The sequence below is a fragment of the Neltuma alba genome, unplaced genomic scaffold (genome assembly GCF_004799145.2).
Source record: "Neltuma alba isolate B1F8T4 unplaced genomic scaffold, ASM479914v2 tig00010174_pilon, whole genome shotgun sequence".
Taxonomy (NCBI): Eukaryota; Viridiplantae; Streptophyta; class Magnoliopsida; order Fabales; family Fabaceae; genus Neltuma; species Neltuma alba.
In genome coordinates, this window is record NW_021635117.1 from 38052 (window position 1) to 110140 (window position 72089).

General features: G+C 32.7%; 2 protein-coding genes and 1 non-coding gene across 3 annotated transcripts; 1 reads left to right on the top strand and 2 right to left on the bottom strand.

Annotated features, from left to right (window-relative positions):
* The first annotated feature begins 6847 nt into the window (after positions 1-6847).
* Positions 6848-6954, top strand: LOC114754683 (small nucleolar RNA R71). The gene has a single exon (XR_003741229.1). It is a non-coding gene; the product is annotated as a small nucleolar RNA R71 (small nucleolar RNA).
* An 11953-nt stretch (positions 6955-18907) lies between these two features.
* On the bottom strand, positions 18908-24723 carry LOC114754634 (uncharacterized). Its single transcript, XM_028943427.1, has 5 exons — positions 24120-24723; positions 23367-23522; positions 21639-21794; positions 20848-21173; positions 18908-19543 (listed from the first exon to the last, which is right to left on the bottom strand). The coding sequence occupies exons 1-5, from the start codon at positions 24721-24723 to the stop codon at positions 18908-18910; spliced, it is 1878 nt and encodes a 625-aa protein (XP_028799260.1).
* A 16107-nt stretch (positions 24724-40830) lies between these two features.
* On the bottom strand, positions 40831-45102 carry LOC114754628 (lipoxygenase 3, chloroplastic-like). The gene is made up of 9 exons (XM_028943422.1): positions 44643-45102; positions 44271-44536; positions 43935-44175; positions 43071-43370; positions 42869-42957; positions 42627-42734; positions 42129-42430; positions 41753-42019; positions 40831-41655 (listed from the first exon to the last, which is right to left on the bottom strand). The coding sequence occupies exons 1-9, from the start codon at positions 45058-45060 to the stop codon at positions 40899-40901; spliced, it is 2748 nt and encodes a 915-aa protein (XP_028799255.1). The 5' UTR covers positions 45061-45102; the 3' UTR covers positions 40831-40898.
* Between the last annotated feature and the right edge of the window lie 26987 nt (positions 45103-72089).

The window sequence follows — 72089 nt, forward strand, 5'->3', positions numbered from 1 at the left end:
GAAGAGCAGGGGAGAACGCTCGGCCGTGTGGGAGAAAATGGAGAGACTGAAGGAGGGAGAATCACCGGTGACAGTCACGGACGGAGAAGCGCCGGCGAGAGGGACGGAGGGAGAGCAGCCGGTCACGGTGAAGATGAAAGCCTGGGGGTGAGCTCTACAGACGGAGGGAGTGACCTGAAATGGAAATGAAGGTGGGTTCGGCCGTTCGGGGGAGGGGAAATGGAGTGAGGGTTAATACTGGTAGGTCATATTTTTCAGATGCAATTAATGCTCCATAACGGTATATCTCAATTTCAAACTCTCCAAAAGTAACTCCCAGCTGCGTTGGAAACGTTTACCATTTGGTTCAGAAGCTGGTTGCGTTAATTGTCCCAGCCAAACAATCATTTTGGCTCAATTCAGATGCAAACCTCCGTTTCACAATTTCCTAGGGCCGTTTAGCGTTTCAGACGGTAATCCAAACGAAGCCTTAACTGTTAAACTTGTTCCTCTTTGACCTTAATTTTCACTTTCTTTTACATAGCCTATAAAATCATTCTCTTGGTCATTTCCCACTCAATTTTTTATGAGGAATCCAAATATAAGCTTAGATTTATCAAAATCCAACTCCTTCCTTTTGAATTCCAGTTGACTGAACAGTATGCATAAAAGGTCCAAGATTTTCATTTTTAATTCTAATACTTCCAAACTTGTTCTTTCACCTTTACCCCACACAATTTTTCATTTTAAACACATTAGAAGCATCAAAATCATCAAAATCTAATTGTAGCCCCAAGAATCAGCTTTCGCCAAAATCTTACTTAAGTTATATAATCATGAAATTTAACTAATCTCAACATAAAACCACTTGATTCTTATTCCTTTCAGGCCTTTAAACATTATTCTAACATCAATTTCATCTTCCCCTACACTTAACCATTTCGTGCAGCATGTTTGCTTAGGGTTTCAAGCTCTTAAAAACTATTAAAATCCATAACCAAGCTCAAAAACAAGGATAGTGAAACTACATCAAAAACCATGAACATACCTTGTTTTAGAGCTTCATCTTACATGGGATCACTTGGTCTTTCTCTTGCCTTTATCTTTCTCTCTCTAGAATTCATTTTGCAAGAGTTTTCCTATGGTTTCTCATAGGCTTGGATGAAATAAGGGGAGGGGACAGGTATTTATAGAAAATAAAATTGAACCTTGGCCCTTGATCTCGTAAATAGGTGGCTTAATCTTGACTGTTCATTTTCCCTCTTTGTCTTATGATGACATATGTCCCTATGACATCATACTTACATCATCTTGATGATATCATGCTTACATCATCAAGCCACATGTCTTTAATCCAACCATACACGTGTCTTGCATTCTACCGTACACGTGTCCTGCATCCAACCATATACTTGTCTTTTCCATGTCCCTTCATCATTTTGACATTAAAATAGGGAGAAAATTGATTAAAAAAAAATTCGTGCAAAATATAGCCCCTAGGCATTCCTCCACCTATCTTGCTATTCTGCACTGGATCGGGTATTTTTTCGGGTTTTGACTTACCTGGGACCACTAGGACATGTTCTGGCATTCTTTTCTCACCTCAACTAACTCCACATGGTATTACATAATATGTCTAAAGAGGAAGTGATGCTCTTCCCTTGTTCTTCCATTAAAATAATTAATAATATTTATCTCGGAGTAAACTTGACCAGATTCTTTCTATCGGTCCACAACTTTGAGAATCTATCTCTGGGTACCAATACTGTTTATTCATCATGAGAAATTTCTCTAATTTTTCTTTGATCAAAAGTCAACCTCTAAACAGTTTAGTTTGACTTTCCCCGGATAGTGTATAAATAAGCTTTAAATTCTATTAAAGCCAACCTCTTCGATTTCTGGGGACCGAATTATTTTTAAAACCTGTGATAATTCCTCAAGTATTCCCCCTATTTTTGTCCAATTATTTGAGGCCTTCCTGTATTTTAAATAATTCAATTTTCATTAATACTCAAAATTAGCCGAAACCCTGGGAATTCTATAAATTCCTTTCACGGGCATTTTCATCGTTTTTAGCCTCATACAAGCCCCTAGACCTTATCCCTATTTTTCTGAAATTTTTCTAAAGTATTCAAGCCTACTTTCCATCACTAACCTTTTTGGCTGGAAACTTCACAAATTTGCGTTTTAGGTCCCTGTTCGGATTTAGACTCAGGAATCCTCTTACTGAGGTTCCTAGTACAACCTTTAGCCCTTAATTACCTCAACTCCTTATATTGGACTCGCGAACTTCACATACAGGTCTTCTTAACATGTCATTTCTTCTTTTTTAGAATTTTTCTAGGATTTTTGGCATAATTATTATTTTTGTCCTTACCAGCCTGAAATTTTACAAAATTATGATTTTGCTCTTGATTTAACTTAACCCCATAATTCACCTCGTTGAGGCCTCTACATAACTTTTGGCTCACATTCATCTATATTTCTCATTCTTAGGCCTCGAGACTTCACTAGAGTCTCTAACTTTTTCTTTTCTCAATCTCAGAAAACTTTTCCTTTGCGATTTAGTCCCTGGGAATCCCTTTGTACCTTTAGGGAACCTCTGGGACCTTTTCCAAAAAAAGGTCTAGTAGCCTGCCTATTTAAGGCTAATTTTGATATTTCTAGGCCCAAAATTTGGATGTGACACCTTATAAAGGTGCAGATATCTCCTCCTCATAGACGCGTTTTCTAGGTGGCTACAGCTGCACCTAGAGGAACAAAACCATGAGGTAGCTACGGCTGTACCAAAGTGGATAATATCTACTAGCGATACCCTAGGATGGCTACAGCTGCACTCCGGGACCTAGGGACATGACATTTAGTATCAAAGCCAAGTTTGAGTCGGTATGCCAGTGAGAATGCTGGGCCCTAAAGGAGGATGGATTGTAAAGTCCCATATCGGCTGGGGAGGGGAACGAAGCATGCCTTATAAGGGTGTAGATACCTCCCCCTTATAGATGTGTTTTCTGGGTGGTTATGGCTGCACCCAGGGAAACAAAATTGTGAGGTGGCTATAGCTACACCAAAGCAAATAATATCTACGAGCGAGACCCTGGGATGGCTACGACTACACTTCAAGACTCGGGGATGTTACAAATTGCAATATATGTAATCAACTTCCCTTAATGCAACTAGTTACTAAGTTACACTTATTCAAATCCCACAATTTCAAACTCAAGACAAAATGTCACTTTATAAATTTTTTCCCTTAAAAGTGAAAAATCATTTATCTAAACCACTCCCTCACACTTATATCAAATATTGTTCTCAATGGTATAAGAAGTAAATTAAAGTAAAGGAACTAGTACTCCCTCGGTTTAAATTTCTAATTATGAGTTGAAGTACTGCCTTGATGCATCACCTCCCTACAATAAATCTTGGGAGGGTTGTTAATGAAGAGAAAATGAGGGTAATAGATCGTGATATAGAAAAATAAAAATAAATAAAAGAAAGTAAATTTGATGGGTTGCCTCCCAACTAGCACTAAATTTAACGTCTATAGCTGGACGCAGTTGTAGTGGTTAAGAGATGCCTTCTAAGTATGATATGAATGTTTCTCCTCTTAGATCAGAAGACATCTTCCTTTCCCATTTAAACTTCATCATCCAATCAGCAAAGAGGGACCTTGTTAGTGAGCAAGGGACCCACCATTTTGACTTAATTATGCCAGTAGCAGCACTTTTACTGGGAGTGGTAGGCTGATTCTTAAGCTGTATTTGTGATTCCTTACTTTCCTCCTCAATTCTTTCTATATCTTCCAAAGCATGATAAGGAGGATTCTTTGGATGCTTCTACTCATCCTGTACCATATTTATGCTGCTGAAAGACTCATCAGTGATAGGAAGGTTAGTAGCTTTAGCGAATTTAAATACTTCTTTATTGTTTCCCACTTTAAATACTAACTCTCCCTTCGACATATTAATTAAAGCACCTCCAATTGCTAAAAATGACCTTCTTAATATTAAAGAAACATTCCAACTATCTTCAATATCTAAAATAATAAAATTTGTAGGAATATAAAGTTTACCGACTTTAACTATGACATTCTCTACTACACCTTGTAGATATTTGAATGATTTGTCTGCGAGTTGAAGAGTCATGTTGACCAACTTGATATTTGTCATCCCAAGTTTCCTGCATGAAGAATAAGGCATTAGATTAATACTAGCACCTAAATCGCATAAACAATTTTCAATAAGATTAGAACCAATATCACAAGGAATAGTGAAACTCCCTAGATCCTTCAATTTAGGTGGTAGTTTTTTCTACAAAATTGTGCTACACTCTTCTGTAAGTATCACTATGGCATATTCTTCCAACCTTTTCTTATTTGAAATCAGCTCCTTGATATACTTGACATAAGTAGGCATTCTTGCTAATGCCTCTATAAAAAAACTTATTTATTCAAATTTTCTTTAACATCTCAAGGAATCTTTAGAAGCCTAAATCTAAATCCTTCTTTTGAAGACATTCAAGATATGGAATAGGAGGCACATAAGGGTTGACTTCAAATGGCAAAAGATGACTTTGAGTAATGTTATCTATAGGTAGCTTAATTACATTGTCATTTTCATCGTTCTTCTGCTCACTTTCCTTTTTAAACACATTTTAAGGTCCAGTATTAGCTTCTTGAAGTTCTCCACCATTCCGTAAGGTGACTACCATAACTTGCTCCCTTGGATTGACTTCAGTATTGCTAAGAAACTTATTTTGATCTTTTCCAATAAGTAATTTAGTCAATTACTTATTTAAGCTTCTATGTTTTTCATTGAGTGGCCTATTTGTGAATCTATATTTTTCATAGAAGCTTGAGTTGAAGCAACGACCTGTTTAAGTTGGTCAATTTCATGATTTATACTCTTCATGCTATTAACTTGGTGAGTGGCCATTTGAGCTAAAGCTTCCTCCAACCTTGTTATTCGATCCTTGAGTGTGCTATTTTGTTGTTGGAAGCTTAGTGGTGCTTATGGCCTTTGAGAAAAAAAAAATTTCCAAGAGAGATTTGAATGATCTCTCGAACCTAGATTACACTACAAAAAACATCAAACTAATGACGGAATTTCCGTCACTAATCAAAATTAGCAATGGATTAGAGACAAATTAGTGACGGAATTTAGTTAGCGACGGAATTTTTTTCATCACTAATTCCACCGTCACTAAATAATTAGTGACGGAATTCAAATTCATAGCGATCGATTACTAACGGATTAGCAACGAAAATTAGTGACAAAAAATTTCCGTTACTAATATGTTGCTAATTAGTGACAGATATCCCACAAAAATTCTGTCACAAAATAATGATGGATTTGTGATGAAAAATTCCGTCACAAATTGGTGACAGAAATTTCCATCACAAATCCGTCACTAAATTTTTTTATTTTGTAAATTTAAAATATCACATCATCGCCATGTGTCCATCACTATGAGCCGCCATATCATCAATGGCTGCCACCTCACCAACTCCTCTCTCTCCCCCCATGTTGTCATATCATCTCGTCGGCCACGTCATCACCACGTGTCCATCATTAGATGCCACCTCAACCCCTCCTCTCTCCTATGCAGCCACGTCAGCATAGCATCCATATCATCACCATGTGTCCATCATTATGAGCCGCCACGTCATCGCCTTGCCCACGTCATCGCCACGTCATCACCTTGCTCAATTTGTGAAGAAGTGTTGGTTCGAACCTGGGACCTCCTGTGCACGTGCTGAAGCCTTTGCCAGTTAAACTGAAAAGCACCTACGAAATTCTTTTACAAAAAATAAATATATATAATATTTCTAATAACAAATACAAATATATATAATAAATATTATATACAAAATTTAATATATATTATATAATTTAATATATTATTATTTATTTGAATTTAATTTTTATATTTAAGTAAAAAATTTCTAGTAATTTTTACTTTGATTCAAATATTTAATTAAATAATAAGTATATTTTTTATTTTTATTTTTATTTTCTTATATAATATTTTTATTTTTTAATTTTTATATAATATATTGTTTAAAAATTATGATACATTTATATTTATTTTAATAATAAGTTTAAAAAATAATTGTTATATATTTATATTATATTTTTTTGTGAAGGATTAGTAACAGAATTGCAACAGAAATTAGTGACGAAAAAGTTCCGTCACTAATTTCCATCACAAAATGAGAGTTAGTAACGGATTGGTAACGGAAATTAGGGATGGAATTTTTCCGTCACTAATAATTTAAAACAAAATTAGGGACAGACTTGTGACAGAATTTAGTAACGGAATAAGATTTCGTCACTAATCCGTCTCTAAGTTAGTGACAGAATAAAATTCTGTCACTAATCCTTCACTAATTTAGCGACGAAATTTTTCCGTCACTAAATTCCGTCCTAATTTTAGTGACAGAATTTGTGAGGGATTAGCGACGGATTAGCGATGGAATGAAATTCCGTCATTAAATTCCGTCACTAATACCCTGTTTTTTTGTAGTGTTATAGGTGTTAGAGTATGGGTTATTTTTGGGATTAACTCTATCGTATCCATCTCCCATATAGTTGGCCTCCTCTAGATAGTTACTTTCATACCTTTCCTAAAGAGAATTAGAAAGAGAAGAATGAGAATTAACAGAATTAAAATCGAAGTAGTGACTTCATTAACCATTGCCCTCCTTCCTCAAACTGACTTTGATCTTGAAGTTGCTGCCAGTATTATGTAAATCTCCTCCTTGTCCTCAGATGTCATGTTATTTGGATCACCATGAGCAGCATTATCAACCTTTGACCGATATTTAGAACCAAGCCCATTATAGGAAAAATCCATTAGAAGTATATGTGAAAAATGATGATGAGGACATTGGCTTATGAGGAGATTATAATGTTCCCATGCTTCATGAAACGTTTCACCATTCTATTGGGTAAAAAAGTGAATCTTATCCCTTATTTCTGAAGTCTTCTGAGGGGAGTAGTATTTGAGAATAAATTGCTCATACAAATCAGTCCAAGACGTTATAGAAGCTTCTGGTAAATGTAGAAGCCATTGGCGAGCTTCTCTTTTCAGACAATATGGGAAACAACGCAGCTTTAATCCATCTTCTGATAGACTATTCAATGGTAGTGTATCAATCACCCCATAAAAATCACGTATATGTGATGCCCGTTAAAATAGGTAGCACATTTAAGTGAATATTTTTAAACTCATAATTAGGCGCTGCTCAGCTCAGTTGAATGCACGATGAATTAAAAGTAATAAAAAGGCATTGAATATCTTGAAATATAATTTGTCACTTTGGATTGACGCTGTCATCTCCATGATCACTATCAACTATCTCTTTTCTTATTCTTTTGACTTCTATTTTTCCTGTAAAATCGTTCAATTTCTAAATTAATAGGAATCAAGGCAGAGTCATCAAAACTTCTCAATTGCATAAAAACAAGCAAAACAAAAATAAAAACAAATATTTAGAATAAAATAAAATAAACTAAAAAGTAAAGAGAAATAAAAATTAAAAAATTACTAAATCCGTAACCTCCCTGGCAATGGCACCAAAAACTTGGTCGATTTGCAAGTGCACAGAATCAGCATAGTAATAAATCTTAGAGTGTTCTATGATTGTACCCACAGAGAGGTTGTGTGTTTACCAGTCTCAATAATTAATAATTAAAGAAAAAGCAATAAGCCAAATTATTTGAAGAGAATGAATTAAAACTAAAAGAGAGAAGCAAAAGACAATTGATTATGAGGAGAAATCAATCACTCAAAAGGTTGGGTTTCAGGATTAATTCACCCTATAAGTAGTTAGTTTCTATCATTTGATTTGACTCTTTATTCAATTATAGTGACAACTATTTCTAAAATGTCTTAATATTCTCTCGAATTATTAGTCCCTTTTTAATTAATGTTGAATTCGTTCCCACGATACTCAAACAACTAATTAAACCATGAAGCTATAGCTTAATTCACAATAAATATCTAGAACTATCCCTAGCCTAAATATTTATGTCTGTTTCTCTAGATCTAGGTTCTCTCTTCACCTCCCAGTTCATCAAGATTATCCATAGATTTGATTTAATGGTGATTAGTGATAAAATCAACATGAAGAATAAGAGAAGTAGATATAACAGAAAAAACTAAAATATATTCACAAAAAGAAATCCATAAAAGAGTCAAAATAAACAAAAATAAAAATAGCTTTCCCAAGGGAATTAAAGGTGCATTTGAACATAAAGGTCAAATTGCCAAAACATTAAATTAAACATTACTCTTACCAAAAAATCAGCTTTCGCTAGTTGGAATGCACGTTTGGGCCCCCACACATGATTCCAAACACACCCTCAATTGGTAGCAACATTACAATGTCAAACAAACCACATCAGTGCTTCCAAATCGCAATTAAAAAAAAAACACTATGGTTAAGAAACTCGAACTGATCAAAAAGCATATATATACATTTATTCTTGCTCTCCACATCTTTTTTCTCCCTAATGAGATGGGCATTAGTGGAGGAAAAACAGAGAAACATATACAGTTCTCAGATGTAGGTAGAGTTCCTTTTGCTGTACTCCAAGGAGGCTTTAGTATTTCTTTCCCTCCTTCTCCATAATTGATACATTAGACTGTTAATGATCTTGTTCCGAACATGAATCATGAAAGAAATGTGACATAGTATCTTCTGCCATAATTCTTGGTTTCGGTACTTTCATAATTAACGAGGCTATGAGAAGGTCCCAGTATAATGGAATTTGTGAAAATAAAAATAACCCTGCAGCGGGCAATATAATGATACTGTGACCAAGAATAGCTTGATACTTCTCTTCAGGGAGAAACTCATGGGACAAAGCAGCATAGAAAGAGACCACCATGGAGACAAGGGAAGCACAAAATGAAAATAAGCCCAAACAAATGGCAGACTTCTGCGATGGCCTCTGGGTCGTTCATTTCCAGTGCTACAAATAGATAGAAAGGCAGCCAACGAAGTGATTGAGAAGCAAAATGAAATTAACAATGAGATAGAAAACGTGTGACCTAGTACTGTGCCGGGAGCTTCCTAGCATGCAGAAAATGTAGCACCAGTAATAAGTGTGGCTGCAACAATGTAAGATCTACATGTGTCCTTCCCTGATTTGTTACTTTCCTTGATAAGCTGCTTGTGCCCGTTGGCAAAGATCTCCCCTGGAGTCTTACCATTGTTGTTAGTTTGGGAGTCGAAGTAAGGGGGCATCGCTTTTCTCACGTACTGTTCATTGTAAAATACCAAAATTCATAAACAATGTACAAATTATCATTGTGTGTGTGTGTTTTTTTGTGTACCGTTATTGGACTGCAACGTATTTGTATGATAAAAACAACATTGACACTTCTAACATGCAAGAGTTGATATAAAAGGTGTGAAACAGTTAGACATACAACTACTTTTGGTCTTTTTTACAAGATGCAATTAACGAAATAGTATGGTTTAGGAAATATGTTAATATTGGTGAAAGGGTGAATACAATTTTTGGTCCCTCAAATTTTAAACCATTAGGTTTTGATCCTTCAAGTTTCTTTTTATTTGAAATATTGGTTCCTATAATTTAATAAGAACTTGGACCATTTTGTCCCTTGAGGGACCAAACCTTATGGTTTCAAATTTAAGAAACCAAAACTAAAATGAAAGCAAACTTGAGAGACCAAATATTACTTTAATCCTTAGTTAAAAGCAAAAACTATGTAAATAATGTTCTTTTCCCCCCAAATTAAATATGCTCTTATTTATAAGATAATAGGTGAGAGAAAAAAATAATGAGAGAAAGGATGGAAGAGAATGTATGAAAAAAAAATAATGCAATCAATTCGGATAAAATTGGTTTAAAAAATACATTTAATATTCAGACAATCTCAAACTAGATTTTATAAAAAGTATCCCACTTATTCAAAAATTCGGAACTTATAAAAAGGACTAGAAGGAGTACCTCCAATCCTAAGTAGAGGAGCTAGACAAGGTGTCTGCTTACTCTTAAAATGGAAAAAAGGACGGAGACACCACTTTTCTTTTTAAATTAATATTTTTTTTCCTCCAAGTATTGCTATTGATTGCGCATAGTAATGAGGTTTCCATTAAGAAGTAGTTACAATGCTTATGATTAAAAATGGTATTTTAAGGAGAAACTAATACCTATTTGTTACAAATAATTAACTTAAATAAATATATTAATATCTACAAATTATCTAACTCTTATATTAAAAAGGGTAAATATGCATCCAGAACCCTAATCTTATTTTCTAGGTACATCCAACACCCCAATCTTTTTTATGGTGCATCCAACATCCTGACTAATTTTATTTTTAGTATATTCAACACCCTAAATGTAACTAAAAAAATAATTTTGAAGTACTGGATGTACCCAAAAAAAAAAGATTAGGATGCTAGATGTACATAAAAAAGATAAGAGATGCATTAGTAAAAAAAAAAAAAATCAAAGTGCTAGGTATACTTGAAAAAAAATTATTGGAGTACCCCTTTACCATAATAAAAATCAACTAAATTTTAAATACCTCGAACCACATGACTTCCCATTGCATTTGCATAACATATCCTCGTATTTCCCAGATTGTATGTTTTTGATAACTGTGCTGCCAAGTGCAATGCATTGTTTCCATCAGCATCGACCTTTTCCCTCCATACAGTCCAAAGTTTGTGGATTGTGGCCTTTTATTAACTCCAAGACATGACTCTGCCTCTGCCTCTCCACTATTGCCACGTGTACTATATTCCTTTTCTTTATGAGTAATTGATCATGGACAGACACTGGAATATCACGCAGGTTTTGTTCACCTGCTTGGTCAGACCATTTTTAGCTACGATCAATAGTGCTGTTGTTATTTTGATTCTGTCTGCCAAGTGCCAATCACCAATAACTGAAAAGGTTACATTACTCTTTTCTCCAAAGAAATAAGAATGAAACTAAGACATATATAATCACCTCCGAAATATTGGAATCTCAAAATATAAAGTCTCCTGAAATGTCTTAATCCGCAAGAAATTTCTGGTAATCATTCTGAAATTAATGTTTTTTAATATAAAATGACCTAATTACTTTCACATTAAAAAACATCCACCATCACCTGATGTTGGGGCTGAAGTTTTAGTACGGGAATTATTCTATACTACTTTGAATTCTTAATATAAGACCCAATTAACTAATTTGGAGAGATTAAAAAAGTTACTAAATTACTTAATTTTAGCATATATTATATGACTTCTATAAAATACTTATATACTACTTTCAGTCCTAATTATAAGACCTCGTTTGTAGTCTAAAAACGAAGTCTTATAATTAGGACCGAAGGTAGTAAATTATTAGATTATGTATCAATTTATAAGTTAGGAAAATTAGTTTGGAGAAAAACAGTAAATACAATTACTTTGAAGTAACTTTGTAATTTTCTTAATCTCCCCAGATTAATCAACTAGGTTTTATATTAAGGACCGGAGGTAATACATGAGAACAATTAGGTCATTTCGCAAAAAATCTTAATTCTAGAATGGTTTCAAAGAAATTAAGATATTTGGAGAGATTAGTTTGGGATTATCTTTCAAATAGTAATACTTTAAATTTTTCTGTGGGGTTTTACCTTCCTATATTTTCATATCTATGAGGAGATAATATTTCATGTTCACAATATTCTGCATTTCTTTGGCATTATCATTCTCTCGATACCAAGGATCTTGCTTTACAAGTTCATCCATGATAAGGCCACACAACGCATGATTCTCTTTCAGCTTCCTAACAGAGCCTGACGAAATATATTTTTAGATACCCAAAAAAAAAAATTAGAGATTCAAAACTTGCACGGGAAACAAAATAGAAAGGATGAATTGTATAAAACTTTTCCATATTTAGGACCATGAATAATCTTTAACAATGAACCCTATCTAAACTTTCAAATCTATGCAGATAACCCCATCCCCTTAAATTTTGAATTATATGCAAGATAAACTCTTTAAGCAATGTACAGATAAATAATAATGAACAAAACTAATAGTATGAAACTTATTTGTGTAAATGTAAAAGTCTATAATGATTTGTTATATAATTTCAAAGATTAGGGAGATCGATTATTTATGTATAACATAAATTTCAGGAGTTTTTATATTATTTACCCAAAAAAATTACAAAACATACAACGATAATGGTTAATGGGGGGGGGGGGAAACAACTATGACAAAAGCTTTGTTAATAACAGACAAGATTAACGTATGTGTCACCTGGAGATTTATTGGAATGGACTTGATTTTTGCCTGAGGACTTATGATTCTCTTTAGAGTTCAGTCTCTCTACATAAAATTTTATTTAAAAGAAATATGATTATGAACCCGTACAGATAGAATTTAAATGGAAAAACTGGTAGGCCATAGGCATGGATAATGGTGAATTTAACATGTACAAGAAAAAGCATCATAAACAGCAAACAAGAATATATGTCACCTCGATATTTATTAAACCAGCTGCAACTTTGGTTACTTCCTGAATTTGATGAATCGTCTAGATTCTCAACAAACTTTGGCCTTTCTTTCTTTATGCAAATAACTTTTAAAGTAAACAAAAAATGATACTTAGAACATACTAACTTTAATTTTTAAGCTTCAAAATGAGATGAGTATACTTACAGTACTGGTAGAGCAATTTGTGCCACCATCTGAGGCGAATACCATTCTTAAAAGCAGAAGGAATCATGAGAAGCTCATTCAGAGGTAAATGTCCGTGGATATTGAAACAGCTGCCAATCTTTTGGACCTTATAAAGCTCTATGATTTGGTATGACAGATCTAGCAAGCATTCCATTCCACACACACATTTATTTTGTTAGTTTTGTTAATTAATTTGCAGCGAGCAGGGCATTCTTAATTTTTAGGGAGATTTAATATGTCGATTATTCAAATATACGTTGCAATTAAATAATGTTATTAGATATATAATTCCCGTACAAAATGTTATTCAAATAAGAAACTTCTTGGAGAAAGAAAACTGAAGCATTAAACTGCAAAGTATTAATTTAACACAAAAGAATTGCTAGTTAGCTAGACATGTTCCTCCAAGCATTAGGTGGAGCTAAAGATGAGTAATTATTCCTAATTTACATATAGTTTGAATTTCATACTCCCTCCGGTTCTAAACATAAAAGTTTAATAAAAGGGGTCTGTTTTGATCCTAAATGTCTTTGTCTCCCAAATTCATAATCTTTTCCTTTAAATTTTTCATATTCATTTTATATTAAAAGATTTTCTATCAAGGAAGTAATTTCCAATATAAGTAATGAACTAAACTAATTTTCTTAATCTTTATAAATCGACTATCTAGCTCTTAACATTTAGAAATCGAAGACAGTACTGTATATTAAATATTGACTGATGGCTAGATGATGATAAAAATTTGCCATGTCCTTTTGATAGTAAAACGCAGCAGAATTAAATAAATTTACTGACCAAAGTGTTTTCTCCTAATGTTACAGTGAAGTATAGTATCTCCATCATTTCTTTTCCAGATTGAGGGCGGCAACATTGGTTCTACCTCCATGCAAGTTGCATGCAGATAACGAAAAGTCTGTGACCGTTAAGAGCAGCCAAGAACAACGGCCTCTCTCCAACGTTGTTACGCTCAAGAACCAATAGAGGATAGACACGTGTAATATGCCGACAAATCGCGATAGACCCTCGTGAGGCTGCACAATGCAAGGGAGTATCCCCTTTGTCATCCTTGGCTTGAAGAGTCTGTGAAGCCCTGCCATTTCCAGTATTGGCTATTTCATTAACCAGTTTCTCAACAATAGATTCTGCAGCTTCATTTGTGGTAGCCCAATGCAAAGCTGCGTCGAACTGAGACTCGTCATAGTGTGAATCAGGGCTCTCATTTTTTGGCATAACCATATCTGCCATCTTCTTATCATGAACCAGTGGATGGTCTCTGAAAATATTTACAACTACATCCCACTTTTCTCTCATTAGGGCAATCTACAGGTTTTCCTCAAGACTCTCTTCCTGGCTTGCACTGGAACTACCAATAGTGTTTCTCATTTCTCTATATATCTTATTTCAACTGAGGTGAGTCAAACCCTAAAAATTAGAAGAACAAAAGGAACAGTCATGTTTGTGAAATGAGAAGTACGTGCGGATTGGCAGAAGATAACACATAATGGAGAAATTCAGAAATTAGTACCAAAGGAGGGGTGGTTCGAAGTTAACAATGTTGTTGAATTGAAGGAATTAGTTAATGAGGTTTACGTAAAAGTTTATTCAAATTCTGAAGAATCAACTTATATACAGATACGACATTGAAGAGATAAATGAATTGGTCAATTTTGCTGTCTCTTTTAATTTGGAAGAGGATTTGAATAGTGATATAGATGCTAAGTTGAATATTGAAGATAGCTGAGTGATGATGAGCTGTAATTAGTTATACAATGTAAGTGCTCGTACCATGCAATATAAAACTTAATTTAAGGTTTCAATATTTAGTTTGATCCCTCATTTTTATCTTATGCTTTGCTTTTACTCCATTACATTATTTTCTTAATAATTCAACTTTATTTTGGCTTCATTAGTCGCATCACTTAATTTTATTTAGTTACAATCCCCCATATTTTCCTAATATGGTGTCTTTTTTCAAAAACTTTTTTTATGGAAAAGAAGTAATATTGTGTTATAAAAATTACAAATTATTTTTCCTCTTTAACACTCTTGAATTGAAACAATTAAAGAAAATCTTTTCGTGACCCTTGTCAAAAAATTCATTTTTTTGGCCAATAACAAAAGCACTATTTATAAGATTAGAAGCTACAACAGACAAAAGAATTATTTTGGCGGTTAGAAATGTCCGAAAATGCGCCTTTCACCATTGATTTTCATTTTATCGAATTAACTGTCAATTAAAATCTTAAACCATTTTATTCACCCAAAAAAAATCTTAAACCATTTTTTACAGTTAAAAAATACTCATGCCTGATTAGGATGTAAGTTGAGGGCTACTAAAAGTGATGAGTACAACTTATTTTCCAGTTGATAAAATCATTCACAAAGAGTGTAGCTATTGCACATTAACAGCTACAGTCATATATAAATTATTGTAAATATAATTTATACATACTTTTATACATATAATCACACAAAAAACTGAATATACACAACTCCATCATATCAAATTAATCGAAATGTCAACAAATTCTCCAAGCCCAAACATTCCTAGTAAGTGCAAATAAATGATAGTTGTGGAGAACTTATCCACGTTCTATGTACAAAGAAGGGGAAAACATTCGAATTTGATCATATCAATAAATAGTATATATAATCCGTAACTTTAAAATGAATAGAATGTAGGATATTTTAACTCTTCATTGCGACCAAATATTATTTTAGTCATAAAATAAAGCCACTATATTTTGGCCAAAAATATGTACAGTATATTAATTATATAGGAGATGCGCGTGCATAGTGAACATCGAAAATATATTTCGTCAATGCCAAAACCTTGGAATTGCCAAAGGAGCCAATTACAAAGAAGTTAGGGTTTATCCTCTCATGAGACAAAAGTAAAGGTGGAACATGCTAGCTTCAAGAAGATAAATCTAACTCAGTGTATGTGATACTTCGACAACCTCCCAAATAAACTATACTACCTACCTTCCTTCCTTAGCACTACTCCCGGTCCTTAATATAAGAGACAATTGACCAATATGAGTAGATTACGGAAATTAACTAAGTTATTTGTAATAAATGAGTGTTATTTTCTCTAAAATACCTTTATCAATCATATGCATAAGAATGGAAATCTTTTAATATTTGTAATTATCATGGGAACTACTAGGGAAAAAAATAAATAAATATAGAAGACAAAGTAAATTAAAATATTATATTTAGGACCATATTAAGTCTCCAACTCAAGACTAGAGGTAGTACAAGATAACATGATGATGAATGATGATGCATAGCGACCCATAAAACAGCAAAAAAAGGATGATGATGCGAAAAGAAGTAGTAATTGATGAAAAGTACTCCTCTGGTTCTTAATATAAGATCTAATTAGGAACTTGATGTTAATCTATATGTAAGACTTATTTTACATGTTTATTAATTTTTTTTCACATTAACCCTATTGATATTCTCCCAATAATAATCAAATAGAAAAGGAAGAGAGGGAATTAAGGAAGATGCTTGGAACCAATTTCAGTGCTTATCATAATGATATGCACCATAATACTCGTTGTGGCACTGAAATCTAAACCATTCATAGAGTCCTAATGGTCTAGATTTAAAATTTTCAACTGGTGATTTATAGATAAAAAAATTGATTTTTTAAAAACTTACGATTAATATTTAAGAGATCATATTTATTTTGGATTATGTACCTATATATTAAAGGAAATTTTTTTTAAGAAACCAAAATATTAAATATTAAATCTCGATTGTCCATATTAAATTTTAATGGTTGAGATTTGATAAGTATCATGGTACTCATCATTGCAATGGGCACTGAAACTGCTTCCAAAGATGCTTAGGATGTTTTAGAAGAAACATATCATATTAACTAATTTAGCTAATATCCTTAATCTACTCAAATTAGTTATTTAGGTTTATATTAAGGACCAGATCGAGGAGTGCTTGTGATAATTGAATAGTACAAACTTTGCTAATAAGACAATAATTCACCTAAGTGAAGGGAAAATTAGCAAAAAAAATTCTTAATGGAAAATTTATTTGAGGTACGATCCCTAGAATCATGTCAAGCACCAATGTGTTATAGAAGAAGTAAATATACATATGAAATGACCGCATTACTCTTAATTAAAACATTTATAAAAATGAAGTTACAGGTTTCATATTTTAAATTTTGAGCCTGCAAGGTCAAGAATAAACCTAAATTAAGTAGACTATACTAAGCCTAGTTTAGCAGAAATCCCAAAAAAAATGCCCTAAAAAATGGAATGAATTTTAGTGACTAAATCACAAATTAAAAGTTTTCCTGGGGGTACGCTGGGAAAGTACCAAAGGTGAAAGAGAATTGGGACTTAAATGTAAAGGAAGAAAGATATATCCAAGTTAGAGGAGAAGATGAAAAGTATACTGGAACGAAATTGTAATTACTGAAAGTTATAGGGTATTGAGTGTACATAAATACTAGGAAATTATATAAGAGTGCCTAAAAGTAAAAAGTGATCTAGAGAATATTTTAACCTGGAAATGGTTTAGAAAATATTTCAAAACCTTCAAGAGATATTGAAGAGCATTACATGAATGTCAAGTTATGCCATAAACAAAAGTGTAATTTCTGAAAGTTTCAAATTTTAAGTATAATTATGAGACTTTCGTTCAAAAAAAAATCAAAACAATCAAGAAAATTCAGGAAAAAAATAGGAAGAGCTCCCTAGTGATATTTAAGGTCTAAAAGAGGCATTAAAGTGAAAAATATCACAAGAAAAATATTCCAAAGTTTATTAGGTGCCTAAGCCCAATTAAATTGAGAGCATAATAGTAGAGCCAGTAAGGCCCAAAATGATACCGTCCACGGAGAAGAAAGAGAAGAGAAATTGCCATAATTAAATGTGAAAAATGATCCCATCCACGAAGAATGTTTATTACTGAGATTTCTCCAAAGCTTACGTCTCTCCAATGAATAACCACGCTAGGTTATCTGCCTCCAAAGAAAGATCAAAGGCAAAGTGTAAGGGTAAGTTGAAAAGGAATGAATTTCCTACATCATTATTTTGTTAGAAGTTGAAAAATGTATAAACAATCCTGTGAATTGTGTAAGTTCATGATGTGACCTTAGAGTATTTAACTAATGTGTTAAGATGGATAGTAATCAATTGTGAGTCAGAGAATAGCCTTAAAACTATGAAATTGGCATGCATGTTCATGACTGCCCAGTTTGGGCTCTTTAAAGAGCATGGTGATTTCATTGTTTAATGTGTAGTAAACGATGTCTAATTCTCATGAGAATTAGTATGTTAAAAAGTAGACATATAGATCTTTTCAACAAGTCTTAAGTCGATCAGGTTAATTGGAGATTGTAGCTTGAGTTATGAAGTTTTGACGTTGATGCACGATTCCTGTTCCAAAAACAGAGCGAGTTTAGACAAGTAATAAACTATATTGATTGGCATGGTTTAAGACTACAATGATTTTTTTTTCATGTAAAGGACCTAATAAGCTTTTAAAAAAAATTTAGAACACCCTCATACATGTTTTCTATAATTAACTATGAATTTTTAAAGGAAAAAAGTTTTTCATAGTTTAGTCTCAATGAGAATTATGAAACTTCATCACAGGCCCAACTCCTAGGCCTACAACTGAAAACTCGCTTTGATGTCCGTTTACATAAATGCCCCTTACTTATTGAAAAATTCGATTCATTCACTATGCATGTTTTTTGAAGTCGATGTTGAAGCCACTACGAACGAACTCCGCAATTACTCATGGCTAAGTTGAGAAAATATCAACCGACCGATGATGAATTGTTGGAAACAATCGGAAAATTGAGACTTATATCCAAGACCTCTTGGCTCCTCATAACTTTTAATTAAAGCCGTCGGGCTATTAATTAATTCTCTTTAATAGCATATATAATGCAAAATAATTCATAACTCCTTCAAATGGGCAGCAATTTTACAGCATCAGATAAGTCGAAATCCCAACAAGTAACATATAGGATACAAATAACAACATTACACACTCATAGTACTTCTTCCACACATTTGGGAAGAAAAACTACAGCGATCTTGATAAGTTCCCCAAAGCATGCACACACACGCACACATATATTCTTCTTCCTCAAATCTACTTACTTTTTTCAACGATGGACAAATGGATAGAGTTCCCGTACTCCGAGAAGGCGTAACAAGTACTTCTGTTTGCTCTTTCACCATCTCATATATTGGGCTGGTTATGATCCTGTTGTTCAATCCTCAAGTCTTGGAAGAAAAGTGATATGTTATCTTCTTCCACAATTCTTGGATTTGGTACCTTTGTAAGTGAGAATTTTAAGACATGCCAATATAGTGGAAATTGAGCAAATGCGTACACCAAAGCTACTGGTAATAAAATGATCCCATAGGATATGATAGGCTTATACTTCTCTTTAGGTTCAAAGTCATGGGATAGTGCAGCATAGAAAGAAACCAGCATTGAGACAAGTGACGCTAGGAATGAGATAATTCCCAAACAAAGCTTCAATGGCAAACTTCGACGAAAGCCTCTGGGTTGTACCTTTCTAGAGAGATAAATGGCCAAAAAAGTGGCTAATGAAGACATAGAGGAGAGAAAGGATATTAAAACACAGATAGAAAATGTATGGCCAAATCCATCAATGTCCTGGAAGCATGCAGAAAAGGCAGAACCAGTAACAAAGGTAGCTGCTACAATGTAAGACGTGCACGTGTCCTTCACTGAGTCGTTACATTCATTGATGAGCTTCATGTGTTCATTGGTGAAGATCTCCCCTGGAGTCTCACCCTTTTTATTGGGTTGGGAAATGAAGTAAGGTGGCATATTTTCTTTCACATACTGTTTCAACATAAAATAATAAATTTCACAAGTAATGCACAAATCTCAATCAAATATGTATGTTCCATTAAATGAAGAGAGCAGTTACATGATAAGGATGTTAGCAAAACTTTGTTGAATATGGATATGGCAGTCTAAACTAAAGCTGATCAGATTCATTATATAAGTTATGAATAGTGCAATTCATCTTACAACAAGCATCCATGAAAGAATACAAATATCGACATTGCAATGTCCTTAAGGACATCATAAACCTCTTATTTATCGCATTTTGTATTTTCTAGTGTAAATCTTCCTCTTCTATCTTAAGATTAGGGTTTTGGATTATTATCTTATATCTATTATCCAACTAGGGTTTTATAATTAGCCTTATGGTTTTTTATTGTAAGAGAATTTGTGATTCAGTAAAAGTTGAACCTATTTTTCTTTGGAAAGAAGAAGGATAGTGAGAGAGAAAGGGCCAAGAGGCAAAAACGATGCTCAGTTTTTATTAAACTAGTTAACAAGATTAAGAGGACCTTCAAGTTATTTATAAAGCCCTAGGTGCGTTAATTTAAAAATAAATAAAATCTAAAAAGATAAAACTTAACTCAAGTTGCTTGTATCTTTCATGTCAATTTCTCCAAGTAATCTTGTTATTTTGTTATTGTTAGTTATTAAAATACATATATGCACTTGTAAATTCACCTATAAATACTTGTAAATTTAGCATAAGCTCTTATAATGCAAATTAGGATCAGTCAATTTTCATATAGATATAGTTGTTATTTTGATATTGTTAGTTGGTAAAATGCGTGTGTATTTATAAATTCACATATGAAATATGGACACTTGTTACTTTACTATTATTAATTGTTAAAATGTATATGTGCACTTGTAAATATACCTAAGAACCTGACCTAATAAATACAAGTAATAATTTGACCTAAGTTTTGTTCAATATAAAGAAATCCATAAAAGATAATAATATGAAAATCTACTAAATCCTAACTAATATAAAAGTATTGTTCCTAATAAAATAACCAGTAATATCTAAAATAACTCTAATTTTCTCCAAACATATTCTATCAGTTTGTAGCTTTATACATATTATTAGGTCCACTAGATTAGATAATATTTTTGTGAACATTTCAAAATAATATTAGTGAAAAAATATTGTACAAAGTAAAATATTAATTTTCTGGAACGTTAAAACTAAAACTAAGAAAAAATTTTCTTCTTCTAATATGCATGAATTGATTATAAGGTGGAAGAGCTAGAATTATAAGGAGTGATAAAATAAGAACTAAATATTATATAAATACCTCAAACCACATGACTTCCCACTGCATTTGCATAACAGACCCCCGTATCCCTCTTGCTGTATATTTTGATTGCTTGGCTGCCAAATGCAATGCATTATTTCCATCAACATCCAACTTTTCTCTCAGTACAAGCCAATGTTTGCGTTTCTTTACTTCCTCCAATACATGGCTTTGCCTTTCCTCTATGGCCACATGTACTATATTCTTCTTCTCCTCAAGTAATTGGTCATGGATAGACACAGGAATATCATCTAGGATCTTCTTCACTTGTTCTGTCAAACCATTTTGAGCTGCTATTAACAGTGCTGTTGATCTTTTGATTCGGCCTGCTATGTACCAATAGCTGATCAGAGGTAATGTTACTATTATATACTACCTCTTTTTGGGGAATATGAGTCAAAGCAATAACAAGAATATTTCTAGTGGAACATCTTTCACAATCCCTGGAGAGCTAGTCCTTAATACAAGAGCTAGATAACTAATTTAAAGAGATTAAGAAAATTAGTTAAGTTAGTTAAGTATAACAAATATGTGTTGACTTTTCAAAACTACTCTCTTTAATCATGTGTATTAAAATTGACTCTTAATGGAAACCCCTTATAATCAATAGGATATTTTAGAAAAGTATTATAAATTTTAGAATCAAACTAGATTGAGGTTTTATATTTAGAACCAAATTTAATATCCAACTAGCTCTTATATTAAAAATCAGAAGTAGCACCTACAAAAAATTAGAAATCCCTCAATTATTATGTACATGTATATGTGCGAGTATTTACAATGGCGTTTACCTTCCTGTATAATCATATCCATGAGAGGGTAAAACTTCATGTTCACAATATTCTTCATATCCTTCGCCTTTTCATTTTCCCGATACCAAGGATCTTGTCTTATAAGTTCGTCCATGAGACGGCACACATGATTCTCGTTTAGTTTCCCAAGGTGGCCTTATCGAACATTTGTGGGCACCAAAAGCATCAAGGGCATAAAGAAGACAAAAAAAGAAAATGCGAAAGAAGAAAAGAAAGGGAGCAAAAAAAGGGGAGACAAAACATCTGTTAACTATAATGTCCATGCATTGCATGGAAATATTCTAATTCTTAAAACCAATAAGCATATAAACCAGAGATGGTAGCGGATCATGCCATGAAGAGATGGGGACTAAAATTTAAATGGTACGGTGACTCTCCTATTTGTGTGTTGTGCAATGTGGAAGATGAATTTGTAAGCCCCCTTTTTTTTTTCACTTGCAAATGGGCTAGGGAGTTATTAATGTTGCAACGAATTATTGAACCCATCAACTCTCACTTACAGAGAATTATTTGTGCCATTAGGCTACAAAGCCATTCATGAAAATAGACATTATTGCACTTTCTTTGAAGCAAAATGGGGTCTAGAGTTTACTTCACTATTGTTACTATAGTATTCCTCCAATTCTAAATATAAGACCTATTTTGTAGTGTAATTTACACTACAAAATAGGTTTTATATTTAGGACCGGAAGAGTAGATTTTAGAGTGTTCCAAAATGACCATTCTTCTAACTAAACTGCAAATTATGATAGTTATCATCAAGGCTATGATTAGCATTGAAGTTTGGTCATGCCTTCCTATAGGAAATTAATACTATAGAGTTGAGATAAATTTTCATAAGGATTGCAACATTGTGTAGGATACTATTCTTGATTTTTTTTTGGGGGAAACGACGTAGGTGTTTTTTGGCGTGGATGATTTGAAACTTCATAGAAGCTAGCTGCCTATTCATCTATTCCCCTCATTTGTGTGCATGTATTATTTGGTTTTCTTGAAACAAAATGGCATTTTAAACAAAAAAGAATTTTTCATGTTGATTTTTTAAAAATAAATTTCATTATATTTTATTATATTTAAAAATATCTAATATTCCAATTTTCTTATTTCAATTATTTAACTACGTCAAAGCAGTCTTTTTTCCGGTTATTCAAATTATTTCTATTTTTAATATATGAATATAAATATATATGCAGATTTGTGTTGAACATAAAAATAATTTTTGGCTCACTTGGGCTGTAGTTCAGAACTTAAGATTGGCAGGCAGCAGCGTTGGAGGGTTTGAGTGAATGTTAACTACGGTGCAAACTTGTGAACAGCTAGTTGCCTCAGTAGTAAGGCTGCCTGCCATATTTGGATGAGGTCCTAGATTCAAGAGCCTTACACTAGCATGTTTGTGAGCAAGTGTTTAAAATTGTATTAAATAAAAAAAAATGGTGCAAATTTCCTGGATATATGCAACCAAAAAAGCGAAAAGGAAAAACACACACACATATTAATAAATAATATAAAATATAATTGAAAGTGAATTACTTAGGCACAATAATAGAAAATGTCCCCTAATATTAAAAAAAATCTAACTCATTTAATTAGGCCTGGTATAGTAAAGATTATGGCTGAACCGTGAGTAACTTGTTTAAGATGAAAAGGATAGAAATAAAAGAAATGTGAATTTCATGTGAAAATGTATTAATGTGAGATTATACTTACAGTGGTAAAGCAGTTTCTGCCGACATCTGAGAAGAATGCCATTCTTAAAAGCAGAAGGAATCATGACAAGTTCATTCAAAGGCAAATGTCCCTCTGTATTGAAAGAGCTCCCAATCTTTTGATCTTTATAAAGCTCAATTATTCGGTAGGACAAATCTAGCAAACAATTCAATTTCAGGTACATCATTTGTTAGTTCTGTGTTCTTTTGCAGCTAGCAAGCTCAATTGTAAATCATGCTGCTTCTTTATAGCATAGTTGTTAAATTTTTCTGAATATACAAAAACCAAGAAAAACTTTCTTGGAAACAAAAGAAATTGACTCGTTAAACCATGAAATATTAATTTAGGCTGAATTATATATTAATTAGATGCACAGACACGGCGAGATGATGTACTATTCAAGTATTCATAATTTATATCCTCTCTCTCAACTCCTAAAAGTAAAATAAAGTAGTAGAGGGGTTTGCTTTGGTCCTACATGTAAAATTTTAGTCTACTTTATCTCTTAAATTTATAATTTATTTTCCTAAACTCTTTCTATTGATTCCACATATTAAGAGAATTTTTCTTAATCAAGGAGTAGTTTCCTACACAAATGATTAAAACAGATAATTTGGGAAAAGCAACACATGAAGTTAACTAATTTTACGAATCTCTTTAAATTAGTTATCTATGTCTAAGATTAAAGGGAGTAGCTAATATATATAAAACGTGTCTTTAACTGTAAAAGGTAGCATAATAAAAGGTACTGACCAAAATGTTTTCTCCTAATGGTGCCGTGAAGTATAGTATCTCCATTTGTTCTTTTCCACATTGAGGACGGTAACAATGGTTCTTTCTCCTTGCAAACTGAATGAAGAAAAAGGAACGCCGGTTGGTGACCAAGAAGAGCAGCCAAGAAGAGAGGTGTCTCTCCCTCATTGTTACGCTCACAAACCAATGACCCGTTGACATGTGTTATGCGCCGACAAATGGCAAGAGAGCCACGTGTGGCTGCACAGTGCAAAGGAGTATCCCCTCTACTATTCTTAGCTTTCAGAGTCTCCAAAGCATTGCTATTATTATTATCAGTCTCCACTATTGCGTCAACCAGTTCCTCAACAATAAATTCTGGCGCCTCATTGGTGATAGCCCAATGCAACACAGTGTCCGACAAGAACTCATCGTACCGCGAATCGGCTCTCTCATTTGTTGCTTTCATCATATTTCCCATCTTCTTATCATGAATCAGCGGATGATGTCCGAAAATCTTCACAACGTTGTTCCACTCTTCTCTCATAAGCGCAATGAACAACTTTTCCTCAGGACTCTCTTGCTGGCTTGCACCAGAAGAACTACTGCTATTGTTGGTACTCATTTTTCTTTGCTTCACTTAGATGGGAATCAAATCAAACTACTTATGTTGTTTGTGTGAAACGAGGAGTACAGAAACAAATTTGGAAATTAGTCAGCAATTAGTCAGACGACAACATTATTATCACCTAATTTTCTGGGCTGGTTCGAAGAGAGTTAATTGTGAAGATGCAGCTTGAGGTCAATAATGGTGAACAGAAGGAATAGGGTGCCCCCTAAGTATGACTCGAAATTCTGATGATCCAATGAATTAGGGTTTGGGGCCTCTATTATATACATACAGGTTTAAACAAATTTTTTGTTTTTTTGTCTTTTTTAATTCGGGTAGAGAGGGCATACAGTATGGAAGGTATCAATTTTTGGCAGTCTGGTAGAATCTAAATGGCAAATGATGCAAAGTTAATAATTGAATATTAGCATAAAGTGATGGAAAATTTTTAAAATTAGTAATATCCAATTCTTAATATAAGAGTTAGATAACTAATTTAAAGATATTAAGAAAATTATTTAAACTAGTTATTTGTAATAAATATGTATTAAACTTCCTAATCCACACTCTTTGATAATGTGTAGTGGATTAGAAACTAACCCTTTGTGAGAACTTCTTACAATCAATATGGATGTTTTGAAGGAAAAAATTATAAGTTTAGAAGACAAAGTGGATTAAAGTTTATATTTAGGGCCAAATCTAATCATTAAGTAATTCTTATATTAAGAACAGAATTCTGGTGATCAACTGTATGCAAAGAAAAAATAATGTAACGCCCAATACACTTGTTATCCCTCATCATCATTTACCTTTAGTGCTTGTTTGGTTCGATTACATGCGTCAAGGTCTGCTGCGCTTTGTTTATTCTAGGCTTGGTTGCTCAAAAGGGATGAAATTACGAGATTCTGATATCTTTAAATTAAAAGAGTCATCTAAATTATATAACTGTACCTGATGAATAGGGATTACACGGCGATATTCTTTTGCTTCCATCACTTTAAAAGAGAACGAAACAAAATACCATATTATGGCTTAAAGGTGTATATATATATAGCTGATTCAGGTTTTGTGTGAATAGGGAAAAAATAGTGTAAGAGTTTTTCTCCCTATAATTAAATAAATCTAACTTGGATTATAATTTAAATTAGTTGAAATTTGAAAATACCATATCAAAATTTGAGTTGAAGGTTTTGAGCTATCAAACTCGCCCACTTGAATTTTGGATCACAAAGCAGTAGCTGCAACCTCTGCCTAATTTAGTTCCAGAACTGACTGGCCTTGTCATTGATTCCGGGTCAAAAATGTTTCAAACTATGGCGAAAAAGCTCTGAGAGAATTATAATAAGACTCCAAAGAAATAAAATAATTATCAATAAGTTCTAAATGACAAGTGGTCATTTCTCATATTATTGGAACTTGTTACTACAAGTTGTTCTATTGTTGTCACTAGAATTTCTTTTAGTAATTATATTCTTTTTTCAGGACTTTATAGCAGTTCTCTCAAAAGCCTTTCACAATTTTTGCTCATCTGCTTATAAATTTTAATTTATTTGCGATAAATGTGCTGTTTTTGTCTTGTGCGCCCTCAAAATTATTTTCCTATAGGAAAGAATCGCATACAATTCCCTTGCTCGCAAGGTTGAAGAGCTATTCTTATGAATTAGGGTTTAAGTTGCCTTTTGATCAAATGGCCATGTTTCCCAACATATACACAATAAATAGGCGTACTCTATGTGGTGTTGAGAAAACAGGCTGGCTTGGTCCTATAGGCCAGCCCTTCACAAGTCGCAGGCTTAAACGAGTCAATTTATTTAGACCTGTGTTTGAAAAAAAAAATATCTATTTTACAAAGCCTAACCATAGGCAGATTCAAGCGAAGCCACGGTCTTTTGGCCCATTTATTTATTTTTTTACTTTTTAATATATTTTGATATGCACAAAAGTAAAACAATAAATGTCATAAAATTTCAACTTCCAATTAATATTAGTAAAACAAAATGTTAAATTGTTATCCAGATTTTTTAAACTAAACCAAATTAAATCATTGTCCTAAACATTATACAAAGTGTCACACCTCTCTTTACATCCCATTATATATTAATTAGAACCAATATAAGTCGTTTCGTAATATTTCTGGATAAAAAATTTTGAATTTCAGAATTTTACTATTCATCCTATCCGTATACTGTTCATCTGAAAATTGGCCAACTTTAAAAATTCATAACTAAATCTAAACAAATCAAAACGATATGGTTCTAATTTTCACACGAAGCTTGCTAAGAAAAATATTTATTAGGTCTAATTCTATCCAGGATAATTTCAGGAAATTCGTCAAAGTATACTGTTTATTTGATAAATTTTCAAATTTTTGGTATTTTTGCCCAATTTTGGAAGGGCATAACTCTTAGCACACAACTCCAAATTTAATCAATTACAACTTGTTTTAAAGATAAAAATAAGATCTATTTGCCTGTAAAATTTCATGCCCAAACTCCAACAATTGCTTGTTATTTTATGTGTCACAATTTTGGCATGTTTTAGGAAATTTCTATCCCCTAATTACTACTTTCTTGATTTATTTCCTCTTTTTCCTTCATTCACATTCTTTCCACAATGCATCAAGCATAATTCCAACATTAGACATGGAATAACAATATAATTTACATTAAAATTTCATTCACAACTCATCACAAAATCAACATAAAGTCTGGTACATTTGATACAAATTTCTAACATAACATAATATTCATAAAGCCATTTCATTCCAAGGCCAATTCTTTCCCTTGCTCCATACTTGGTCCACTTCCTAATTAGTGCATAAAATAACATAGGAGGAATGAGATTTCAAAGAAATTTCAGTAGCATATGAATTATAATTATCATGTAAATCAATGCCAGTTTGATTGTGACATGTCATGCAATCGAAACCATTCCCAACTCCTAGGAATTCATGCTAGATATCATGCCAGGAGAGGAACATTATATTATCCATATTGACATACCACAAAGCATTTGGTCAAAGCATAACCAATGTCAATTAAACAATCAAAATCACCACACAGTTCCTCCAATCCAAGCAACAATAAATCATAATAAACAAGCAAGATAAACAATCAAATTATAATTCAAAGCTACCTTTTTAAAAACTTGTCCAAATGATTACTCCAAAGAGCAATGCTTCTCCTTAGTTCCTTCTCTCAATGCCTATTAAACCAAGCATAAACATAGGCTATATTAATCATAAAACAACTTGGTTCCAACACTTTAACATTAACTTAACAATTCCCCCCCCCCTTTCTTGGATTTTTGATAAATTGATTCCTTCTTTAGAATCAATCATCTCATGACTCAATCCTACACAATTTTTCATGAGAAATCTAATAGTGCAATCAGATTTTGAAATTCACACTCCTTCCCCATGAACTTCACTTAGCCAAATAGGGGGTTTTTAACTTTTAAAAATTATATTTTTGATTCCAATGATTTTAAACACTCCCCAACAACATATCCCTACACAAAAAACATATTTTAAAGCCATTAGAATCACCAAATCAAGTAAAATCAAATTGCTTCTGCATGAAAAGTGCTGACCGAATTGCTTCCCCTTAACCCTAATCTTGATTTCATCCAAAAATCAATCCATACACCACTTGATCTTCCTTATTCCACTTGATTATTATAGTTTCTATCCTTTCCTAAGCATCACACATCTCAACTGAAAATTTCAGAATTTTTTAGCATTTTTTCCAGCATTTTCCCAAGCAAAAATCCTTATTTAGTCAATGTGAAACTTAGGGAGAATGATGCTTAGACATACCTTGATGTTTTCTTAGTGTATGTTGGATGATTTCTTGCCTAAAACACCTCAAGATTTTTGAACAAGGTGGCTAAATAAACAGTGACAAAGTCTCCTTTTTTTTCCCAATTTCCTAACATTTTTCACGTATTTTCTAAGGGGTATATATAGAAAATTCAAGTCTGCCCCTTCCCTCTTCAATTGGCCGAAATTAGACACCTAATAAGGTGTATGTGGCAGCCATCAAGTGTGGAAAATATTCAGATTTGAATAAGTGTCCCTTTACTAGATATTTCCAACCATTTATCCTTATTTTCCACTTTTTATTTAATAAAAATGGAGGATCTGAAAAGTGCACGAATTTGGGCCCGTCTTGGGTCCATTTTGGGTCCCACAAATGGTTTGTGCTGGCCCACAAACCAAATCACTATCCCAAACAATTTGAAACTTTATCAGTTACTATTCACTAGTAACATTCTATAATTTTTTCAGACCTTCAAAAATTCATTTCTCTCCATGATAATTCACCTTTTAATATTAGAATATGATCTGAAAATTTTCAAAATTTTTTGCCACCTCCAAGTGTTTATTTTGAATTTTCTCCGGTTAGGCCTCTATTTGGTGTCACTTCGAAAAAATAAATCCCCTAAAATTAATTTTGAACTTCCAAGGCATAAAACCAATTTTATAAATTCAAATAAATATTTAGATAAATTTTCCATCAATCTCTCAAATTTATTAAGGCCTTTAACTAATTAAAATAATTATTTTCCTCTGATTTTCTAATATTTTTCTAAAAAACTTTTGTTTACAAGAAATTCCATAATAAATTATTTTCATCGAATTTCTATCTTTCGGGCCTCAACTGAGTTTCCAAAGCCTCTACTCTACACTTTTTTCTATTTTTCAGGGATTTTCTGGAATTGTTTTCAAATTTTTCCGTTTTGCCCTTCTTAAACCGACAATTACGGAAATGCCAGCCCGAACCTTATCGAGATTTCATATCAAAAGTTGTTTTATTCTTTCATCTAGTTCTTACATTGACCTTCATTTCAATTTTTAATCCTTTATAGCCAGATGAAAATTTTGGGATGTGACACAAAGTACAAACTAAACACTGAATAATAACAATATCATTAATGTAATTTTTATCACTAGCTTCAATATCAACAATATTTGATTTCGATTTACTATAAATAAGCTCTTCTTTAGTGACAAAAATATTAAGTTTTCTTTTTCAAATAAAGTCTATTTATTATCTTATTTTAATTTGGGATATATTAAAGTTAAAACTCATAAATTTTTAATTCAAGTTATAGAATCACAAGTTATATAAGTATAAAAATACTCTCTTATCAAATATATATAGTTTAAAAATGTTGACACATAATACAAATCAATTTTTATTTAAAGTCTAGATTAAGTCAAATTTTAAAGTTCGATTAAAAAAATCATTGTCTAGAACCAATAAATGAAATCATTTTATGAAATTCAATTTTAAAAGGATAATGCTAACAAAATATTTAAAATATCATTAAAAATATAAAAAAAAATCAATCATATTAATATTATATAAATAATGTTAAAAAAGGCCTAAACGGATTGACCCTCAACCCTGCAGAACTGACCCGTTTAAGCTCTCTGCCCTTTAGAGCTAGTCTTTTTTATGTCTGTTTTTCATTTGAGAACCAAAATTGTAGGCCCGACCTTCATAATTTTAGGGCTTAAATAGGTTAGCCCGATGGACTTGACTCGCTTTCTCAATTTTAACTCTGTGCGCGTCTAGGAGGACACGATGACAAAAGGATAGAAGTTTGATCCTAGGTTATGTTTGGTATATGGATAAAAAAATTTTAATAAAATAAGATTGATAAAAATTTTCTTAATACTCATTGAAGTTATCAATAAATTTATGCTTCTTTCATTTAAAGGGAAAGTAGGCCCTTTTCATTAAGACCAAGAAAATATTCTTAATTATGTAGAACAAGATTTTTATTGCCAAATCTGCCCTAGGATGTAAAACATTTTGACAAAATTTTGATATAAGATACTATTTTTTTTTTAATCTTTTGAAAGATAAGTACTACTCCTTTAGTAATGTTGGACCTAATTAGGAGGTGAGAACTTAATTCATTTTATCTCTAATATTTATTATTTTTCTCTAAACTAATCTAACTTGTAAATTAACATATAGACTCTGTTGGCATTCAAACCCACTTATAAGCAGTTTATTAGTAACAAGCATATTTGGACGATTTCTTTCCTATTGGGAGCAACTTTTGGCCCATTTAACTTATGGGCCAAAAGCTGCTTAAATCGTGCAATTAGAAGAAGCATTCAGGTCCTGCTTTTGCCTTTTCAATTATGCTTTATAACGTGGAGGAGAGAGAATGTCAGACCAAGAGTTGTTTGATCGTTTTTGTCCATATTTACAGGGTCACTTGTTCATGTTATCAAAGTGACAATATGGTATAGAATTAGCATCGTTCATTTCAGTCATTTCCTATTATTATTTTTTAATTTTTCCTTAAAGGTATGACATTATATACATATGATACACATATATATTTAATAAAATTCATCTTCGTTCATTTTACGGGTAAATTTATTTTTTCAATTATAATCTAAACAACTCTACTTTTACAAACGTGCTTATTTAGAAAATAACTAGGTTTTACTTTTAAGAATTCTACTAATTTTTATTATAAACTTCAAATAAATAATTTGTGGATAATAAAAAAATAGTTAAAATTAATTAAAAGTAATAAATAGATTATAAATATACTTTTGATTTTAAATATGCTTTTATAATAAATGAGAAAAGTATAAAAGAAAATGTACAAGGAAATGTAACTAGAGAGCATAGCATAAGAGACACAATAAATTATTTACATATATTATTTAATATCATATCCTTTTTGGTTATTTTACAACTAAATTTACTTTTTTAATAATAATCCAAACAACTTCACTTTTACAAATTGGCTTATTTAAAAAAGCTAATACAAATATAAATCATATTACTCTATTTAACTTTTACTTAGTCTAACTTTTTGATAAGTCAAATGAAAAATAAGTTACTTTTTCAACCACCAATCTAACCGGCCACATAATCTAATATTATACATTATTAGTTTAGGAAAATTAAGTCACATATGTTAAGTACTTGATTTAGCTTTTTTTTTCTTTTTTCATTAAACTCTTCATCAATCCATTTTTGAGTTACCCGCTCCAAGTCTTGTCCCTGCTTTGAATAATAGTCAAAATGATGAGGAAGAATTGTTATAAAATCTTAATCAAGGAATATCAATAATAACAAAAAGTTCACAATAACAACTTGTAGAGTATTTTGTCATTAAGATTTATTAATAATTATTTTTCTTATGAGATCTCATTATAATTCTCACTAGCCACGCTAGAATCTGGATTTCATCGCAATGCGCGAGGGTTTGATGTCTTCGTCTTTTTGCAACCTCAGCGCCCAGCATGATACGATAAGTCTCATTTGGGCCTGAACGTCATCATCACCCAGTGGGAATTGGATCACATTCAAAGATTAGCCACATAAATGGGCAACACTGACTTTATTTCAATATGGAGAGGCCCATTACATATGGTCTTTGTTTCTGGTTGTTTAGGGACTGCGTGGGCTGAAGCACATCGGGGGAGACACACACACACACACACGTGCGCGCGCACGGTGACGATGAATTTTATTCGGTTGAGATTTAAAAACTTCTTGGTAAATATTCTCCTGATTTTCTTTTCTCACGCGAAACCAAACTATTTTTTGTTAAATTATCTAGGAAGCTTAGCCCGTTTTCTTTTGAGTCTATTTACCTTGTTAATCGTATGGTTATAGTGGTGGACACTTTATGGGCTTTTTTTTCCATTTATTATTTTTGGGTTGTACTACTAGCTACATTCATGATGTATAGATATGATCCGGCCTTAGAGTTTTCCATATGGTGCTTTCTTTTTTTCCTTTTTTGGTACTGGCAAGAACTAAACGTAGATACTTCTCTTAATAAGGATTTGAATCTTAGTTTGTCATGTTGTAACCCTTTTCATCATATTCAATCCTTATTTGTCATATGGTGCTATCTTAATTTCCTTCTATTCCATCTTATTTCTTATTCTTTGAGGCCTAATACTTAATCCTAGATCCTCTCTAAGATCACTGCCAATGCAACGAGTCCTAAAAAAAAAAAAAGATATTAAAGTGAACACTTCTAGAGCCATTGGAGCAAACATGTGCCTTGCCAAGTTGCCACAACCAGTATGAGTTCAAATCCTGAGGAGGAGTTGGGACTTGTTTGGATAAATGATTTAGATGTGGAAGACTGAGCTTAATTGCTATAAGCTTCAAAGTTCATGGTTGGGTCAACCAGAAGATGGTATGAGTAGCATAAGCTTTGAGATCAACGAGGATTGAATCTAATATGAGTGTTTATGCCTTTGAGAAACGGGATACAAGCATCATCACATACATCACATCCAATCCAATATGAATAATTTTTTTCTCTTCCAATACCTGTAATGTGAAAAACTTAAACAATATATATATATATATATATATATAAAAAGTAAATTTTCACAATCACTGACCATACACGGAAAAAAGAAGAAGTAAATATTGTAGCTTATTACTCAACAAATTTGAGAAAACAAAGGAAGATTTAAAGGAGGAAAATTATGCATGTTGTGCAGACATTCCGTGTATATGAAATGTGCTCCTATTTGAAAATTGACTCTTGGGGACCAAATGAAGATGGATCCAAATTATCACTCCTTGGAGGAAAAGTCTACGCAAATTTCAGAGGTGAAACAAATTAGTATACATCTTTGTCCTTCATCCACTCCAATACAACGTTTTTCCACACCTTTGGCTCCATTTATTCCTGCATTAAATTGAGACCACATGTATTAATATGTTTTTTAATTGTATACTCTTACCGCTGAAAATCTGACTTTCGACGACAATGATGTTGCTGAAAGTAACTTTTTGATAGTGCAGACACGTCTTGTTGAAAGCTTCAAAATGTTAAAGCATCATAGGCATCATTTGTCTCATTCTCAACGTGTTTACTATTATCTTGATAGTTACTGTGGCAGTTATTGTCACGGACACCGGCTTCCTAGCAAGGTCCCTCATGGACTCAACTCTAGAAAATGTTGATTGTAGTACGCAAGACAGTTTGTTGCACCACCTTCTTTGCACATGTTTGGATCGATTATTTCAATGGAAAACGTGCATTGGAATGATGCAAACCCACGTTGCTTGCAGATAAATGTACGTTCAAACAAATGTTTGAGTGAGTGTTTTTGCAAATGACCTTTTGGGTAAAAAGATAGCCCAATGCTAAAGCTATTTTTTTGAGCTTTTGCCATCACAAGCGTGGAAAGGAAAAAGTTGATAATGGAAAAAGACAAAATTGCTCCTAACAAACCCAATAACTTGATACTACATGTTCTTAATATAAGAGTTAGATAACTAATTTGAGGATATAAATAAAATTAATTAAGTTATTTATTTGCAATAAATTAATGTTTTCTTCCTTAAAATATTCTTGTTAATCATGTGCATTATGGCTACCTATTAATAAAAACTCTTTTATACGTATGATCACTATAGGGATTGCTTGGAGGCAAACTAGATAAGTATTAGAGACAAAATAGATTGGGATCTTATATTTAATATATTCAAATTTTCTCAATAATATATTAGCTATTTGTATAATTTTAATTTTAATATTCCTTTTAAAATTATCACATTATATACATAATTAGTTAACAAAATTTTTTATTATTTTCAGTAATTTTACAGCTAAACTTACTTTTCTGCACTTCATCTAAACAAGTTTCAGTTTGTTAAACTAACTTTTCTACAAATATCAATCCAAACATAAATCATATTATACTAATTGACTTTTGTCTTAACTCATATTTATAAAAGTCAGATGAAATAAAAGTCAATTTTGCTACTACTAATCTAAACATACTCTTTATCTTTTGCCTATTTCTTGTTTGAACTGAGTAATAGAAACTAGGAGAGTGTGATTAACACACAAATATGAAGAAAAGAGTTCAAATTTCAGAAGACCATCTGATTAGGAGAAGAAACCCCTTAAATTCATAAACCACACATTACGCTTATAAGGCTTTAGGCTTCCCTATGTGAAAGTCATAATAAAGAGATAAAATGGTCATTTTGAAGCAACCAAACGAAAATGCTTCCACAATATATGGCAGCCCATAATTTATACTGACATAGTTATCTTGGGGAAATTTGTAATATCCTTTTTAAAAAAAAAAAGAAATAAAAAAAATATATAAGTAAAATTATTCGGTGGAAAGTTGACTTATATATATTTTTTATTTCTTTTTTTTTTAAAGGATATTACAAAATTTGTGTGCATTTCTCTTCTACATTTACACTATGAATGCATGTGCACGCCCACATGTGCACACACGATATATATGCTGGAGCAAATTCCATGCTTATCACAATAATGAGCATGGAGTACTCATCACAATTTGGACTATCCAGATTGATTTTAGATTGTTCAAATTGAATTTAAATTTTTTATATATTTTAATCAACTTTTAGTGTCCTTTGGATACTTCACTGCAAAGAGGAAAGCGGAGTCTGAGGTTCTCTCCAAATAAACCAACTCAGGTTATTATTCGTGCCTCACATAATCTCAGACTTCATGAAATATAACCACATTCACATCATTACAAAATTTGGTGCTGGAGTTTTGGAAACAAGGACCCCGGGTGCTGCCTGAGGAATTTTCCTCATTATAAGATTTGATAGCTTTTGAAGTAGAAGAGGAGTTGTGGGTATGAATCTTGCGGCGGGATTGGCCGAACCGCCGGAACAATTTCCAACGAGGAGGAGTAGGAAAGGCATCAGGGAGACAGTGAAGGTTGTCCCCGATGAGGCTGCTAGAGGAGGGTGAGAGAGGCGACAGTGACGGTGATGGAAAACAGAGCGTGTGAGATGATATGGAGTGCTATGTCTCCTTCGATCAATGAACATAAGTAAAGAACACAGTGTCGGTGAAAAGAAAAAGAAAAGACGACGGAGCTCAAGTTGCTGATGTGGCGATTTTGATGAGTTAATTTTCAAGTTCTCAGTCCACGTGTATGCTCTTTCTAACAAAAAAATTAACGGCTAAAGGAGGAAAGACTAACGGAGTTAACCCTAAAAACTGAAAGGATTCAATAAAAAGGGAAAAAAAGTGTAGGAATTTAATTCAAAATTGAAGTAAACTATAAGGACTTTCAATTTAGTTTTTCCTAGTATTATTTTTATTTTAAATTCTCTATCTCTTAAAATAAAAAATTTAAATTCAATTTGGATCACTCAAAATTGATCTGAATGATTCAGAGTAAGATGAGCACTCCATGTTCATGGGATGTGTTTTGGATTCGAATTAGAGATTTATTTCAAAAGTTCAAATGGTGGCTAATAAGTTGATACACTTCATTTACAATACTGTTAATTTATTTATGCCTAAAAATTCGATGCATTGTTAGACATTATAAGCACATACCATTAAGGCATTAAGATACAACAAAAGTGAGATCATAAAAGCATCTCATTTAATTAGGTAAAAAAGAAAAACACACACACACACAGAGGATGTCGGATATTAGGACCACGGTTGCTATATATGGTCATGGCCTCATGGAATTGGTCCCGCAATAGTCTTAGGTTGCAAACTTTTAGTTTAGATACAGCCCCTAGTAACAAGTTGCTCTAATAATACAAAATTAATTTCTTCATGTGATTCATATATAGAAGTGGGGGTTTGGTTTCGGATGAGTGTGATGATATTGACACCTAAACTTCCAAAATTAATTTAATTAGATTGTCCAAATTCCCAGTTTTTAAACTATAATTTTTCATATAATATATATTTTTCCCAAAAAAATAACAATTGAAAGATTCTTTTACTTCCATTTGTATTTATTAAAATAAAAATATTGACAAGATAATAATAAAATCAAATCAACTCTATACCATCCAATCTTAAAATGGATATATCATTATATCAAGCCATTTCCATCATGTGTGGCTAGGTTTGATACAAATACCCTGACCATTTCTTTGCCTATATATATACGTGTGTGTATGTGTCTATATATATACACGTTAGCAAAAAAAATCTACACACACACACGCAAGTGAGTTCTGTCTATTCCCAATGTTTGATTTATAGAAAACCGTGCGTTGTGAATTGATAGATATTTTTGAGCTTTTATTGCATTGTTGTGTCGCTATCATTTACTTGTTGGCCATTCACATATGAATCGTTGCGTTGCTGATGATAAGAATTCAACTGGTTCAATCAGGATAGAGTTTGTCATTTTCTCACTTCCCACATGGGCAAGATTTATCTTTTTGTTCCAGCAGGCTATTACACGGAAAAAATTTAAAAACAAATAGTTATGTAATGTGAAAAATATAATACTTCATCCGTTCCCTTTTATAAGAGATGATTACTCAAATTACATTGTCCAAAATGTTAGTTAAAATTAGCTAAAGACAATAAATGGGCAAAAAGTGTAACCTTTTGCCCAAAAAAAAACCCTCATTTATGTGGAAGAGAGATAATGTTTGGGTGAAACAATATGTGAGAATTAAATACAATGATATGAGTAATATGAACAATTAAATGGGAGTAAAATGGGAAATCGACAAACAAAATTTGAGATAACCTCTAAGTTTCTCTTATAAAAAAAAAGCATGATGTACTTCACAATTGTTTCTTATACTAAGAAACAGAGGGAGTAGTTATTTTAGCTTAATCAAGATATCTATTAGAACACAAAACAACAAAGTTTGTAGCGGGCTTGACCATACAAGTAAAGCTTATTGTAATACTTGATTTAGCAGTGGTTTTGGAAACTGATATATGCAATTGTTGTAGCAGTCGTAACTGTTAGGAGTGTTAGATATGATTAGTTTTGATGATGTCAAATAATAGAGCAAAAAGTTTGCATAAATTATTTACCTTATATTTTGACTAACTATCATACTTAATATCCTGTGTAGTTTCCTCAAGAAAAGAAAGGAGTTATTATGTTGAACTTTGAGTTGTGAAGAATGATCAAGAGGAAGAAGAAGAAGAGAGATTGAGAAGAGAAGAACTTGCAAGACCAAATGGAAATATCAAGATTCAAGTTCATAGATTTGATGTTAAAGGTTGCTATGCTCAATCAGAAGTTTGAATGGCTCAATTGGAAGCTAAAATGCACAAACCGGAAGTTATATAATCATATATTGAGTCACCCTTCGTATAAACATGGAAAATAAGCTTCAGAGGTGATTTTCATGGGCATTTATCGATCACTTGATCGATCATCCACTTATCGATCAAGTTATCGATAAAACACATACTCTGTTATGCTCTGTTCTTCATTCAGCTTTGACATAGGTTCGGTATTTCTCTAATATCTCTTAAACCACAAATCCGTTTGAGGTGAAACTTAATTCATATGAAACTAGACTTAGAACACGGTTCATGGACACCAAAATAAACTTCAAAGAGTTTCATATGAGGGAGATATGTTGTTCGAAACATTAAAGTGAGGATTAACGCCTTGATTCCGACCTTCAGTCACTCTGATGAAGATAACTTCGTAACTACGATGAATTTTGGGGTGATTCTTGTTGCATTAGAAATTATACTCAAAGAGATTTCTGGGGATAGGTCATTTGCAAAATTTGGAGTTGAATTGGAAGAGTTATGATCACTCAAAGTTGACCTTTGTTCTGCTTGAATCAGAATTCGAATTTATTGAGGCAAAGACCAGAAGTTCTACATTGATTGATTAAGCTCTCGAGCAACATGCTACTCAAACATGTTATTGAGTAAAAGCACTAGAAGAATTGAGGAAATGAAAAGCCATTATCAGATGTTACTCGAGCGTGATCAAGCAACTATATACTCGATCACTTTATAGAGTTCCTGGTACCATCTCTTCAATTCTTCTCTTTTATCTTCACATGCATTATTAAGGTTTTATCAATAACCTGTTGGATAAATAGTCTTCAGATAACGTTATGGATAAATGTATTTATCGATCACTTGATCGATAAACAAGGTTAACGTTATGGATAAACAGGAATTTATCGATAACATGATCGATAAATAGATTATCAATGAGAAGACAGATAAATGGTAATGCATTCTACTCATTCTATGTTTTGCTTTAGTCTCCATTTATCGATCACCTTATCGATCAGTCATTTATCGATAATGTGATCGAACATTGCGTCATAACTCTGCGCGCAGGTAATTATTTCAGTACCTTATCGATCACCTGATCGATCAGCAAATTATCAATCACATGATCGATAATCAGCGCATCGCTTTTAAATCATGGTTCTTCGATCACTGGATCGATAATCATATTATTGATAATATGATCGATCACCGCACTTCATGTTTACCTTGTTTTCACATAAAGTGATCGATAAATCAGTTCTTTGACTGTACAGGATTAAACCTCTTTTATCGATCACTTGATCGATCATTACTTAATCGATCATCTATTCGATTAACCTATATAGCCTGTGTTTTCATTGAATATACTTGCTTATTGTTTATCGATAAGGTTATCCATAATCTATTTATCGATAATGTGTTCGAAAATTAGTGCTTCAAAATCTATTTCTATAATACTTTGTTTATTGATAACCTGATCGATCAATAAGTGTTCGATCACTTGTTCGATCATTGTACAAGTTCATTTCATAATAGCATTTCACGATAATTTTGAAATCTTTTATCATTTTATCTTTAAGCTTTTCTTAGCCTTCTTTTTATATAACTCTCTATTGAAAGGATACGAAGGCAAACGTAACTTGAAAAAGATTATTCTTGCATAATCCATTTAAAGCTAACTGCATTCATGTTTCATCAGTTATCGATCATTTGTTCGATCATCATATGATCCATAATCTATTCGATAATTGCATATATCTGCTATATCTTTTCTTCATGTAATTAATCGATAATATGATCGATCAAAGGATTATCGGTCAAGGCATCAATTAAGTAAGTTCATCATACTTTCTGAATATTTGAATATCTGATGATTGATTCCATGTTTTCCAACTTATTGTTTCTAAGATTATCAGATATTTATCACTTGATTTGAGGAAGATTATTTCAGGTAAAGAGCCACAACGAATTTATGATGTGAAGAATCAACTTTTGTCAGAAGCTTCCAACGGCTAGTTTCAACGGTCATATTCTTCAAGCCAAACGGGAAGAAAATGCTCAACGGTCAAGTACCCAACATTATCTATAAATAGAAGAGCATTGAAAATAAGAAAATAGAGAAGAGTCTGAGCTTACAACATCAAATGCTAAAATGCCGTATCAACATATTCTCATTTAGACCTCCAAGAGAAAACTCCCTGTCTCTGTACTTCATAGACTAAAACATATGTACTCGTAAGATAGAGAGGAGAGTTTCCCAAACGTGCTTAAGATTTATCTATCACTTCTTTAAGAGAAGAAATATTCAATCTTCTTTATCATTATCAGATTGTATCCTTACAGTGAGTAAGGGGGAGTATTTATCTCGGTGTGAGATTACTATTGAATAGACTGGTTAGTCTAAGAATTGTAAGTGGCGTCACAAGTGCCCGGATCAAACTTGTGGTTGTAGTAGTTCTCAAGTACCCGTGTTAAACTTGAGGGAGATAGTCGATTGAAAACCTCAGGAGGAGCCTGGGGACTAGACGTAGGTCAGTAAGGACCGAACCAGGATAAATCACAGTTTGCATCTTCTCTTCCCTTACCTTTTTATATTTCCAGCTAAATCATTTCACTACTGTGATTATACTTATGTCGATTCATTGTTTTTATACTCAAAATTTTTTATGAATTTCATTACATTGCGAAAAGGTTTTTAATTTTAATTAACACCCAATTCACCCTCCCTCTTGGGTGTTCAGCCATTCTTACAAGGAGACCTATGAAATAATTGTTACAAATTATTGATTTTTTAGTGACAAAATTCCTTCAAATTCAACAAATTCACGTGATTCAATAGATGGTGAAAATATAGATAAAGATCCAAAGTCAAGAATCGTGCTTAGAAACTTGAAGGTGTGTTCATATTGTTGAACAACAAAACTCAAACAATCAATGATTTGGTTAATCTTTAATTACAGTATACAACAATAGAGTCTCAAATGCACCCATTCTTTCCTTTACAGTATGTCATATACATTTATGCCTTACTTTGATTGCTTAAATGAACATATAGGTTGGCTACTATACTGATAAAGTAGTAAAATTCTAATTGACCAAATTGAGGATGAATATAAAAATATTTGCCTGACTAAATTCAAACTATTATATGTTTATATGCTAATACTATTAGCCACCCCTCTGCAAGTGGCTCCGGGACCAGAACTAGCCATGAGCAACTCATATGGTGGAATTCCAGCCCCACATCTATTTCTCAAATTTGGGTCTCTATTTCTCTTCTCAATCTCCTTTTCTATTCTTTTTAATTCCATTGAGAACCTATAGAATGCCTCTATGATTTCAGGGTCGCTAGCCCAATCTGAAAGATCCTTCCTTTCTCCCAAATACTCTTCCTCTGGAGAATGTTGTGAAAGAATGTTGACCACAGCCAAAAACTTTGTGGTCTGAAACAAGTCAGGCATTGAGCTCAAAAGGTACCCTTCTGGGTCCTTCGTGAACTCTTTGTACTCTTGGTCATCTTCTTTGGGTAATAGCCTTTTCATCAATGGAGGACGCATAGGGACATACCCTCCGTAAGGATATTGCCCAAAGTTCACTGCAGAATGTTGAACTGATGCAATCCAAATCAGAGTTGTGAGTATAAAAATGAGGTCACTGGGAGTGGAGAGTTTAGGCCACCAACTTGCATTTTTGTGATCTACATGGCCCAAATTTATGACCTCACTATACCAAGCTTGAAGCTCATTATCTGATTGAACCATGAGCCCATCACGATAATAGTAGGTCACATAGGTCCTAACCCAATTCTCTATTGCAAGCCAAATGGGAAGGCCATCATTTGCATAAGGATAGTCTTCAACGAGCAGTTTCAGTCCATAGGGTTTGGTGTGATCAGGTTCAGCCAATCCTCTGCATTACGAAGAGTTCATTAGTTAATCTTTTTGTTTAGCACAACATTACAAATTGAGATTTAGAAATTAACTGTGATATATATTAGAATTCAAACCTTCTGATAAGATCTCTAGGAAGGGCTTCCATGTCAAATCGCCACCAATCTTTGTAAGCAGCAGAAACAATGTGATTACAATATTTACCACAAGAGAAGTCAGATTCAATTATGCCTCCAGCACTTATGAGAGCTTCACGAGCTAAGGCATTTATTTGCAAGGTGCCTTTCATATGAGGCTTTAGAAGTTTGAAAATTGGGTGCATCGCACTCAGTTGCCTATGAGCTGCTATAATAAACGGTTCCATACATGCATGTGTCCTCAACCTGTATATTCCAAGATGATTCCAAGTTTAATTAACCGTTAAAATTTGATTCATTCATCAGTTTGAACCTTAAATATCTCAAGGAAGAATAGGTTTATGGGATAGCTTACCAGTGTTGGACAAGTTGGTGGACACCAGAATCGTTAGAGCAAACGTGTGCTTTGCCAAGTTGCCATAACCAATAAGAGTTGGAATCCTCAGGAGGGGTCAGGACATGTTTGGACGCACGATTTGGATATCCGTGCGGAAGACTAAGCTCAATTGCTATGGGCTTCAAAGTTCCTAGTCTGGTCAAGAAGAATATGGTTCGGGTGGCATAAGCCTGCCGATCTTCTTGAGCATTTATGCCTTCGAGAAATGGAATATAAGCATCATGATAATCCAATATGAATAACTTTTTCTCTTCTAATGCCTGTAGAAAAGAAAAATAAAACGATATTTAGATCGAAAGTCTAATATAATAACAAAAAGTCATTTTTCACAATTGCCGCCAATACACTAGGGGGAAAAAAACTAATTAAAGTTGCTTGATAAAAATTCCACACATTCAGTGGTAAGTTTTCTGAATCTAATTTTTTTTTAAAAAAAGGAATTTTTAGAGAGAATACCTCTTTTACTGACATTCCATGGAGTTGGGGCAAAATGTGTTCGTCTTTGAGAGCAGACTCTTGAGGACCATATATAGATGGATCCAAATCGCTCTTTGGAGGAAAGGTCTGCAAAATTTTAGAGGTGAGAAGTTAGGATACATCATTAATTACTCTGGTTTGATTTACTTTTTTAAATTCAGTCCCAAAAAAAAATTCACTTTTTTAAATTAGATAAATTTTCTTTAGACAGTTCTACTTACTTTAAGCCTTTTTATGCTCAAAGGGTTGATTCCAGCCAATGTCTGACGGCCAAGTTCCTCATCTCTTATGCAAAAGCCACTGTTGTTTCCTGCAATTATTGATAATTGTGTACTAAATCAAGACATCTTATAATTCAAAGGTGAAGAATTGATTAAAATTTTACAGAACTAATTAAATGTACAGAAATAGCTATATGCATACCTCTGATTATGTTTGGAGTATTAAATTTGAAGTAGTCATCCAAACAATCTTGGATCTTATTGCTCACACCTTCACACTTCAATTCATGCCAAGTCTTTCCATTGTAAATGTTTGTAGCATCTGAAATTTGTTTGAAATCTCCACATTTCGTGACACAAGTTTTGAAGAAAGGAAGAAGATTGCGAGTTATTCCTTTTGTCCTTTCCACATCGAGAGCTTCCATTCTAATCCCATCAAATACTTCATCTCTCGGCACATACGTTTCATTGAATGCATTTACGGGTGTCTCGGCTTTCTGGTCTGGTTTATTTATGAAGTCCCAAATGAATGATAATAAATTATCAATAAAATTTTATTTTACAACCATCAATATAAACATAAATCATAACAATAAAATTGTGCTCACTTTAGTCTTAAATATAGGATTTCATTAGAAACTTTACTTTGGCCCTAATTAAATTTAAGATACTAATCTATTTTATCTCCCAAATTTATAGTTTTTTTTTTCAAACTACCCCTTTTGATTGCACATGCCAAAAAGGGTTTTTATTAAAATAGTTCTAATGCAAATAATTAAAACGAGCATTTGGGAAAACCAAGGTATATTTTTACAAATGACTAATCTATTTAATTTGCTTATATTTACAAATTAGTTATCTAGTTTTCACATGAAGAACTAAAAGAAGTATTGGGTATACAACTTAGTCGGAAGCTTTATTTTTCATATCTAAATAGTTAAAAAACATTGAAGCTAAGGTAACCATTAGTTGAATTAATATTCTCTTATTTTCTTTTACATGATTTAGAGGTCCTAATCACCATATGAAGTGAAGTTATATGAGCGGGGTAGGATTGAATACTCACCATAAACACATGGATTACGACCAGTTCGACACCGCCTAGGATAAGGGAATTGATGATGGCCACCAAATATAGGCCTTGAGCCTACTCTTGTTTTGTCTGGATTCCCCAAATCATTGTACAAATCATAGTCATAAATCCTATCACCATGCTTTCTCATGCCTTTTCCATCTCCTCTTGTTTGCCTTAGCTCTTGTTTTCTTAGCTTTCTTAGACCACCCGGAGTCTCCCAAGGTAAATGAGCCTGTTTGAAAGTTACAAGATCAACCCATAAGTCTCAAATTGATATATAGCCAGAAAGAAATTAAAACGTCATATTACAATGTGCACTTATATTACCCTGTTAGTGAAGAAAATTCTCTTCTCTGGATGAAGCTTCTCAGGTTGAACCCAAGAATTGCAGGGAAAATGAAGAATGCCTTCAATCACAATGTTTTCCAAAAAGAATTCCTTTTCATATTTGTTTACCACAGTGATTGCTCCTGGTAACCCAAAATCTGAATCAACCTCAAATTCTACTTTATAAGTGGTCCTGGGAGCCCCCACCTTCACGTCCTCCATCCACTTCAGTACGGCGTTTTTGCTCACCTTTGGCTCCATTGTTCCTTCATTTTCACACAGTACAAATTGAGAATTGAGACCACATATATTAGGATGCTTTGTAATTACTGATAAGAGATAATCGAATTAAACAAAGAAAGAACAACTTACTTGGGTCTGTTATTTCAGTACTCACTAACTGCATAATCATGCCCTTCTCAGACATGTTTTTGCTGAAAGCTTCAAAATGCTGAAACATCATGGACATCATCCCATTCTCTACATTTTTACTATTCTTGATAGTTACCGTGGCAGTTACTGTCACCGTTGCCGTCTCCGACTCCAGCTTCCAAGCACCGAGGTCTCTCCTGGACTCAGAACCCTTAGTAGAAGTTGAGAGTGGTGAGACAGTTTGCTGCGTCACCTTCTTCTTGCGTTCCTTTGTTGTTTGAACTGAGCAATAAAAAGTGGGAGACAAGGAAATTCTTTGCTGCTTGCTGCAGCTTTTGAAGTGAAATGGCCCTTTGGAAGCATCAAAACGAAATGATTCCACCATAGATTTACCCATAATCTCTTTGGTGAAGGTCATGTTGGAGAAATTTTTGTGTCTGTTTCTCTTCTACGCGATTTCCCTATGACTATAAACGGGGATAAGTCTTGAGTTCTTAAAATTGTGAAGTAGCTAGGGCTCTTGTTAATCTGAGAAGGGAACTAGACTTGTATTTATAGCCAAGAAAAAAGAGAGAAGTTTCCACGTAAGTATAAGTCAAACGCGTTTCAATGTAAGGTACGGATATTTCTTGAATCCATCTAAAGAGTATGAATAACGTGATGCATATGGGAACAATATTTTGTCCCATAAACTTTTTCTTTTATTTTTATTGTCCAATTAATTATAAAGATTTGACCAATAAGCCGTTAGTTAAGATGGTAAGCAGTCTTACCTTGTAAAAAGGAGAATACAAGTTCAAAATCTAGAAAATGCATTTGTTGGGAGAATGTTTCTAGACCGACAAAGATTAGTTTCAAGCTCAAACGTAACTTAGAGATACTCTAAGTTAAACCAAAAAAAAAATTATAAAGGTTTAAATTTTAGTTTACTCGCAACATATGGTAATATAGACGTATCAGCCAAGGAGCACTCCCATAAAAGTGTCTTAGCAACATGATTAGGGTTCATTTTCTTTTTCACACTCATGTACCATTCAATTATATTAAAAATTTTATGTTTATGATTTTCATTATAACTTGAAGCATCTTGATTTCTTTTTAAACCAGAAGTATCAATACTTTTTACAACAAAATAAACATAAAGTGTGGTAAGTAATTAGTCAACAAAATAAAAAGAGGGAGTAAGGACAATGAAATAAAATAGTAATATTTTTTATAGTCAAATATAAATAACTTTACATATTTTAATTAAATTATACTGCCCCTAGTCCTTAATATAAGAGCTAGTTGACTAATTTGAATAAATTAAGAAAATTAATTAAGTTAGTTATTTGTAATAAATATGTGTTATCTTCCCTAAAATATTATTGTTAATCATGTCTATTAGTAAGGGTATTTTAATATGTGCAACTAGTACAAGGAGTACATTGAGACAAAAATAAATAAGTATAAAAAAAAAAGTGGATTAGAATCTTATATTTATGATCACATTAAAATTTGAATTAGCTTTTATATTAAGAACTGGAGTTGGTATTATTTTATTGGAAGAATTATAATCAGGTCCCAAAAAAAAAAATACAAAATAAGTCCCAGAAGTTGTTATTTTTTACTTTAAAACTTGTCATTACAAGCTGCTTAGATTGTTATTAAGACCTTTTAGTAATTATTTTTCTTCTTTGAAACTTGATTGTAATTCTCCCTATATTTTCTCATGTCATTCCTATTTATACGTAATGCATATTTAATTAATTAACACAAATTAAGAAAGTTAATTAAATTAGGTGACTGTTGTTTTAAAGCTATCATATATTTCCACAAATGTCCTTAATTAAATGTAGGTTCTTGGTACTCTCTTTCAATCTCGCTCTCCATTATGATTACTCAACAATATCCATACGCTAAATAAAAATTAATATCATCTGTTGTATATATTCTACAAATGACTTAAAAATCGAAACATAAAAAATTCTACAAGATGACTCATACAAGAAAACCAATCCAGTATAACAAATTTTATTCATATGACAATTATTAACAACATGTAATATTCTGTAAGTAAACTCAGATTTTCAACCCAATAAAAACCATAGCATGAATATAATTTTTTTTATGATTTAACTACACCGCATAAATATACACAGTTCTATTTTATATGCTCCAATGAAAAACTTCAAAGAATTGTTTTAAACGTTTAAATGCTGGACAATAAAATGAAATATTTCACTTGCCTTCAAGGCTTATTGATGCATGACTAAAATTCAGTTCATTGAATTAAGATACCATATAGGCGCGCCCGCTCACGGGTTGCAGTTCCATGTTGTCTTGAGCCAAGTAGGCCGATTTAGAGTATATTGGGGACATGAGTATATTTTTGCCTGCAAAATTTCATGTGAATGGGGCTTAACAAATAATACACTAACCATTTCTTGGTCCGCATATACAACAAAAGAAACCCTAGTGAATTTGGCCGACATTTGGACCTTTGCATTGTCCTGTGGCTCTCCTTTGCCTGTCGTTTCAATTTTGCAGTACATGCTGATGATAATATAGTTTCGGTTTCTCTCTTATCACGTGGGCATGCTTTAGCTTCTGATTATTCTCAAGAAAGAATTGAATTTTCGATATTAAATTAAACTGAATGGTCAGCATTTATATATTAATTATTTTACATTTATAATAATTTTTATTTTAAAATAGAGATAAATTTTCTAACTGTCATCCCAAGAAAATGATTTTTGTTTAAAAAAATTATAGATTAAAAATCTGAATTTAGATCATCTAAATTTAATTTAGAAACTTCAAATCTTAATACTATCTCTACTCCTTAATATATGAGAGTATCATATGTATTTTTTGATATAACTCAGAGCATCCTAAGTAATTTTGAACTAATTTCTATTAGGTCAGGAGCGTTAAAGTTAAAGTTTTTCCAACAATTACACTTTTGAGAATTCGAACTTCTATTCTCCTCTTTACTATGTGGGTGAAACTACCATCTCAACTAATAATTTATTGGTAAAAGTATATATTTATCTTAATCTATATATGTATCTATTTTGGACAAAACTTATATCAAGTTACTTAGGTCAAGTATGTCAAGTTAGCTAATCAAACTATGCCAGCTGTATTAATTTTACACATCATCATTTAACTCCAAAACAACTCTTAAACACCATTAAAACAACTCTGGAAAAATATTTTTTCTTTTTAAAATAAAAGACAGATCTTTAAGCTTAGGGCAACCGTGAAGAAAGGCTGCGATCGTGAAAGAGAGCGTATGGCAGCAAAGGACGACAAACTAAGAAGTTGCAGCAGCCATTAATACACAAGCTTGTGAGTAGAATTGGCAGTGACTCGAACAGACGGCAACACAATCAATGAAGGAGGGGATGCACAATTTGGCTTGTGGGCTACGAATTGCTTTTTGACTTAAGAATTTGTCCATCATAGTCAGGTTCCCTTACCCTCCTTCTCCAAACAGTTCTGAACTGCTTTTTAGTTTGATTTCATATATTGATTGAATTAGTCATAAGTCTTCATTGTGAATCTTCTTATGCCGTTGAAATAGAATTTTTTTTTTTTTTTAAAAAGGGAGGAAACACCATTCTCTTGTCGCATTTTCCAATAGAAATTAAGTGTGTATGAATTAGTGACTGCAGTTGCTTGGAGATATAAGAAATTTGATGGCGTTTAGAAGAAAAGATATTTTTTGTCACTGAACCCGAAAAAAAAAAGGTTTTTTAGCCTTATTTTAACGGTGTTTAAGAGTTATTTTGGATTTAAATGATGATGTGTAAAATTAATTTAGCTGGCATAATTTGATTGGCTAACTTGACGTACTTGACTTAAATAACTTGATATAAGTTTTGTCATTAAATTATATGTACATGTATATAATTCAAACGAATAGACTGCTGAACTCCGTTTTTTCCAGCCTTATTTCCTCCACACACATGGATAGCCCTTTCCTGCAAGCGTCAATTATTGAAGATTCCTCTTCTCACGGAAAATAAACGTGGGAATAGGCACCGCCCGTGTTTTTCGTGTTGCTTATTTATAGACTTCACACAAATACCAAAGGATGAGGTTATGGGGTCTAAAAAGTTGGACGAAACAGGCAAAAGAAGTACAACCTTCTCTTCTAGATATAAGAATTAGTTAGAGATATAATTTAGTTTTAAATATAAGACTTTAATATATTTTTTTTCAAATATGTGTCATTTACTCTCCAAATAATCCGTATAGTAATTGTATATGTTAAGAAATTTTCATAAAAGAGTAATTTTAATGCATATGATTCATAGGGGATAGTTTAACCATTCATTTATATATTATAAATAACTAATTTAACTAACTTCTTTGATATTAACAAATTAATAATCTAATTTTTATATTAAAGATATTTTTTAGGCCAAAACTTTTATATTAAAGATTGGAGGTAGCATTTTGGAACTAAAGAGAAAATGAATTGTATTATTGGAATTTTATAATTGTCAAAAATAGGGTTTTACTCAAAAGTAGTTTTCTTACATATTTTTGGTATCAAAACTTATTTACACAGCTACAATGAGGACCTTTTGGATATTGCGATAAAATTGACTTTGGAGATCAACAGAGGTAAACTGCAGGGGGAGCAAATAGGCCAACAGAGGTACTAAAATAAGGAGAGGTAGATAGGCTTTAATTAGCTCTATGGAAAGACGCATAGAGGGACACCGCGAATGATTCCTAGAGATCCCCATGAATGGCTTACTAGAAGAATTGGTATCCAACATAACACAATCGCATCATGTGATACTTGCACCTAGTTGATCCCGCTTAATATGAGAAGACTTTTGTTATTATTGTTGTTCACGAAAAATGAACAGATTTTACAACTTTTAAATGATACGATTCATCCATTAATTCTATGTTTGGTATGAAGAAAATGGAGGAGAGAAGAGGGAAGGAAAAATTTTAATGAGTTTGATTTAAAAAATTGAAAAAAATAGTTAAAAGCTTTTAATTAATTTTATTACTTTTTTATCTTATAATTTTCTCTATTAAATTTTAAAACTCTACTTTTCTAATTTCTTATTTATTAAAAGTTTTCGTCCCCTCCCTTCCATTTCTCTCATGCTAAAGGAGCCTAAAAAATCAATCTTTATAATTATGGTTAGCTATAAGGTCCATTGAAATTACATGTGACTATTTGGCAATGATATTTGATAATAGCAAGAACTTTAACCATCCTGACCACCACTCTAGGAATTTATTCCTAATGACTATAGGCAACTTAACCCAAACTCCTATATTTAGTATAAGACCTAATTGACCAATTTGATAAAATTAAAAAAATTATTAAATTAATTTAAATTATTTATATTTATTATTTTTGTCCAAAGTAATTTATCTCACATATAAATTGATATACTACCTTCGATACTTAATATAAGATCTAGTTAATTAATTTGAGTATATTAAAAAAATTAGTTAAATTAGTTATTTATAATAAATAGATATTGTCTTTCTTAAAATACCTTTATTAATCATTAGAACTATCATTTAATAAAAAATTTAATATGTGCGACTATTATAAAGACTATCTTAGAAAATGCATAAATATGAGAGATAAAATGGATTGGAATCTTATATTTAGGACCAAATTAAATATCAAACTAGCTCTTATATTAAATATCAGAGGTAGTATAATGAAATAATCTAATAATCCACATAAAAATTTTAAAGAGATCATGTCACATATGCTATAATTAAACAATTTAGTAATTTTCATAATCTTTCAAAATTAGTTAATTGGGTCTTCTATTAAGAACTAGAGATGGTATATTTTTATTTTACCTAATAAATCGAGTATTTACGAGTCACTAGTTTGATTGAAAAAATTCTCACAAATTTTATTGTTTTAAACGTTGAGCACTCTCACAAATAATTCACGAGATTAGATCAAGTGGATACGTTCTCTTCCCCATTTATCGAAAGAACAAGTCTGCCATTGTGCCAAATAAATTAAAAGGACAAGACAAGTTCACGTGGCCTCTTCAAAAGGATCCTTATCAAGTTCACGTGGATCCGTCAAAAGGGCCCCTATTATTTCAGAGAATTAGAACGAAGGACCAATAGGAAGTAATATGTATGAGAGAGAGTCATAAAAATTAAAATTATTTAAATGGACCAAATATGTAAGTATAAATTTAAAAAAGTCATATTGTCTCTATCCAAACTTCCTGCGTTTTCTACTATATTGCCTCTTACATTTTTTTTTTAAAACTAATACGAGTTAATAAATTTCACTAAATTAAACCTGATTTCTCTCAAAATTTACAACCTGTGTAAAAATCAATTTAAAAAATATGCAAACATTGTTCAGTCAAGTAAAAATCAAAATTTTATTTTCTTTATAAAAATAAAAATTGTATTTTAAAACCGTCCTAGATTTTAATTGAAAATAAAAGTTATATAATTTTATTAAAATTTAAATTATTATATAATTTATTATATACACAATTTTAAAAATTCACAAAAAATTTGTATAATTTATTGTTTTTATTTTATAAGAAACTTATATCAGATTTAAAGATGAAAAAATTCATGTAATGTTAATAAACCAAAAAAATATTATAAACACAAATTTTCAATAAATCCTATAATAAATTACAATATAAACAAATGATAAGAAAGTTTTTCTTTTTTTGTGTGGAGAATGATGCTTTTTTATTATCTTAATCTAAATATTTTTTGTTGCTGAAATTTCTTCATTCGTAATATAAATTTCTCATAAAATAAAAAAATAAAATATAAAAATTTTCTTTGAATTTTTAAAATTGTGCATATAATAAATTATATAATAATCTAAATTTTAATAAAATTATATAAATTTTATTTTTAATTAAAATCTGTGATGGTTTTAAAAATAAAATTTTAATTTTTATAGAGAAAATAAAACTTTAATTTTTACATCACTGAACAATGTTTTCGCATTTTTTAAATAATTTTTACATAGGTTGTAAACTTTAAAAGAAGTTAAGTTTAATTTAGTGAAATTTATTAATTTATATTAGTTTTAAAAATAAAATGTATGAGGGAATATAAAAGACAATGTAGGAGGTTTGGATAGGAATAATATGGTATTTTTAAATTTATATTTAAATATTTAGTCCTTTTAAATAATTTTAATTTTTATGATTCTCTCCTATAAATATCACTTCTTATTGGCCCTTCTCTTTGATTCTCCCTTATCATTTTGAAGGCCGCACCAAGAAAAACATAACTTCATCATTTAGCTACTAATTATTAATTCCATAAGTGTGCTTGGTATGACGAAAAAAGTTTTGAGAAAAAAATGAAACTAAAAAAGGAATCGAACTCACCTATATATGTATACAAAACTAGCTATGCATGAATAAAGAGAGTACTTGTCACAATGATGTTTGGTATATTTATTTAAAATATATAGAACGAATAGAAAATCAATTCAAGTTAGTTAACATGAATGGCAGGACTTCTTCTAAGATCTAGCATTCCCAAATTGATGAGAGTGAATTGGGTGTTAATCAAATTTTTAGGATCTTTAAAATCTGTCTCAGTAAAATAGAACGTAAGTGCATGTTTGAGCAAATCCAAGAACAAAAACTTTTTTGTAAGAATGTTCAACCAATTTTCACAAGCATAATGTGTATAAAAAAGCTTGAAAAATGATTTCTAAAAGAATATTTTAACTACAGAACTGTAAATACTCAAACCATATCTTCACGCACAAAACAAAGCATAAAATTGATATGTTGAAAATGTGAAGAGTTATTAAGGGATAAAGAGATTACCAACAGTGAGTTATTTTAGTTCAGCTTTATCCACTTGAACTTACGTCTAATCCTCAAACAAATCATTTAATATTTTTTTACTATGATCCATCAGTTTGAACCAGAAATTTGATTCCTAAGGGATACCAAAAGAGTCACTTACTTCATACTGCTCCCTCACCGTTAGAAGTCAAATAATGATTCATGGGGATATTAATAAAAGGAAAAATTTCATTTAACCCCCGACTGTAGCCAATCTATATCCAACTGCCTCCATAGAAATTTGAAACTTCACTACACGTACTCTTATAGTCGTGAAATGAAATTAATTTTCAGATCAAAAAAACATTGTTGCCCCTGAAAATTTGTTGCATTTGAAACTTTGAAAAAAGACAGGATTCGATAGATTGCTCCCTAAATCTCCTCTCTGGAAACCTTTCACTCCATCATCCAGCTCTCATGCGTGTTTAGCCGCCGCCGCTGCCATTCTACTGAGCCCATTATTGTCGTGGTTGTCCTCGCATTACTTCATCGTCGCTATTGTTTGTTGCTCACTAGTGTGGTTCGGCAAGTCTATTATGGTAAGTTCTCCTTCTCACTATTCAAGTTCAGTGGGTTGTTCTACACTTAAACCAACTTTTCCCCCTCTTTTTTGAGTTGTGTAAAGGATATTCTATATTGTTTTGATTCTAGACAATCTTTGCAGTACTATTATGTGTATATGTGAGGTTCTATATGATTCAACCATTACTCCTTTATAATGTAGGACAAGAAAAAAATTAAATGGGTAGATGATTAGAACTTAAGATGGGTGATATTAAAATAATTTGTCCTGGAAATTTGTAATTTTGTGTTGTCAAAACATGTATTTGTATTGTGAATTTGCAAATTTCAATTGTAAATTTATATTCTATTTAAATTTTGGCAATGGATTGAAATTTACATATTAATGATGTGCAGCAAGAGATGATGTATGGCTAACAATTCTGGAAGGCGATTATTTTGCATCTTCTATGTGGGAGGAGAATATATGAAAACTTTATATGGGAAAAAGACATATGAGGATTATAAGTGGAAGATTGGTAACAAAAGGGATGACATATGAAGATTTGTAGAGTTTGGTAGCAACATATGTGTGGCCTGAAAAAGAAAGTAATTGTAACACCTAACTTTCTATATACTAATAGGGTTATTTTAACGTCTGTGAAACACTAACACCAGGTTTCTGACTTGGGAAAAGATAGGGTAATTTTTTTTTTTTAATCAAAACATGAACCATTTCAAGCCAGAATTCCAATGCAGGAGTTGAACCTAAAAGTAATAATGGAATTCATTGTCTAAATAGTTTAAACTTTCATATTAACTAATGAGTGATTCACAAATAACATTGCTTTCAACTTAATCTATTATCACCTAGAATGATTTCATATCATTAAATCTCATGTTAACTACTAATAATACATAAAAATATAATGGCCATCTCAGTTGATGACACTTAACTACTTTTGGCCGTGTACGCCTCCTGATAGAAGTTACATGATTATGTCTATACATAGCAAGTATCGACTATTTGAAAATATAACATATATAAAAGTGTAATTAATTAAACTATCAAAATAATTCACTAAGTATACATATAAAATACAGTAGGCATCCCAGCTCTTCATCAACTAACCTTCTTCTCAAACAAACAACCTCATTATCCTTCATACTACTAGCCTTGGCTATTCATCATAGATGGGAGGGTGAGATTTTAAAGAATTCCCGTAGTAGTAATTTTTATCAAACAAATGTGCAGATTACACAAAGCATACAAAACAAGCCAAAGTGGACATAACTTTGCAAGATAATACAATTAAGCATTTATGCATAAAGATAGATAGACAAGTTGAATAAATAATACACAAATAATTAGCAAATATTGCCCCATATCGATTAGCTACACATGATCACGGCTAAATAATCCATGCAAGGAATTAAAGATTACATGTTCTCATGCTTTAAAACAGCAATATGACACAATCAGACATGCAGCAATCATACACAAGTGTAAGATAGGAAAGAACTACTACTTGGATCTTCCTCTTCTAAGTCAAACCTTACAATCTTCTTTTCTTTCTGCTTTTTTGGTGGGCTTTTACAGATATAGAAACCTATCATATTCATAAGGGTAGATCAATGCTTGATCCAATTATAGTTCATAAATTAAATATTTTTCTTTAAATCCTAAATCTTCTTTTATCTCTACTATTACTTAGTAGTTAGTCATTTTGGACAACATTTCTTATTCAAATTACTTTCTTTGGAAAGTTTCCTTTCTTATCTTAACCCATACGTATAGTCACTATACTTAATAACTGGTCATCCTGGTCAAAGAAAAATATTATTTTAGTTATTATATTTAAGGATGATGTTGCGTCCCTAAACCATGCCTGCTCCATTTCATCAGGTGGTTGGTTGTCTTGGAAAAATAAAATACACGTATACAGATATATGTATTGTACCAGGTCTACTTGTCACTAATCCACCTTAACTATTTACAATTCAATCACACACATTAACATACTTATATTTACACAATCTCCTACTTGGGGTTTCAATCAAGTAATCTTAAGTCTATTTAACTTGCAATTTGTCCTTGTGATAATTCACTTCCTAATTATTAAAATCCTATATGCACTACCAGAAAAAAGGCTTTTCACGACGGTTAATAGTGGCTTTTCACGGCGGTTTTGAAGGCGAAGTTGATAAAGGCAATGTTGAAAGGTAAAGAAAACACAGCGGTTTAGAACCGCTGTGGAAAATTGATTTTCCATGGCGATTAAATAAAAAACCGCTGTGGAAACTCAATTTTCCATGGCGGTTCTTAATAAACCGCCATGGAAATTAATATTTCCACGACGGTTAAACAAAAATTTAATTTCCACGGCGGTTAAACAAAAAATCATCGTTGAAATTTAACTTTCAAAGGCGGTTTTTTGTCTTAACTACCATGGAAAATACTTTTAACGGTGGTTATAAATATAACCGCCATTAAAAATATTTTTTTTTAAAATTCTGCTGGATTTTCATTTTTACTACTCTACAGTTTACAGTTCCAAATAAATGTAGGCAGTGCAAAATACGCAGAACAAGATCAATTAGCTAGTTAATATATATACAACATTGAAATTTCTTTTACACGATGCGAAAATAGGGAAACCGGCCAATAGAACTAAAAGGTTAATTAAGACCAAAGAACACGTATTGGCTATGACCAACAATTTTGAAATAGAAGTAACTACTTCTCTGTACAATAGAAATCATGAACATGTACATATAAGAGGGAACCGAGAGAAAACATCTAGCAATGAATTTTTTGAGAAATGACCTTAGTATTTGAAAGCTAAATTTCAACAGTTTGTACCAATGTTGTTGACAAAGTGTCCCTCATCAAGTTGATGTCATCCATGAGATATAGCGTAGTATTTTGAAATATCTGTTAATAAAAAATAACATAGTAAACTTAGTCAAAAATGTGAAATGAATTGAAGAACGTCATGCAACGTAACTCATCTTTACCTTGTCTAATTTCTCAGTCATTCCTGTCTCAATTATGTCATTCATGTAGCGGATGACATAATATCCACATTCAACTTGTCCTTGTTGACAACGGTACTAAAAAAATAAGATATAAAATTGAATATTAGACATTATTGATTAAAAACATTAACTTTAATTCATTCAAAAATGTTTAAAAGTTAGTTCAAAACAACATATACCTTTGGAAGAATCCATGTTGGTGCTTGTCTATTTTGTTTAGGGTGTGTTTGGGTGACATCCCAAACCATGGTTTGGGGACCCAAACCATGGTTTGGGGAATAATCCACCCAAACACCCCTCCAAAAACCAAAACCAATGGTTTTGGGTCAAAACCATGGTTTTGACTCCAAAACCATGGTTTTGGAGAAAGCAAATTTTTTTTGCTTTTGGAGAAAGAAGGGAGAGTGTGAGGGCCTATATGATATGTATCTTGTTATTTTTTTTATAAACATATTTTTTATAAACATATTTAATCTTATATTTTATAAATATATATATACACAAATATTATTTATTAATTATATTATCTTATGTATTATTAATTATGTTGGTAAAAAACATATTATTAACAATTTTATTCCTTCAAATTAAAATATATCATAAATCTATTTTCTGTAATTATCATATTAACTTATGTCTTTTTTTAGTAATTTGTATATATAAAAAGTGCTTCTGATAACAACTACCCAAACACTCTCACTTCTCAGAATTACTTTTTTACAAAATCTATTCTTCACAAAATCTATTTTCCCAGAATCTATTCTTCAAAATCACTTTTCCAAACCACGGTTTGGTTTCCAAACGCACCCTTAATCGCCACAACATTAAAAGTATGAAAAATCCTATCAATAGTATAAGAGAAAATGATATTAGAGCATGTTTTTATAAACTTTACAAGTAATAAATATATAAATATAAACTAAACGTGTCGATGACATCTTTGGTTTCTTCGGATGGACTTCCACAGAGTGAATCGAACCAGTAAACTTTGTTGTCAAAAGGGGCACAAACAATTAGAATTCAATGATAACTGCAAAGGCAAACCATGTTAATTATAACCTGACACATACAACTTGTATATCTCAAATACAATAATACACTTATCTTCCACGTAAGGTGCAAAATATATTGGCTTTCTGGTCTAAGTCATTGTGGTCATATATAACATATTTTCATAGCTAAAACATTCAACAAACCAAGAAAAATTGAAAAGAATGAAAGAAGAGGATACTCACAGAGCAGAGAAGATTCAAATGCGAAATGAGGGCGTTCGAATAGCGGCGGACGGCGGCAAGGCACCACAAGCTCAATGGAGGAGTTTAAACGGTGGGATAGTGGGGGGTATGGCCGGTAATGGCAGTTTTTCGGTGGTGAGACAGAGGGGACCACGACCAAGCAAGAATTATGCAAAATGAGGGGCATTCGAATCACGGCGGACAGCGGCGGACGGTGGCAAGGCACCACAAGTCAATAGAGGAGTTTAAAACGGTGGGGTAGTGGCGAGAATGGCGGTAATGGCAGGTAATGGCATTTTTTCAGTGGTGGGAAAGAGGGGGACCACGGCGCACTGATGAAATGAGAACGAAAATGACAGAACCACGAAGAGGAGGAGGGTAAAGGACGTACTTTCCAGGGCGGTTTTATTAAAAACCGCCGTGGAAAATAAAAGCCTCTTCAACTTATTTACAAAAATACCACCGTCTTTTTTTCCACATCGTTTTTCTGCTTAACCACTGTTATTTTGCGACGTTAAAAGTCTTTTTTCTAGTAGTGATGGAAACTTAAAACAACAAGATCTTCTGTCCTTTTTAAACCATTACCTTTACTTTTAAAATCTAAAGAAGTTAGAACAGTATTTTCTTAATAACTAGCTTTAACTCCTTAACATTTTTCATTTCGGAACATCATCAAACTCAAAAGCCCACTTTCAACATCTCAATTCAAGCCTACACTCAAAAGGTTTACTAATTTAGTTACTAATTACAACTGAACTATAAAACTGTCTTATTCTCCTATCTACACAAAGCATCCAAATAAACTAATTGTCCCTCATCCTGAACATTCCTTAATTATCTTCTAATGCTTAATTAACATCAATCTTTTAAGTCATTTAAATCCGTGGTTCAGTCTTTAACGACACAAGACAGGAACTTCATTAGTACATAATGAACTTAACCTCAATCTTTGGTCACCCTACTTATATACATATGTAATAATTTTTATCAAGACAAAACTCCAGCTATATAGATATATTCCACCGCTTCCCGAATCCTACACACACACACTAGATTCATTCCCTTTCGGCCCAAACACAGAACGACAAACAAGAGTTCCCAACCTCAAACTCTTGGCTAAAACCGCAAAACCCAGCATATGCATATATGTATATTATCAATATTTCCTTTTACCCATGGACTCAACAACATCATAGTCGCAAGGATTATCATTGATATAAATATATAAAAGATTTTTGAATAATGCTCCTTTCATTTCATTTAAAATTCCAGCTTTTATCTTTCAAAATAGTCCAAACAGCAACCATTTATGGTTCTGAAATTTCAGTTCCAGAAACAAGATTTGGACCTTCGTTTTCAGGTCTCTAACTTGGTTTAATTAACTTGAACAATCACTTGGTCCAAGAGAACATCAATCAACAATTTTAGTAAAGTTTCAGATTCCATATTCTTATACACGTATATATAAATATATCCCCCAAGTTAGAACACTAACAACAACCGTGTGTATATGCGTGTGTGTGTATTTATGTATACACATTTCAATTTCCCGCTGAACCTCACGGCCTACTCTCCCTTTCATATAACTTCAATCAACCGTCCTATCATAACTTTCCCAACAGTCACGGCTGGCAAGAAAGGGAAGAGCAAACTGTATTTCACTTTATATAGATATGCATTCTCACATCCTTCTCCTAACTCTCAAAGAACCCAGCAATGTTCAACCCAAAACAACAAGATTTTAGTTCCAAGGTCATCATAAAGCAGAACCAACACCCAAACAGACGCCACTTTCCTGAACCTTTAACCCCCGTTTCAGTGTTGGAAAACAGGGGAAGAAAATCCACATGCAACCACATTTATCAACATGCAACACCACATTTTAACCAAACAAGATTCAATCTACAACTCTCCTTGCTTATTTCATATGTTTCCTCACCTTCTCTCACTCAATCCAAACTCAAGTCATCATCAACTTCACATGCAGCCACCCAAAGCAGAAAATAACGATGGAAGTGTGCTTAAGAGACTCACCTTGATCACTTAATCGGTTTGCATGTAAACTTCCCTATGTCCGGTCATTTCTCTAGCTTCATCGATCTCTGGTTCTCTCTCTACTCTCAGTCTCGGTCACTCTCTCTTTTCAAAAACTCAGCACGAGAGGCGTGTTCGCTGAAGATAAGGGTAGGGGAGAGCTAAATGACCATTATGCCCTTCACTAGGGGTGTTCACGGGACGGATCGGGACCGGGACAGGCCCGTCCCGGTTCCGTCCCGATGAACAGTAACGGGACAGATTTTCTGTCCAGTGTCCCGGCCCGTCCCGGGGTTGTCCTGGTCCCGGTCGGGACGGGACGGATCCTGGACGGGACCGGGACGTCCCGAAATAATTTTTTTAAATTTTTTTAAATTTTTTTAATTTTTTTAATTTTTTAAAAAAATCTGATTTTTTTAATTATATTTTTTTGAGCTTAAATCTGATAAAAACATCTTTTTTATTTGTTTGGGCACTTTTAAACAAAAGCTCAAAATATTACATATAATAGTTATTAAAAACTCCAAACAAAAGCTTTTAACACAATAAAAACTTGCTAAAAATTCTAATCATCAATAATCTCAAATCATTAACAAATATAAAAACTCTAAATAAATATATCCATAGTTCCATACAATAGTCTCAAATCTTAAAAAAATATGAAAAAATGATATTATATAAAAAATTAAAAAAATTAAAAAAAATTAAAAAAGGAACCGGGACGGGATGACCCTGTCCCGTGTCCCGTCCCGTCCTGGTCCCTCTTTTGTCTCGTCCTGAAAAATTTCGGGACGGATCTGTCCCGTCCCAATAAGACCGGGACCGGAACTAGCCGATCGGGACAGGCCGGTCTTGAACACCCCTACCCTTCACTTCATTCCTTACTTCTAATTTCACCCTTCCTCCTATTTTTCTGAAACATAAAATATATCCAGAAATTATTCTACAATATCTTATATAGATTTATATTATCCATTAGCTTCTTTGACCTATAAAATAACTTCTCTAAAAATTTTGTGCAAAAGTCAACTCCTAACTCTTTTCTTGAATTTTTGAAAAAAATAGCCCTTAATTTTAAAAATTAATTATTAACTCATATTGAGAATTTTATACCTCAATTAGCTTCTTTATCACCTAAAATAATTGCTCTAAAATTTCCAGATTAGTTAGAAACCTCTAGCTATTTTTCTTAGAATTTTCTGAGAAACTAACCCATTTTTGCTCTAAAAATAACTTTTAAAATTATTTAAACCACTTTTTGGGAGTCTTTTTTATTTTATAAAAATTTTGACAGAATTTCTCCTTAAATATAATGAATCCCAAATTATTTAAATAATGGACAAATCAATTACTCAACTAGAGCCGGGAAAACGGGCTGAGCTCGTCAAGCCGGCCCGTTTAGGCCCTAAAATTATGAGGGCTAGGCTTGATATTTTTCCTTCAAATGGGAAATAAGCCCTGGAGGGCCGAGGGCTTAAAAGGGGCGGCACTGATTTTAAGCCCTTTTATAATTTTTTTTGTTTTTAAATTTTTTTATATAATTCTAATGTTATTAATTTTTTACATTGTTAATAATATTTCAAATATTTAGTTATTATTATCATTTTAAAATTAAATTTAGTGTTAGACAATAATTTATCCAATTAAATTTTTAAAAAAAATGGGTTAATTTGAACTTTAATAATGATTTGATTTATATTATATGCGTTGATATTTTTAAACTAGATATATATTTGATAATAGAGTATTTTTATACTTATATAACTTTGAATAAATAATAAATAAATACAAGATAAATTTGAACAATCATAACTAACAAAACAAAAATAACAATCTCAAACCAATTCAGTAAATAAAGATTCTTAAAGCTAAAACTTCTGAATCCAAAACGGGAACACAAATGATATCCATTTATCACGAAATTTTAAAAAACACTTTATTATCAATCAAAGTTCACAACCAAGAAACAAATTGGCCAAAACACCTAACATACTATTTATTGGTAAATTCTCAAATTTTATTACAAAAATTTGACAAAAATTCAAAATAAAATATCAAAAAATTATAAAAAAATTACAAACTTAAGAACTAATCAATGTTGAAGATTTAAACATGTTTCTATTACTGTGTATAGGAAGTAATTGTAGTTTTCTAACTCCAGATGTTACCAATATACCCCTCAAGCAAATAAGATACACAAAATAAACAATACAAAACATCCAAAATGTAAAATCAATCAATCCATTTAAAATACAACAAATTTCTATTATCAAAACATCCAAGACACCAAGAAAAAAGGAAATGAATGAATGAAGAGAAAACTCACTCAGTGGAAGACGATTAAAACGAGAGAAGAGACAACTATAAACAGAAAAAGATAGCAGAAATCAATGACGAGGTGAATGGAGGTCCAAACACGGCAGAAAAGGGTGAGAATTTACCATAAATGCAGATTGGGTGGTGGGACAGAGAAGGACTATGGCGCTCATAGCTGTGAAACTGTGAAAAAGAAAACGTGTGTTAACACCTCCTTTATTATCCTATTATACATCAATTGGAACCATTATAACACATTTCCCAGAGTTCCCGAGTGAAAAAATTCAGTTTCAAAATTTCACATTTAATTCTGTCCGTACACCATTCATCCAAATTTAGGCCAACTTTGAAAATTCATAACTAATTCTAGGAAAATCAAAACGAGGTGGTTCTAATTTTTACACAAAGCTTGCTAAGAGTTCTACAGGAGAAAAATATTCATTGAATTCAATTTCATCCATGATGGCGCTAAAAAATTTGACAAGTTGCATTGTTCATATGGTCAATTTTCAAATTTTTAGGATTTTAGCCCAACTTTGGAAGGGCACAACTCTTAGGAAAAAACTCCAAATTTGATGGTTTACCATTTGATTTAAAGCTAAAAATGAGATCTATTTACCTGCAAAATCTCAGGTCCAGATTCTATCATTTGTTTATTATTTTATATGTCACTACTTAATTTAGGCAATTTTATCCCCTAGTCACTTCTTTTTTGAATTTTGATTCCTTTTTCCTTTTCCATTCCCTTTAGGCATTCTACCACTCAATATTTCAACACTTGGGCATGTCATACTAATATAATTTACAACATATTACCATTCATAATCTATTACAAACTTGGCATAAAATTTAGTAATACATCACATGACATTCCAAAATAACATAGTAATCATCAAGCTTTTCTATCCAAATACCAACTCCTTGCCTTGATCCATGGATGAGCCACTCCCTATTGAGACATAATTTGACATAGGACGGATGAGATTTCATAGAAATCTCAGTAGTATTTGAATTACAATTATCATGCAAACCAAGCAAGTTATCATGTTGCACATTATAGAACTTCAAGACATTCTCAAGTCACATAAAATTATACTTATTCTCATGCTAGGAAAAGAACATCAACTCTTTCATATTAACACCAATCAATGCATTTAGCCAAAGCATAAATAAAGATCATTCAGCCAACCAATATCACAACACAAGTCCCTTGATCCAATCAAACAACATGTCACATTAAAAAAGCAAGATAAACAATCAAATTATAATTCAAAACTACTTTTTATCACTTGTCCAATTCGGTTACCTCAAAGAAAAATGATCTTTTTTGATTCCTCCTCACAAAGCCTATTAAATCAAGCATAAATATAGGCTATATTTATAACCAAACAACTTAAACATAATCTTTAAACTTTAACTTAACATTTTCTCCCCCTTTCTTTGATTTTTACTAAAATGATTCCTCCTTTAGAATCAATAACCTCATGACTTATTCCTACACAATTTTTCATGAGGAATTCAAATATGGAATCAGATTTTTGAAAATCAAACTCCTTCCCCATGAATTCACCTTGACCGAATAGGGGGTGTAATCTTCCAAAAATTTCATTTTTGATTCCAATGATTTTAAACACTTTCTAACAACATATCCCTACACAAAAACATGTTTTAAACCCATTGGAATCATCAAATCAAGCCAAAACAATTTGCTTCTACATGAATAGTGCTAGGCTGGAATCTTGTTCTTAAACCCTAGGTGGATTTTCTTCCAAAAACCAATCCATATACTGCTTAATCTTGCTTATTCCACTTGGTATTTAAGTTTTTTATCCTTCCCTAAACCTTCTATGGACAGACCAAAAATTTGACAGCATTTACACTTTGTTTTTCAACTCAAAACTCAACCAAAACTACCTTAAAGCTTGGGGATAGGAAGGCCTAAGCATACCGTGGTGTTTTCTTGATGTAAGTTAGATGATTCCTTGCCTAAAACACTTGAAATTTTTGAACAGATAAGGCTGGAGCTACAGTGACAGAGTCTCCCCTTATTTTTCCAATTTTCCAACATTTATTTGTATTTTCTAAAGGGATATATATAGAAACATCTGATCTGCCTTCCCTCTCTCTATTTGGACGAAATTTGCCACCTCATAGGGGTTATGTGGCAGTTGTCAAGTGCCTCAAACCTTTAGATCTCACCATGTGGCTTTTCTCTAAATTTTCCCACACAATTATCTCTTAATTTCAAATTTTATTTAATAAAAATAGAGAGACCTGGAAGTTGCACAAAATTGGGCCCTTATTGGGATCAATGTGGGCCCCACAAATGATTTGGTTTGGCCTAAAAAGATGGCCCACAATCCAAATCAAAATCCCAAATCAATTTGAAACTTTATCAGTTACTATTCACTAGTACCGTTTCGTAATTTTTCCAGAACTTTAAAATTTTATTTCTCTCAATGATAATTCACCTTTTAATATTAGAACATGATATGAAAATTTTCAGAATTTTTTGCCACCTCCAGGTATTTATTTTGAATTTTCTCTGATTAGGCCTTTATCAGTGTCACTGCAGGAAAATAAATTCCTTAAAATTAATTATTGAACTTTCAAGGCCTAAAACCAATTTTATAAATTCAAATAAATATTTAGATAAATTATCCATCTTTTTTTCAAATTTATTGAGGCCTCTAACTAATTAAAATAATTATTTTCCTCTGATTTTTCAATATTTTCCCTAAAAAACCTCTGTTTACGGGAAATTCCATAATAATTAATTTTCACTGTAATTTCACCTTTTGGGTCTCAAATGAGCTTCCAAAACCTCTAATCTATACTTTTCCCATTTTTCAGAAATTTTGTAGAATTTTATCAAATTTTCCTGTTTTGCCCTTCCTATACCAATAATTACAAAAATACCAGCCCGGACCTTATCGGGTTTTCACATCAAAAGTTGGTTTGTCTTCTCATCTAATTTCTACATTGGCCCTCATCCCAATTTTTGATTTCCTATGTCCAAGTAAAATTTTTCAGGATGTGACAATTCCTCCCCCCCTTTAAATAAATTTTGTCTTCAAAATTTAGAAACATACCTTATCTAACAGCTCTGCATATTTGGCCTTCATGTCGTCTTCCTTTTCTCACGTGGCCTCTTCCTGAGTTAGATCCCTCCAGATAACTTTAACTATCGGAATAGTCTTATTTTGCAACTGCTTAATCTACCGATCTATCACTTTCACTGGTTTTTCCTCAAAGGTGAGGTTATCTCGCAGCTCTATGTCTTTGTATTCTAAGGTATGAGAGGGATTCGGTGGATACTTCTTCAATTGAGAAACATGAAAGACATCATGAATCTGGCTCAAATTAGGGGGTAGGGCCAATCTGTAAGCCTCCGGGCCAACTTTTGATAGGATTTGGAAGGGTCCTAATGAATTTTGGCATAAATTTACGGGCTTTGATTGACCTTCCTATACCCATAGTTGGAGGTACTTCCAGATAAATGTGGTTTCCAACTTTGAATTTCAGGGGTTTCCATTGTGCGTCGGCATAGTTTTTCTGTCCTTTATACAAGCCTAACCCATTTTCATGACATTACCATGGCAATGCTATGCCTTCATGGCATTTTACTGTACCTTGGTACTTTGGGTTCCTCTAACATTGCTTTTATCTGTTACTTCTAGCATACCCGGCTGTTCCCATCTTTACTTTAAGGGCATGCCTCTTTTGTTTCATATTCTTATCTCGTATTTAGCTTGCCTGAATATGTACCCTTCAAGACTTACAGCTTGTAGTTCCTTTAACTCTTACTTTCCTTGCCTTCTTTTATTAGCTAGAGTAGAGTTGAGTATGGCCTATTCAATAATAATGGTGTCTGTGAAAAAGTCAAGGGTACTCTCTCTGTATTAAGTAACCAACTTGAGGAATTTTCCCCATCTTAGACTCATCCTTGGTGATCTCATTCTCATTTTCTAAAGAGATACTATCCTCATAGCTCGGTAACCTTCCTTTAGGCTTGGTCTACTGTAACCTTGAGAGCTATCACACTCTCCTATGAGCCTCTTCAAGACCTACTGTGACCCTCAATTCTTTCCCATTCTGCCTAAACCATGTTCCACTCTTGAGGAGTCTTTAGGCTAGTAGAGTAAGTTAGAGAATAAGTTATCTATCCTCAGTTGGTGGCTTAACTGATCATTCCTTAAGACTGATCATAGGTACCAGTACTATCTTTCCAAATCAGTCATCTCTGAAATCATTCATCTTTTTAGTGTTTCCTTTTCCCCTTAACTTTCAGCTAACTCAGACCATTTTCCTATCACGGTGCTCGTGAAATTTTCTAAACCATTAGCTCGTCTTTATGGCCCTTCTAGGGTTGTTATCATATCCATGCCAATCTGCCATGCCTTATGATTTTCTTTTTTTATTTTTAATCTTACGGGGAGAGATCCTATAAAATCATCTCTATCCTCTTCTCATATTTTCCATCCTTTTCTTATTCTTAGCCAGTTTTGTTCCTATTGGGGTAAGGTTAACTCCATAAATCTTCCTGCCTTTCAGAGAACAACTCGCTCTCAGTGGAGTGGCGTCAACTTTGTATCAGAGAATCACTCCATTTTCAGAGAACAACTCGCCCCCAATAGAGCGGCGTCAACCCTATGTTGGAGTATCACTTCCTCTTCAGAGAATAACTCACTCCCAATAGAGTGGCATCAACCCTATATCAGAGAATCACTTCCTCTTCAGAGAACAAGTCGCCCCTAATAGAGCGGTGTCAACCCTGTATCAAAGAACCACTTCTTTTTCAGAGAATAGCTCACTCTCAATAGAGCAGCGTCAACCCTGAGTCAGAGAACGACCTCCTAATTTTTTTTTTGAAACACTCTATGGCCAAGACCGGTCGGTTGTTTAATCTTCGTCCCCGCACAGTCTTTTCATGCCATATCCCTATTATGGAATCCTCTCAACCTACTTTACTTAATCATTATGGCAGTGGCATCCATCCAAACGAGTCTTATCTCTTGTATAGTTATTGGCCTGAGTGCTATGGTCGCACCTCTCCTTGATGCCTTAAAGACGTAAAGGGATATTCATTAGTGCCCATTGTTACCATGTCTCTAAATATTATTGGGCTCTAAGCATCATTGGGAACTTGCTTATCACTTTCTATATATCAATTCTCAGTACAACCATCAGCTATCGCATTCTCATCTATTTCCTCTTCATAGTATCCTCAAAAGGAATATTACCTGATTCTAATCTTTCAATTTACCTCACCTTCTAGTCAATTATCCTTACGACCAGATATCAACCACTATCCTTTGATCACATTACACATTGAATATTCAATCACTATACTGTGTTATTTAGGTCAGGCACTTAACTTATCGTTAGTTCTTTATTCTGTATCATCTCGTCTCTATCCTTTTTGGTCTGTCATGCCTGAGGGCTTTTATCCCTATTTAGGGTTCTAATACAAACTTCAAGCATCTTATCCTATCATCTTGCCTCTATTTTACTCAGGTCTATTGCGACCCCGTCTTAGGTATTTACCTGTCTTTACCTTTGTAATCCAATTTGGCCTTACTTCAATGTGAAGATCAAATCCTCCGGCAGGAAGGGTCAATGTCTTCTTCTTACAATCAAGGAGTAAATTATGCAAGGATAACCCATTCAACCGAGTATAACATCAATATCATGGAAAGGCATGTTTATGGGGTTCAATGTAGTGCAATAAGGAACGTATTAGAACATGCAATTTAAATAACCATCAGAAGTTAAACCTCTGATGCCCCTAGGAATGAAAATACAAAGATCATATAATAACGTGTTAATGGTGAGGCCTATGCCTCTAGCGTTATCATATGATATAAAGGAATGATTGGTGCCCGAGTCAAACAATGCATGTATCAAGAGATCATTCAGAATAATTATATCTCGGGGCATCTCAGGTGACTTACTATTAGTCTCTTCCTTACTGAGGGCAAATACCCTACCTTGAGTTTGTGGTCTCGAGCTATCTATATTCTGTGGGCACTCTCGTATGAATTGTCCCGACTTTCCACACTTAAAGCATATGTTTTGGCCCATCAAGCATAGCTTATCCACTTGGCTCTTACCACAAATCTCGCATTTCCCTCCTGGACAAATGGGGTCCATTCCTTCTCGTCTCGCTCTTCCTTCTCATTTAAGTCTTCTTGACAAACCAGGCCTTTTTCCTTTTCCTACTATAGCCGTAGGAAGTCCCTTCCTGACCTGGCCTCTTTGCGAGTCTCTCAGCCCTTTGGGTTACCCTAGCTGAATCTTGATGATTCTGGCTATCCTCTGTAATGCATCAAACCTCCACTGCCTTATTAAATACTTCAAGTTGTCATGTAGCTACCTTCTCTCTTAACTCAGGCTTTAGGCCCCTGATCATATTTTTTGTAAACTAGAGCTCATCCTTCATGTACTGAAGATAAGTAGAGTACCTGGACAACTTGATGTACCTTGTCAAGTACTAAACAAAAGGTTTATTTGCTGCTTATTTAATCATGAGGAATTCGGCTTCCTTCTTATCCCTCACAGATCGGGGAAAGTATTTCAAGAAAAAATGGTCTTTAAACACTTCCCATGTGATCGGAGTTTCATTAGCTTGGAAGACTAGCTCGGTATTGCTCCACCATCTAATCTGCTTCCCCTTCCAACGTATATATCACCATCTAAGCCTTCCTCTCAAATGGACACTCTAATATAGCAAGGATCTTTTCCAGCCGAGTTATCTAGTCTTTGGCTACTTGCACATCAAAGGTCCCCTCAAAAGTAGAAGGATTGTGTCTGCCAAACTTAACAATCCACTAGTGTAGTGTATCAAGCTCTGTAACAAGTTGGGGCCTCACAGGAGCTGTTCCCTATGGTTGTTGTGGCGTAGGTTGGGCTGTCCCAGCTATACTTGGTCCGGGTTGCCATAACTATGGCAATACTGCTGCTATTGTCGTAGCTATAGCAGCATCTCTCTCTTGTTCTTGCCTAGCCTGAGTGGTCTGTATCTCAGCCATGGTCCTTTACTGTTCCTCTAGTCTCTCTATAATCCTTTCCATTGGATCAACTGAGGGTTTTGACGATTCTCTCCTTCCTCTTGACCCTCTTCTTATTCTCACTATTTTGTTGTTTTCGTCTTAACTACAAGAGGAACAGAAACATTAATTTACATAAATGATACTTACTTTCTATTCACATATCCACATATATGGCACAGTCAGCAAAACACTATTCAAGTATCAGTACAACTCGTCACAACCATCTAACATATTATACATTCATCCATATTCATAACGCAGTATCAGAAAAGGTAAATGTAATGAGAACAAAGATCTCCAAGTTATCAAGCAGCTGATGGAGGTGTGTGATATGGAGCAGCCAAAATTCTTTTGAATCTCATCCAGCCATACTCTAGTTCTTGGTAAAACATCCACCAGTGCTCGGCTCCAGAGAGCATCATCAATATTTGGATCCTCCTCAATTACTTCATTGTATAATAGTCTCACATAAAGGAGAAAATCCAAATAGGTAATACCATACTGGTTCTGAGTCCAGTCTATGTACCTTCCCAGTTTCCTTAGCTCTATGAGGATGCTATCATAGTCTTTCAGTTCTTTCTTTACCAATAAGGTCTTTTCTGGAGGGGTATGTTCTTGACCTTGTCTTGTTCTGGTCTTACCATCCTAATTGGTATTGCCTTGATTGCACTGGGGCTCGTGTAACACCCAATTTTCTAAGCTACTTAAAACACCATGTAAACACTAGTTTGATCTTAAGGTCTCAATAATAAAGTTCACTGAAAGACTCAGCCTCTTAATCACCACAAGTAAACATGAGCAATTAAACCCATAATTTAATTCGAGCATAAATATCCAAGCTTGCAGTCTCAAAGTCTAACATAACATAACCCGTGGATAAAACTTGAAATGAAACGCTAAAATCTATCCATTCAAGGAATTAACAAAATACTGATTTGATGTTCTAGGGTCATGGCAAATAGTAAAGAATCAAATTAATTCAGCATGTACTTGAGAAGTGTAAGAGTTACTAGCTCACTCCTCTGGTACCTTCCCTTGCTCCCTATACGGATTGTCACCTGGAAAAATGTTAAATAATTGGGGTGAGCACAAACGTCTCAGTAACCCAGAGTTCAACCATATAAATACAACCATTACCCAAACATTTTCATATTGGCTAAGCGAACAGATATTGCAATAGCTTAAATAATCATTAGCAAAATATGTAACTAATTCAATAATATACCATGTTCATATGCAATGGATGCTTCCACCCTTATTGCTCCATCCAACTTTATTCTGCTGACTAGAACCATAGGCTTATAAACGGTCTGGCCCACACATTGGACTGACCAAAGCTACTTCAGTACTTAGGATGTATCTGGCCAAAGATACAGAGCCCAATCCTAGACTATGGCTCCCCTCCTTAAAAGAACCAGGAGGTGCCACTGTCCCACGTTCCCCCTCTACAAACCTGGCTAGGTAAGTATTAAGGAACGGGGCCCTAAAAAGGCCAACCACTTTGCGCTAAGTGGAGGCAAACCATGTGGTCACAATTTGTCACATATATCAATATTATAAACTCCCAAGTCCAACCGCCTATGCATGTCATGAATGTATAACAAATCCAGTATATGCAAGCATACTTGAAAGAAAACCAATTACCATAAATTTTTCACAAAAATATCCAAGACACATTCATGCTTAAAGGAGAATTCAAATAACATAGAAGATAATACAATTTTATTCTTTCACCTTTTTAGTCTTATCTATTTATTTGCAACAATTAAGTCGATAGAGTCAATACAATTTTAATCATGATGGATAAAGATTGCACACACATAGAAAAACCCCAAGTTACCTGACTCCCTTTACTCCTCAGTAGTGAAACGAAAAAAAAAAATCCAAGCAATAAGGCTCTCAGTGAGAGTCTACAAAAATTACACAAATACCAAGTTAAATTATAATTTGAGCTATTAAAAAGCTATCTAAGTTTTAAATCTACTCCACACCCATAATTTAGTCTTATATTTTCAGGATCATAAGTCACTTACATATTATAAAATTCAAATATTACTTTAAAGCTATCAAGGGGCCTTTTAAGTTCATACCTATTTATAACTTAACTAGTTTATTCTAGCCATAAATTACATACAAATATTTAGTTTACACATTTTCCTATTATCTATTTATTTTAACTTATCATGAGAATAGATATAAATAATTTAGAGAAAAACTTACAAATAGAAAATCGAAGGATTTTTGCCAATCCCTAGCACTTATATATATATATATATGTGTGTGTGTGTGTGTGTGTGTGTGTGTGTATTCAAAAGCATCTCCAATTGCTATTTGGTAGTTTATTTGATTTGTTCATGTTTGGGCATATATATATCGGTAACATTATAATCGCATGCCTAGACTTTTGATCATACTAAACATTAAAATGTATAGGTGTGTGATAGGGTGTGCACTGTGGGTGTTGCCGAATCCCCCTACTCATGAGAGGAAAAAAAACTTTTATAAAACAAACAAGTGGCTATAGGGATATATATACATGGAAGAGGGAAACTTATATATAATATAAGATATGCTATGTACCTAGAAGACACCGGTGACTGTTGATTGAAGAAAAGGACAAAGAAAGGCAAGGCTACAGTGGACAAATAAGAGAAAATAGGAATGATGCGAATGGTATTATATCTCAGGAGTTGGGTTTGTGTTGCGGCAGAATAAATGAGGTATAGAAGAGATGAGGGTATTAAAAGAGATTGACGTAGGGCTTCCGTCCTTCTCTATTCTCTCTTTTATTATTATTATTCTTATTGTTAATTAATTTTTTTTATTTCTTTTTCTGTTGGGATATATATGCAGATTTTCTCTTCTTCTTCTTCTTTTTTTTTTTATAAAAAACTCGCCTTGTCTTGCTATATCATTACTTGATTCTCGGGATTATATATTTGTTACTCAAATGTTATAAAAACTAACTTCAGAATACAAAGGATTTGAAAACACATAACATTTTAAATCTATTTCATTTTCATTATTATCATTATCATTATCAAATCTCTTTTATATCCATATAATTATAAACATATATTTTATCAACATTCATATAACATATTCAAAATTTGAATTTCAGTCTATTTGATATTATTATTATTATTATTATTATTATTATTATTCTTCCTCTTTAAATTGCTGTTCAAACTAACATCAAAGATATCAAAATGTTTGATTTATATAAATATATATATGTAAAAACTATTTATATATAAAACCATTTTACTTTTTTTCTTCTTCTTTTAATTATTATGTGTATTTTACAATGACTACATGTAAGAAACTTATCCTCCTTTTTTTTTTCCAATTTAATTCTTCTCTTCTTTTTTTTGTATTTTGTGATACCTTTTAAATAATAAAGGAAAACGTACTCCTTCTAATTGTCATACA

What these genes read in the sequence shown, in the direction of transcription:
- LOC114754634 (XM_028943427.1), bottom strand. Translation starts at nt 24,723, where the DNA reads ATGAGTACCAACAATAGCAGTAGTTCTTCTGGTGCAAGCCAGCAAGAG. An exon ending in GCAGAAACTGCTTTACCACT is followed by an intron (nt 21,795 to 23,366) that starts GTAAGTATAATC and finishes ATGTTCGATAAG; the next exon opens with GCCACCTTGGGAAACTAAAC. An exon ending in GGATATGATTATACAGGAAG is followed by an intron (nt 21,174 to 21,638) that starts GTAAACGCCATT and finishes GGTACATAGCAG; the next exon opens with GCCGAATCAAAAGATCAACA.
- LOC114754628 (XM_028943422.1), bottom strand. Translation starts at nt 45,060, where the DNA reads ATGACCTTCACCAAAGAGATTATGGGTAAATCTATGGTGGAATCATTT. An exon ending in CACCAACTTGTCCAACACTG is followed by an intron (nt 42,020 to 42,128) that starts GTAAGCTATCCC and finishes TGGAATATACAG; the next exon opens with GTTGAGGACACATGCATGTA. An exon ending in CCTAGAGATCTTATCAGAAG is followed by an intron (nt 41,656 to 41,752) that starts GTTTGAATTCTA and finishes TTCGTAATGCAG; the next exon opens with AGGATTGGCTGAACCTGATC.